The sequence below is a fragment of the Suncus etruscus genome, chromosome 8, assembly GCF_024139225.1.
Source record: "Suncus etruscus isolate mSunEtr1 chromosome 8, mSunEtr1.pri.cur, whole genome shotgun sequence".
In the NCBI taxonomy this organism is placed as follows: Eukaryota; Metazoa; Chordata; class Mammalia; order Eulipotyphla; family Soricidae; genus Suncus; species Suncus etruscus.
Genome location: NC_064855.1, coordinates 99,867,270 through 99,939,358, shown reverse-complemented (window position 1 = coordinate 99,939,358; position 72,089 = coordinate 99,867,270). Strand labels below are relative to the sequence as shown.

Genomic DNA, 72,089 nt, shown 5'->3' with positions numbered 1-72,089 from the left:
GGCTTCGGGAAGCACAAAGAAAGACGCTATCCTAGGCGCCATCCCAGGTTCAACACAAAGACCAAGATCTCCAACCACAGAAGATGGATTAAAATGACACTGAAGGAACGGAACCTCAAGAACCACAAAGACTGACTTCATCATAAGTCCCACCTCAGGATCCGTGCAGATACAGAGACCTCTAGACACAGAGGTCTGATTGTATTACACAGGACAGGGCAGAAGTCTTCCACACACCACAAAAGCACCACCGGGAAAATAAATGATCCTGAGCAGAGTCTATAGTTGATCCCATGACAATATACTCCAAGGACAAAGAAACCCCATATTTCTTAGGCCAAGTGAATTCCTCTTTGAATGACCCCAATATTTACTGTGCCAGGGCAGGAGGGAAAAAACAAAAATAAAAAAAGTACAAAACCTCGGTTATTTTTTTATATATATATTATTTTTTATCTTCATTTTTTATTATTATTATTATTTTTATTTACCTACCTATCTTTGGTAGATTTCTCTGTTTGGGTGTGATTATTGAAATTGTTGTCCCCAGTTATACTTTTTTTTTTCTCTTCTTTTCTTTCCTTTCTTTATGTGCTATGCCATGTTTCTTATTTCAAGACCATAGCGGTTTTCGTTTTGATTTGTTTTTGTTTGTTTCTTTTTTGTTTTTGTTTTTGTTTGTCTGTTTTTCTTTGTTTTTTGTTTTTTTTTTTTTTTTCGTTTGCTTGTTTTTTTGTGGTGCTAATCGATATTGCCGGAATCCTCACTGGATATTTGACACTTCTTTTGGTACGGGGGGAGTGTTTCACCTTCTTTATCTCCTTGATCTCTCAAAGCGTTGATGAGAGCCCCTAGAAGGATTCCGCACATTTTCGGCATATTAGTCTCTTACCCCAGCTTATTTCTTTTCTCTTTTTCAAACAAAACCATGCATCTTGAACTAACTAGTCCTACCTCCAGTTAGAGGGGGAAATAAGGGAGACATCAAGACCAAACAGGTGCAAGACTACTAGGTAGTGGGTCAGATACAGAGGGGACCACATATTCTAGCCGCCCTGAGGGTGAGGGAAGAGGAAATGGGAGGGAGGACAAAAATGGAGGTATAGGTAAAGACAATCTGATGATGGGAATCCCCCTTGCTTTTATGTAAATATGTACCTAAAATAATATTGTCAACAATATGTAAGCCACGATGATCAAAATAAAAATCATATTAAAAAAATACATACAGTTTAAATTTATAAGTTGCATAGAATATATATTTAAAATAAATAAATAAATAAAATAATTTTGTAGGAATAGTTCAAGATTTAGGACACATGCCTTGCATGCTTACAAACCAGATTAGATATTTGGCACTCACATGATCCTGTGTGTTCTACCAGGTGTCCCTGAGAACAGAGCTAATAGTAAGCCACGTGTGGTTCAAACAATTAAAATTACACACATAAATAAAAAGGTAAATACATTCAAGTATTTTATTCTCTTTATTACAATAGTGACATAAAATTTTCAAAGTTTTGGGTGAGACTTATTCTAGTAACATATGAAAATTCTATTTTTTATTATTATTGATTTTATTTTGCTCTGTGGCATTGTGCCCTGAGTCCTTTATTTCTAGCATTTATAAAAAATCAGCACTTTTCTTTGGACTTCTGTAGTTTTTTGTTTGCTTCTCTTCTCTTACTGATAAAACACAATTCAATATAATTTTATTTCATCATATTGCTTTCTTTAAAATGGTACAGGTTTAACTGTTTACTGGAAAAATAATGTCATATAGCTTCAAATTGTTTTTAGATTGTATTGCATTTGGGAGGTCTCCCAAGTGGTAAGCTGGGTACATATGGATCATGCCAGAGATACTCCATCAACAGATATGTTTGTTATGAAGGTACAAAAAGTCAGGGATAGTGCCTGTAGATCAGCTTACATTTAGCAATGCTTGGGAAGTAATTTGGCACCAAAAATGACATCTCTTGAATGTATCACAGGCACTGCACTATCTACCAGAACCTAGATTGTATTACTTTTAAAGGAAAATGATACATATTTTTTCAACTTTTTTTTCAAGGACATGAAATGAAAGAATACTTGATCTTTGTTTTTGTAGTTTAATTTTAAAAATTTAATTTAGTTTATTGAAAGTGCATGCATCACATACTTGACATAGTTAGTCATAATATATTTGTTTCCAGGTAAGTGGGAGTGAATTATTAAAAAAAAAATACAATGACAAGCAAATTTGTGAAAATTATTGTATCTCCAATGAGATCATTAAGTTCATTGTCAGAGGGGTGAGTAAACTCTTGTTGATTGTTGATCATTCTGATACTTCATTAGTTTCTGAACATTAGTTGGTTTCAAATACACTTTAGCATATAAATTGGCGTGTTCTTATGGGGTTGACTGTATTGACTAAAAAAATGGAGTTGAAGTGCTGCTACAAATGTGGCTATGCTGTCCAGTTTTCAAGCACTATTGCTAATACTGTGGCTTTTGGGGGACATGCTTTTGGCTAGGCCTGGGAACCGGAGTGACAGCACAGTGGTGGGGCATTTGCCTTGCACGCTGGACAGACCCAGGACAGGACAGACCCAGGTTCGATATGCAGCTGCTGACCCAGGACAGACCCAGATTCTATACCCAGCATCCCATATGGTACCTAGCCTGCCAGGAGTGATTTCTGAGGACAGAGCCAGGAGTAACCCTTGAGTGCCGCTGGGTGTGGCCCCAAAACAAAACAACCACACACAAAAATGTCCTGATTATGTCAGACCAAATACCAGCATACTTGGAGTTTTGGTCATATTGGTCTCTACAGAGAGTCTCAGAGAGTTGTGATGCTGAGCCATTGGTGAAGTGGTGGTGGTGTGTGATGGATGCAGTAGGCATGGATATGGCAGTATAGGGACTTTACTCACCCTCAGCAATGTGGCCAGTTATAGTTTTTTTTTTCTTGATTTTATATTGGGTTGACATTTATCTAATGGTTCTCTATAACTATTCTTGACTCTGTGTTCTGTGTTCATGTACCACTCTCAGTAAAGTCTATGGAATAATGTGGTTTAGAGAATAAAACCTGAATTAGACACATTCAAAGTAAACAAGCTTACTCTTTTTTTTTTTTTTTGGGGTCACACCCGGCAGTGCTCAGGGGTTATTCCTGGCTCCAGGCTCAGAAATTGCTCCTGGCAGGCACGGGGGACCATATGGGGCGCCGGGATTCCAACCGATGACCTCCTGCATGAAAGGCAAATGCCTTACCTCCATGCTATCTCTCCGGCCCACAAGCTTACTCTTATGCTTATACTATTATCTCCACCCTCACTGTATTTAATGTGCCATTTTACAGCATCTCAGGATTAATTATAGTCAAATAAGGTAACATATAGGCCTGAAGTGCTAAAAAATTAGTTGATTTCTATTTATTCTATCCGTTATTAAAATCACTTATTGGAGGGGCTGGAGAAATAGCACAGCCGACCCAGGACCAAAGATGGTTGGTTCGAATCCCGGTGTCCCAGATGGTTCCCAGTGCCTGCCAGGAGAGATTTCCTAGAAGATAGCCTAGAAGATAGCCAGGAGTAACCCCTGAACGCCACCGGGTGTGACCCAAAACCAAATGAAAAAAATCATTTATTGGAATATTAGACACATATCCTTTTGATTCAAACCTGGTGATATTCAGATTTTATTCCTGTTTCCATTGTTCAGTGATCATTCCCTGCAATGCTCAGGGAAACAGAGACAGCATATGCAATTCCAGAGACAGGGCTAGAATCTACTTTATGCAATTTAAGCACTTAGACCCTTGAATCATCTCTCCAGCTGTTTTCTATGTAAATACTTTTTAAATAAAACAGCAAGATTAATACAGCTTCCAAAATTGTCTCAAATTTAATAATTTGGAATTCCCTGGTGAATGTTATGGGTGCTAAGTCAAATGGAATATTACAAAGATTGAAAGATGTCTTTCAGTTCTTATACTGCCTCACTGCTATGATCCTCATGAAATATAAAAATAGATAAAGGGTAATTTTTCTTACAAAAGGAATCAATAAAACCTTAATAAATCTAGGGTAAGACATTTGTTTTGCACCCAGCTGATCCAGGACGGACCTTGGTTTGATCCCCAGCATCCCATATGGTTCCCCAAGCCAGGAGCCATTTCTGAACACATAGCCAGGAGTAATCCCTGAGCGTTACTGGGTGTGGCCCAAAAACAAACAAACAAACAAACAAAAAACCAAAAATACAATAAACTGAATAAATCTCTAATTGTATCTAAAGAGTAAAAGTAGTCACTTTTTTGTTTGTTTGTTTTGTTTTGTTTTGTTTTGTTTTGTTTTGTTTTGGGCCACATCCGGCGGTGCTCAGGGGTTACTCCTGGCTGTCTGCTCAGAAATAGCTCCTGGCAGGCACGGGGGACCATATGGGACACCACCGGGATTCAAACCAACCACCTTAGGTTCTGGATCGGCTGCTTGCAAGGCAAACGCCGCTGTGCTATCTCTCCGGGCCCAAAAGTAGTCACTTTTATATTAACTTTTGTCACGATTTCTCTAAATTAAATGATCAATTATGAGATTTATTTTTATGTGCTACTGTGACAGGTTGGCACAAAAATTTGAAAAATGGGTTAGCAAAATTTAATCTGTCATTTGAAAAATCATTATTAAAGTAACATGTAATAAATAATATTTAAATTGTCTTTAAGTTTCGTATACAATTAATTAAGTGTGATTACTGTAAATACTTATCAACCAATATAAACCATTTTCATTTATTATTCATTTACTTGGCTAATATATTTATACGCCTTTAACTATACAATAGATGATTTTTTAAGAATGACATTCTAATTAACCCTTTTAATTGCATTTAAATTTACAATAGTTCAGAGTAAAACAGTCATTAGGTAAATATATTAAAAAGCATGTGGAAATTTTACCACATTTATTTTTGTACATTACAGTCAAACATGCTACTTGCATATAAAATAAGCTTTTATAATTAAAAGGAAAATGTTCCTTATAAATTATTCAAGATAGAGATGCATTTTAATCATTTGAAGAATTTCTCTATTAGATATACTTTGTGAACCAAAAAGTAACATGACATATCTAAATAAGAGAATTGGTATATTTGAATGTGATGTGATTATACTTTAAATATTTTTGGCCAAATTCAAATCTGTCAACAGTAATTAATATGCACACCTATATCTTGTATATTTACTCAAGTTTTTAAATCATATTTTTAAACAATATTAATTTGCTATATTTTGAGTCCCACTAATTTTTCAGTAATTATACTTCACATCTGTTCAAAAGGAAATACTCTTTGGATTATATTTTAACATGGAGTTTTACAGCTTTATATTCAAAAAAGTAAAAATTCTCAATATTACAGTTGTCCACTATTCATCAAGTTAACTGATAACTTAAAATAAATTTCAAATATAGTATCTTGATATCATTTATTTTTTCCTGATAACACTAAAATATGAATTTTGACACATTTTAACCCAAAATATTACAAATATTTAACAAGTCTAAGTGAAATATATCAGAAGGAGAGAGACAGACACAGAATAGTCTCATCTGTGGGATTTAAGAAAAAATAAAAAAAACAGTATGATAATAATAACCAGAGACAATAGAGATGATGGGTGGAAAAGCAGCTCATGATATGAAGCTTACCACAAAGAGTGATGAATACAGTTAGATAAATACCTACATTAACAACTATTATGACAATGGTTGAGAGCGAGAGAAATAGAATGCCTGTCTCTAAAACATGCAGTGGAGTGAAGAAAGAGGGAGATTGGGGGCATTAGTGATGGGAAGTTTGCACTGGTGAGGGGGGGGCAATTTTCTGAATAAAATCTAACTACAGACATATTTGTAATCATGTTGCTTAAGGAAATATATTATTATAAAATAAAATGTTTTGTTGACAGATTTCATCAATAAAATATATATTAAAATTTATTTTTGGTGTTGTTTTTGGGCCACACTTTGAGGCACTCAAGGTTTATTCCTGTCTCTGAGCTCAAAATTCATGACTGGCAATATCTGGGCAGAGGGACCCTACAGGATGCTGGGATCAAACCTGGGTCAGACACATAAAAGTCAAATGCTCTACCCACTGTGCTATTGCTCCATCCCCTTAACATCAATCAATATATTTATCAGGGCTGTAATTTTTTCTGCAAGCATACAAAAGTTGTTTAAAATTATACTGTTTAAAAATTTTCAAATAATATTTATCTATCACTTAATGTCAAAATTACAATTTATAAGATTATTTGTATAGAAGCTAGAATAGTTTTCTTTAATTTTTTGAACTTAGAAAAAACTTTAGTAGTCATTTACTTTATCCAGAGCAATATCATGACATTAAACTATGTAACTGTTGTATGCGGTATGAAAGTAATAAAATTTTAAAGCAAAATAAAACAATGTAAAAATATAAAATCCATGATTTACTTTAAAATAATACAAAAGATTTCTCTGTTTTGTTTTTTTTTTGTTTGTTTTGTTTGAAGGATTTATCCAGTAGTACTCAAGTTAGTTCTGGTATTGAGACCAAGGATCATGTTTGGCAGGATTTCAATGACAAGAGAAGTACATGGGATGCTAAGACCCAGGTGGGTTGCACATTACACTGTGTACAATCTCTCCATATAAAATATAAACTATATAAATTAATATTATAATATAATTTAAAATAGGTATTACCTGAAAATAAAAATATAATAATTTGAGACCATAAGTTATAAAATGAATATTAATATTATTGGAAAAATGATTAATAACATAGCTATATGGAAAAATAAGTAGTGCGGGGTCGGGAAGGTGGTGCTAGAGGTAAGGTGTCTGCCTTGCAAGCTCTAGCGTAGGATGGACCGCTCAAGCCAGGGACGATTTCTGAGCGCACAGCCAGGAGTAACCCCTGAACGTCAAACGGGTGTGGCCCAAAAACCAAAACAAATAAATAAATAAATAGTGCAAAATTGCATGGTTAAATTAATTTTTGAAGCTTTGACTAAGAATATTTTGGAAAAATTGAGACAAATATAACAGGGTAATGTTTGAATAAAGTTTTATCTCCTGGTTAACTTATAAATTTCTTCACATTATAATCCAAAATTGAGACTTTGCATTTAAAGTAAGTTCTTTGATATACTAAACACAAGATTTTAGAAAATAATTTAAAATTAAATATGCACCTAACCAATTGAAGCATCACTTTTTATACTAATCTTAAATCCAGTGACGTTTTATATAGTTCAAGTTTTACTTACAAGGATAAAATGATGAAAGTACTAAGAAATTAGTTTCTATAAAATGATTACAGTAATTTTGGTGATTTTATTTCACCTTTTAAAATAAATCCTTTTTTCCCCTCTTGATTCCAGCATCCTTCAAAAGAAGTTATTTAATGCTAGAATAAGAAGTAACAATTCTATTTCATGACTGAGTAATTCTGTGCAGTAGTCACTGTATACCTCAATCTCTCTCAACAATGACAATGCATTTTTTCTCATTAGTCTTTTTGTTGTATGCGGAGCACTTTATGGAATTGCATATTTATTTCTAACTAGTGAAAAAAAGTGACAAAATGGATTTATATTTTCTTTGCTAACAACTTCTGAAATAGAGGCAAGGTGTATTTCAAATATTGGGTTTCTGAAAGAACATGCATTTTTATTGATATATGATGTGGTCAGTTTGATTAAAAAATTACATTTTCTTCTTAATCATACTGACTCCTTTCATATAGTAGGTATTAAACACATGTTAACTATTTTTTATTGATTTAATAAAAACTTTATTGTACTGTATCATACTCATCAAAGCTAGAACTATCTTGAAAAATTAAATAAGAGGGTGGTTGCACAGTGGATAAAGCATTGCATGCTGTTAATCTGAACACTACTGGGTGTGTTTAAAAAATAAAATGATAACATTAAGCAAGTTACTTATGTATAAATATTGGCCTAAAGGAATATAAATAAGCACCTTATTAAATACAAATAAAATACTGCCAAAACTTGTAAAATGTTGTAAGAAACTTTTTTAAATATAAATGATATATAAGCACATGTACATGTAACATAAACATTTCTTATTGATACATATATAGAGATACTTAATGCTTTATAAAGCAGAAGGCTTAAATTGTATAAACTCGATTTGGTAACTATAACTCACATGCATTAAATCAATTTAGATCATATTAAATAGGACAAGATAAACCACGACAAACCAAGAAGGTTAAGGCATGTTATAACATCTTAATAGAATTATAAACAAATTATAATTGAAAATTGGATTTTTTTTTGGCCATACCTAGAGATGCTCAGGGGTTACTCCTCACTATGTGCTCAGAAATCATTCCTGGCTTGAAGGACCATATGAGATAAAAGGGATTGAACCCAGGTCCATCCTGGGTCAGCCACGTGCAAGGCAAATGCCCTACTGCTGTGCTATTGCTGTGCTATGGCCCTGAAAATTGGGTATTTTTAATTATATATTTACTATTGCATTCAGATGTATAGTGCTCAAAATTCAGTTCTGGAATGGTAAGATAATACAGGTATTAAGTAATGACCTTGCCTTGTTTGTGACTGACCACAGTTAATCCAGGTATCTCATATATTCTACCCGATGGCTGCCTCATTGGGAGTGAAGCCTTAACAGAAAACTAATGAGTAACAAAAGTAAATAAGTAAGCAAACAAGTAGATAGTTAACATTTGTTGGATTACTATCATTATAAGAAAACTAAAGCACCATGAGATTAAATTGCAGACACAAAACTAGCAGCTGCTAAAAATATTTTTATACTAACATTCATTTTTTGTTTGTTTGAGGTCACATTCAATGGTGATCATCACTAATTTGTTGTGACTGTCTTCAGCTATCACTCCTTGAGTTACTCGAGATAATATGCTTCTGAGATTAGATCTTTGGTAGGTCACATGCAAGGTAAGTGTCTATCTCCTATACTATATCTCCAGTCCCACATATCTAGTTATTTAACAAAAAACTGCTATGAAGATATTTTAAATTAGAAATTTCTTAACCTTGGGCCAGAGCTGTGGAGCAAGTGGTAGGGTGTTTGCCTTGCAAGCTGCTAACCTAGGATGGATCACGGTTCAATCTCCAGGCGTCCCATATGGTCCCCAAACCAGGAGTGATTTATGAGTGCATAGCCAGGAATAACCCTTAATCTGGGTGTGCCCCCCACAAAAAAAAAAAACAAAAATAAATAGTATAAAACTAATACAAAGTATAAAACAAAAATAAATAGTATAAAAGTATACAAGTTATAAAACATACATAAAAGTTTCTCAAATCACTAGGGATGTAATTCAACCTTAATGGGTAGACTAGTATAGTAAGGTTCTGGTTCAATCCTGGCACTGACATTAAGTAAAATAACTAAAAGACACTCAAATCATATTTAACAGCATAGATACTTTCATTTTGCAAATGTTTCCCACTCAAATACAGATAATAGATTAGAGTAGTAAATGAATTATTTTAAGAAATATCCATTAGATAAATCATTAAAATTTGTGAATATATTAAGATTAATATGAAGCATGGTTAATATAGATAGGTAACAGAATTATTTATTACTAAAACTTGGGACAGAAATGAAGAAAGATAAAGATATAAGATGATCTACTACGAACTAGAAAATATTCCATGCATTTTGTATGTTGGGCTGAATTATCTCCACCATTTTTGCTACAATGCCTTGCAATTGTTTAACATTTACTCATGTATCATTTTAGAAAGCAATTTATTTTTATATATATATATATAATATATATATTATATATATTTTGTTTGTTTGTTTGGCCACACTCAGTGATGCTCAGGGGTTACTACTAGCTATGCAATCAGAAATTGCTCCTGGCTTGGTGGACCATATGAGATGCCGGGGATCGAACCATGGTTTGTCCTAGGCTAGCATGAGCAAGGCAGACGTCTTATGACCTGGGCCACCTCTTCTGCCTTTAGAAAGCAAGTTATTTTTAAATAAATCAAATAAAATATTAATTTTAAGCACTTTTCCTTAAGCTTTAAGTTTGTTCTCACTGTCTTTGTCCTCCACCCCTTCAGTTATACTCAGTATGATACCTGGTTTACTCCCAGCTCTTTGCTCAAGAATTACTCCTGGAAAAGCTTATGTTCAATTTTAGTTTTATTATCAATTTAGTTAATATGTTTTCTATACTTTAAAATACTTATTTTATATAATTGCACCATTAAAATAGTTTATAAAATTGTTAGCAAGTATATAGTTAGCTATTTTAGAAGGATTATTTATTACTTGGGAGACTTTTCATTTGGTTTAGCGGATTTAAGTTACCATCTGATATTATTCACTTATTTAAATATAGCTTCAATTCTGCTTATCTCATCTGCTCTATTTTTGAATATATAACCTTTCACCATTTTCTAGGTTCAAAAATGTTGTTATATACAAATTGTTTCATACAATTGCTTTTTAAATGACCTGAAAAAAAAAAGGGAGCATTATCCATTTTCATTGTATTTTGAATTGCATAATTACTTTGCTGGTGTTCATTATTTGATGTGGATTTTAATTTCACTGTTTACTGCTTTCAGTTTTTAAAAGTTTCATTGGTATTTCTTTTAAAGTGCTTCTGATTTATCAGACAAAAAAATCAATAAGAAAACAATAGTTTTAAATGAGGGAGTAGACAAAATGAATTTCATAGACATTTATAGGACTCTATAGTCACCAAATTGCTGAGTACACATTTTTATCAAATACACATTGGACATTCTTAATGATGTTTAGCCCCAAAGAAATATCGATAATTTCATAAATATTGAAATTGTATGATATTTTCCCTGATCAAAATGTTATAAAATAAGAGTTAATCACAAATTGAGGAACAAACTACTAAATTATTATTAAACCAAAAAAGTAAATGAATGTAAATTTAAAAATATCTAGAAAATAAAGTGTTTAAGAAAGCTTATAAAAACAAAATCTTATATAAATTAAACAAAAAATATCAAAAAGAAATCTTCTGTTGGAGATTAAGTAAATATAAAGCAACAAGTTAAATAGTAAAATCTGGAAATACTTTTAAGATCTGAAATAAATAAAATATAAACTAAAAAGATAATGTAAAATATTATCAGAAACAAAAGCCGAATTTATAGCTTAAGTAATGGGGGATATTTCTACATGTGTGAGGGGCTTAAATCTATCATTGGCATCATATTCATGTCACCAGGTGTGACAAAATATAAACAGGGTACCTTTTCATCCTTGTCTAAAGCAAAAGGTAGTTTAAATAAAGAGTTGTTCAACTGAAAATAGAAATCAAATTGAATACATTATTGCTAGTATTCGCCAGAGAAACAGGGCAATAGTAAAATATATGCCTTGCATTTGGCAGATACCCAGTACCAATTGCCTCCTTGACCAATATTAGGTGCAGCTTGGACATTCCAAACAGTCATAGGGAGTGGTCCTGTAGGCTACAAGCACAGATTTCTGTGTTAAAGAAAGCTTAACATGCTGGGGTGTTCTGGATAATTTTTCAGCTCTTTCATTGAACCAACATCCTAGTTGTCAAGAGTCATAGCAGTTCTCCTCCATATCCTGAACACTGGCTAGGGAGCTCACAACTCATAGAAGTCTAAGATCGTCGAAGATTTCTTTTGTGCCAGAGTTCACTGGGTTAGCTCACGCTCTGCATACAAGTGCTTCAAGTTTAATCACTGCACTGCATGATGGTCTAAGGCTAAGCACTTCAAGGAATCCTCTCTAAGCACAAGTCAGGAATAGTTCCTGTGGCTCATTGCATATGACCTCAAAAGAACAAAAGTTGCTAATGTGGACTTGAAAGAAACAATTTTGAACAGATTGATAATCTAGGAGGAATGCAAACAATCTTTGATTCACACAGCCTTCTAACTTTAAAAATTAACACAATTATGTCTCAAAATTTTCCTAAAAATTAAAGAATGTTTCTAAGCAGTTTGATTTTTTGGGGGGGGGCACACCCTATGACACTCAAGGATGACTCCTGGCTCTGCACTCAGAAGTCACTCCTGGTATGCTCCAGGGGCCCATTTGGGATGTCAGGAATTGAACCCAGGTTCAACCTTGATTGGCTGTGTGCAAGGCAAACACCCTACCACTGTGTTATCTCTCTGGCCTCTGTAAGCAGATTTTTATGAGATCATATTTGCTCTAATATCACAAAAATTTAATGCAATATTAAAATGATACTGTTAAATAAAAAATTATATACTGAAAACTAAAGACACCTTTCAAATAAGTACTAATGTGAGCAAACATTACTGCATCTTTTTATGGAGAGATATAGAACACCATAGACCAAAATAAGATGATAAAAACAAATAGAGAGATGATAGAGTACATATATAGTTAGATGGTTAAATAGATTGATTGATGATTGATTGGTTGATAGATAAAAAGGAAGAAAGGTGTTATGACTGCTCCATCTTCAAACTTCATCTGGAACAAAATCACAGACAAGTTTTGCACTGACTTAAGGGTGAAGAAGAAAATACTTTTGCCTTTGTATGAAATGTGATTTAAGTAGCAGGATTCCTGATAGTGGTGACTTTGGGGTTAATTCTATCACCACTAACTTGGCTGCATGTTGGCTAGAGTTCTCCCTCTTTGAGACTGCTGTTGCTTAGAGTAGATCTTCCTGTATCACAATAAAGAAGGCTTCAGCATGGAGGCAAGTAGCACACAGCAGCTCAAATAATCTAGTCTGTTTATTTATTTATTTTAGTCTGTATTTTATATAGTTATTACTTTTGTTAATTTTTCTTTATAATCTTGGGAAATTTTCAAATTATTGATAATTGAGGTGGTAAAATCAAGTGTACCAAGAACTGTTAAGTTTGAACTAAAATCTCAGATTTTGCAAATCATGAGCCCAAAGTTATTTCTAGGACCTTTATTTTTTAAGCAATTATTTTAAATATAAATATAAGTTAATCTAAGTAAATTATATATAGATATATATCTAAGTAAATTATACTGAGGATTGATTCCAGAGATCTCTTATACCACTATTTAGAAATTAATATTTCTGTAAATTATTGATGCCATTCATTAAACAAAATAAATAAAAAACAGAAAAGAAATTAAATAATTATAAACAAACTCGTTAAAACATTCCAAACTAAATTAAAACACAATGGGACATATAGGATAAATTGTCTGCACAAGTGAAAATACAAAAGACTATTTTTGTCACTTACTCATATCAATAAGACTGCTATCTTTTGATTATTTTCAGTGTGTGTGTAAAGCAAGATAGATTTTTAACTGAATGAAATTTACTTAGAATGATGCAAGGAGATGTGGGAGAAGGTAAGGGATATGTGTTCACTAGTGAGCATGAGCCTGAAAGAGCAAACAAGCAAAGAGAGACAGAAACTAGCCAGCTCGATGCATGATCAAGGGAGAACATGATCTTTAAGAGCAAGCCTGTCCTTTGATGTTTTATATTCCCTATTTTCCCATTACTTACATTAAATACAGTATTTAAAATCTTGTTGCCATAGTTACTGATACTAAAGTACACATACACACACACACACACACACACACAAGAGAATCTTTTCTCTGTCTAAGAAAGGAAAATGCACTAAACTCAAAAAGAAAAGAAAAAGAAAAAATACATTGAAGGATAAATATGTATAACATTTCCTTCTACACTCTATTTTTTCCCCTTAGAGACTACAGGGTAGTTAAACTACCTAGTGTTCATGAAAGGTTGCAGAACATAAAAAATTAATTAATTTTTAAAGAATTATGTATAACATTTTTAAAAAATGATTACTATATATACTCATATAAAGTCAGTATTGTGAGCATGAGAAATATATTGAATGGCAATGAAAATCCTAGTTTTCAAAAAAAGGAAATTATATTCTTTTTAATATGAAAATATAGATGGAAATGCATATTTTGATAGAATCCCATGTATTTACCAGGTGAATGGTATACAATTGACATTTCATCAAAGTAAAATAAAATGCAATATATCAACAGCATTTTAAAAGCTAGATTACTGTATTTGACTCTGCACAGTATGGTGGCCCATTCTGCAAGGTCATTTTGAACTAAATGAAAAGGTAATAGCTGACCTGATACGAGATTTGATGCTACGCCTCACAGTAGGAAGCCTCCTATTATATTGCAATAGATGCATCATTTAAAAAGGCTGTAAATTGCTTTCTTTCCCCTTTTTTGTCAGAAAGAGTGAACAGAGTAAAAGCAGTTTTTTTAAAACAACTTGAGCTTTTTTTTTTATTACCAATTCTATAGCAATAAGCCATGTCCCATATCTCACTAAGGTTTTACAAAAACTATCAATCACTTTCTTCATTAAATATAAATAATTATATTAAATACTTTATGTTAAATTGAAATGACCAGATTCTCAACTTCAATATTGGTGTAAATATTATATATATAATATGGAAGTATATATGTGATATCCAATTGAGCTTTATATAGGTACAGACAAACATTATATATATATCTAGTTATATTTACATATGGATATGTATAGATGTGAACATCAAGCTCACCCCTAATAACATGCATGTACATATATGTGTACATACACAAAGCACAGGATAGTGCAAGGTTCTTTAGTTTTCAATTTCACTCCTCTCTGGTTTCTGTTATTCATATCTAATTATATTATTTGAGTAAGTATAACGGATAGGTTGATTTAATTTTGTTCTTATTGGGCCACATAAGGTGACCCTCAGGGGTTACATTGGTTCTGCGCTCAGAAATCGCTCCTAGCAGGTTTGAAGGACAATATGAGATGCCAAAAACTGAACCCAGTTCCGTCCTGCTTCTGCTGCATGCAAAGCAAATGCCCTACTGCTGTGGTATCTCTCCAGCCCCATTACTTATAGGTTAATTTTAAAATATGTTTAGAAATCTGAGTAACTTATGTCTATTACTAGATTAGAGTAAATAAAATAAGCTGTCTAAATTGTATGCTCTGTACATGGGTTCAATCCCAGGAACCCAATATTATCCCTGCAAAGAACATGACAGATCCCTGAGTGCTGAGCCTGGGGTATCATATCTGGTCATGATCTAAAAATAAGCAAACAAAAAAGCCTATTAGGAAAAATTAATAGTTGAAGAAAAATAAATTTCCTTTAAAATTTAAAATATCATCTGGAACTTTCAACAAAATTTCAACAAAATTTTTTTTCAACAAAATTCAATTGTATATCTTGTTTCCAGTTTTCTTTTAAATTGTTTTTTTCCTTATGAAATTATTTACTATCAGCTCTTTGCCTCGTTTTGGTTTGTCTTTTTTTTTTGTTTTTTGGTGCCAACATAGGAACTGATCCTATGTTTTCACAAATGTAACTCTTCTTAAAAAATATAAAGACAAAAGCTTAAATTAATTTCAATCATGCCCTTTTTCTCTTCTCCTCCCTTTTTACCCATGAAATATATATATATATATATATATGAAAAATAGTCCAAACCATAGTAAAGTGTACTGTTCTCCACTGAGTGTTCTCAAAATTATGTGCAGGCTAACTCTCTCTCTTCCTTTTTTCTCAGTTCTCTGTCTCACTTGAGAGCTTTCCTTTATTTCTGTTATTTTTCTCTAACTTCAAAATTAGTTTCAAACATGAATTTCACTCTTCAAATGTTTGTTCAAATCTACCTGCTTATTTAAAATCCAGTAAGTCACTATTATCTCCCACAAAGACTTTAACCACTATGGAAAACAGAAAGATTTCTCAAAGAGAATAATATAAAGAAAGAGAATCCCAACTTCTTAAACACCCCAAAAATTATCATCAAAAATCATTTAATTCCAGAAAAGGAAAAAAATCATTTAATCCCAACATGCAAATCTGATTGTAAATCAACCAGTAGAAAATTATTGTCAACTGCTTATTTATAGCTAATCCTTATTTAAAACTTAAATTTTCACTGAATTCCACTGTGCTGAGAGCACTTTTATTAAACTCTAGTTACAGAAAACAATCAAATATTTTGTTTAATTTTATGAGCACAGATGACCTGATATTAGGGCAATTTTAATTCAAAGCAAATAACCTTCTTTACCACCAATATCAAACTCATTGTTTCCTCATTCAAAGGAATCCCTGGAGGCTCTGGAATTAAAAAGACTAAGTAGTGTTGACAACTTAATCGGAATTTAAAACAGAGCAAATCAATTCAGGAAGCATATTACTGAACACCAAGGTAGGTAAACCACCATTACTTGCTGAGGCACAGAGGTAAATAAAGTGTCAATATAGGTATCTGTACAGAGACCTCTCTTTTCATAAGTAAGTTGTACTTCTAATTCTGTCACTGTATAATTTTTCTTTCTTTTCCTTGTCTTTATCTTTATCTTTCTTTCTCATTCTCTCTCTCTCTTTCTTTCTTTCTTTTTTCCTTTCTCTTTCTTTCTTTCTATCTATCTTTCTTCTTTTTCTTTCATTGTTTCTTTTTTTCTTTCTTTTTTTCCTCCTCTCTTCTTCCTTCCTTCCTTCCTTCCTTCCTTCCTTCCTTCCTCCCTTCCTTCCTTCCTTCCTTCCTTCCTTTCTTTCTTTTCTTTCTTTCTTTCTTTCTTTCTTTCTTTCTTTCTTTCTTTCTTTCTTTCTTTCTTTCTTTCTTTCTTTCTTTCTTTCTTTCTTTCTTTCTTTCTTTCTTTCTTTATTTCTTCTTCCTTCCTTCCTTCCTTCCTTTCTTTCTTTCTTTCTTTCTTTCTTCTTTCTTTCTTTCTCTCTTTCTTTCTTCTTTCTTTCTTTCTTTCTTTCTTTCTTTCTTCTTTCTCTCTTTCTCTTTCTTCCTCCTTCTTTCTTCTTTCGTTCTTTCTTTCTTTCTTTCTTTCTTTCTTTCTTTCTTTCTATCTTTCTTTCTTTCTTTCTTTCTTTCTTCTTTCTTTCTTTCTTTCTTTCTTTCTTTCTTTCTTCTTCTTCCTTCCTTCCTTCCTTCCTTCCTTCCTTCCTTCCTTCCTTCCTTCCTTTCTTTCTTTCTTTCTTTCTTTCTTTCTTTCTTTCTTTCTTTCTTTCTTTCTTCCTTCCTTCCTTCCTTCCTTCCTTCCTTTCTTTCTTTCTTTCTTTCTTTCTTTCTTTCTTTCTTTCTTTCTTTCTTTCTTTCTTTCTTTCTTTTTCTTTCTTCTTTCTCCCTTTCTCTTTCTTCCTCCTTCTTTCTTCTTTCTTTCTTTCTTTCTTTCTTTCTTTCTTTCTTTCTTTCTTTCTTTCTTTCTTTCTTTCTTTCTTTCTTTCTTTCTTTCTTTCTTTCTTTCTTTCTTTCTTTCTTTCTTTTTCTTTCTTCTTTCTCTCTTTCTCTTTCTTCCTCCTTCTTTCTTCTTTCGTTCTTTCTTTCTTTCTTTCTTTCTTTCTTTCTTTCTTTCTTTCTATCTTTCTTTCTTTCTTTCTCTCTCTTTCTTTCTTTTGTTCTTTCTTTCCTTCTTTCTTTTTATCTTCTTTGTTTCGTTCTTTCATTCATTCTTTCTTCTTTCTTTTTCTCTTTATTTCCTTCTTTCCTTCTTTCTCTTTCTCCTTCCTTCCTCCCTCCCTCCCTCCCTCCCTCCCTCCCTCCCTCCCTCCTTCCTTCCTTCCTTCCTTCCTTCCTTCCTTCCTTCCTTCCTTCCTTCTTTCCATCTTTCTCTTCATTTGGGGGGGTTGGGATGGGGAGAAGATTCCATTTGGATCACAATTGCTAATGCTCAGGTTTTATACCTTGTTGTGTCCAAGGGGAGGTCAGGAACCATAGGTGTTGCTGGTGTTTAAATGAATTCTGCTTCTTGCAAGGGAAGTGCTTGCTTCCCATGCTCGCTCGCGCTTTCTCTCTCTCTTTGTCTCTCTCTCTCTATGTCTCTGCCTCTGTCTCTCTCTGTCTTTCACTCTACCTTTTTAAAGCATTCTTCTAAGAGGTGTTTATGGAACTATGGGGAATTACAGTATAAAATATAGATCTTTAAGACCTAGAGATCACATATGAAAGATTTGTTATTTCTGAATAAAATTTTCTCTATATTAAAAATAAAATGTTATTATTTATTGTAGGGCAAGTCTCCGTCAGTTAAAAAGGTTTTCCTCAAATTCCCAGAGCAGGCCTCTTCTAATAAGCATTATCCTGGAATGGAGAACAAAGGTCAATTAAGTCCTTGTGGGCTTCTAGAAAAACTGTTGTCATCATTTAGGAATGCAAATTGTTTTAAGACTAAGGAAGGCCTTAGAGGCTGAAAAGAAATTCTTCATCCTTTTGGTCTTTTGCCCTTTTAATAATGGAAGAAATAATAACTATTAATCCACCCACACTATCACACTGGCATCCATGCACAAGCATGAGTACACACACACACACACACACACACACACACACACACACACACACACTCTTAGGATCTAGAAGGATGAAGTCTGGAAGGGGGTACACTTAACTTAAAAATGAATATTTTCTCTAACTTAGCTGTAGAGAAATTTGTTTATATCTTATCAGTGTAAACCTGAGGCATTTTCCCAATTATTCATGAAATCATCCCTCTCCATGATGCCAGTTTTTTCAAACATAAGATAATTATGCCAGTCTGACTTGTTTTTCTCTAATTTTTTTCTCTGTACCACTATTATTAAACTCATTTTTTCTTTGTTGATATGTTAATGCTGTTTTGGTTATTCTTCTTCAAATCAAAAAATAGGAGGGGGGAGCCTTTCCCACTTTACCTCAGATTATTTTAAGAATCCTAATTTTCTATATAAATTATTTTATTTTGTGATGTTAGCTTGGCATCTAAAGTTGAAAAAGAATCTCTATTCATTCTTAGTGACATCATTCCAAATATCTGTATAAAATATAGAGTTGAAGAATAAACTATATAATATTTTGTAGTAGCTATTTCTACTCAGTCTTTTCTAGATTTTAGTCTGTAATAGTATGGGTACTTGAACTATGTAAAGGTCAGATAAGACTTCATAAATAACAGTAAACTATGTTTTCATTTTGGAAAATATTACATAAATTCTTTCTTGTATGACCTCTATATTTTTAACCCAGAGTCATAATTCAGAAATTTCATTGGCCTGAATAACTTACATCCACTTGCTTGACTTATTGCCTAGCAACTGCTTTTTGATTCATTTGATCTCAATTAAGTATTTGAAATAAGATTTTATCTTACTTGTTCTCAAAATATATTACTATCTTTTCCCTGAAATTTATAGAATTACCTACACAGTTGTTCACTCCGGTTTCTCCTTTTCTTTTCTGATTTGTTTGCTGCTGGTTTTAGTCTCTATCTAATCATTTTGCTTGTATTACCCTGCAATTTGTTTCATTCTGATGTGGGTCCTTGAAATTTTTTATGCAAAGTTAGCATATAAAAATGTAGGGTTTTTTTTTTAGTTTTATTGATGCACGACATGAGTAGGTAGATCTAGCTTCCTCTCAGAACTCTAGACATGTCTCTCTTTACTCTGTATAAAGCCAATGGTTAATCCCTTTGCTGACCTTTTAAATGAAAGGTCACTTCTGTCTTTGTATTGTTCTTTCCCTTTCAGTGTTGGATGTTCATGTCTTGTCCTACAGTGTAATGGTTAAAAGAAACAACTGTTAAGCTCCCTGGAACTCTTGAATCTAAATCTTTTGTAGGGGTTCACTGTTTCTATGGCTCTACAGGATGCCTCCAAAGCCCTTAGCCCCACCATTCTTGATCTTTCTCTGGATTTTCTTCTTTTTTACTATTTGGATGAGAATGGCTGCTTTCTGTATTTCTTGGGCACAGAGAAGTCAAAGTTCCTTGACCACTTTTTTTAATTAAACTATTTTTATCTCTTTTCCTTTCCTTATTCCTTTTCCTGAGTTCCTTACATTATCTATCTGTCTAGCTATCCTTCAAGTTGGGCAAGATATGCAATAACCAAATGTCTTTGTAATATGGCATTCCTATCTTTCCCTTCCAGTTTCACTGTTGGAGTAATCATAGTAATTTTTATTATGATTACAAAATTACCTTCAACAATAAGTACTGGGATATTTTAGTTGGGGGTCACACCAGAAGGCGCTCTGCATTCAGAAATCGCTCTTGACAGGCACTGAGGGACCATATGGGATGCCGAGATTAGAACCACCTTCCATCCTGGATTGGCTGCATGCAAAGCAAATGCCCTACTGTTGTGCTATCACTACATCCCGAGTACTGGGATATTTTAAACAATAAATTTTATTACTTACAAGATCTAGCAATTACACAACATATTCGGAGTTATCTATGAAAATTACTAAGGCTATAAAGGACAATTGAAGACTTTGGATCCTGCTTTTATTAGTTTTTTGGAGGAAAATCTAGTGTATCATGAAGTTCCTCTTGACTGGTAAACTTAGAACATAAGAAAAAGTCAAAAATCTGGAAGTGATAAGTCATGCAACTCAATGAATGAGCTTATACAATTAATCAAAATTTCTAAAAACAAAGTTTATTGATGGCAAATAAACTGGTCCCTATCTAGTCCTGTGCTTGGCTTATGACTTTATGATATAATCTTTTTTATTAGTAAAATTTAAATATAAATGATGCTTAGACCACAAAATAAGTATCAAAATCAAAGCAATGAGTGTCAAGGCTTATACTTTATTAATATTATTTATATTTTATAATATTTGCTTTATTTCTCTAATTTCTTTTTTGGTTTTGGACCACACCCAGTGATGCTCAGGGATTACTCCTGGCTATGAGCTCAGAAATAGCTCCTGGCTTGGGAACCATATGGGACACTGGGGATCAAACGCAAGTTCATCCTGGGTCAGTAGTGTGCAAGGCAAACTCCCTACCACCGTACTATCACTCCAGTCCCTATTTTTTCTAATTTTTAACTCAAAGACACTTATTAATTTGTTGTTTAAAATATTAATAGTAACTTACTCAGTGGAAATTCTTGACATTATGAAGTGGGTGCAGTCTTTCCAGTATAACACTTGTTCCTTACTCTCCTAATTTTGTTCATTACACATAAAATGTCTATTACACACAAGTGTGATTTCTATTTGCAAAGGAACAAAATGAGACTTAAAAACTTAAGCAACTTGTCTATATTCATAGTTCTAGTAAGTGGCAGAAGGTTGAATCGAAAAGTACATAATTCTAATGCCTGCGGTCTGAATTATGAGCACATTATCACTGTTGCTTAGAGAAATTGTTTTTATGAGTTTTATACTCTTCTTTGATGGTGTACTCAATTATATCTGTTAAGTTACAATAATGTACATTCGACTAAAATGCAATTGAAGTGGCCTAATAGCCTTATGATATAATTTTCTTGGGAATGCTACCATTTAAGTTATGAGGGCAAATCAAAGAGAAAATAAAGAGACTTAATTAGAACATTTCCTTAACCTCAATTCTAGTGTTCTTTTCCTAACTTCATATAACACAGTCTTTCAGCTATAATAATTGTTTTTGATTATTCACCACCCCTGGACATATTGAAATATTGTGAGAAAGTTCTCTGTAAAACTCTCCTTTCATATCATCCCATTTATTTCAAAACAGGATAAGAAAATAATGATTACTCCATATGATACTATGCTATGCCAAGCACTAAATTGCTAAATTACTACTGAACTTAAGCAAAGTATCAAGCACTTTAAATAGAGATTAAATAAATTGTTCATGTTAGAAACATGATTAGCTTATGAGAGATAGGACATTAAAAATTCTTATAAACTTGGGGTAAAAGTATCTACCTCTATGCTCATCATTTATTCACATAATATAGTCAACTGTCTCTCTGTTGTATATTAAATCTCTCACATTTAGCAATATCTTAAAATAACATCACTAAAGGTCTTTTCTAATTTTTCCTGTATGTTTTTTTAAGGAATATAAAATAGAGAGAATAGTTCCATATCAGACAAAGAATTTTGTTTTGTTTGGGGGCCAACATGACTGTGCTCACTGTGTATTCTCATCTGTGCACTCATAGATCAATCCTTGCAAGACAAGCATCTACTTTACTGTCTATCTCAAGCTCCAAAACCCCAGTTTCTCTTTAGAATTAAGGGTAGAATTATTTGCTTTCTACTTATAAAAATATTATTTCTCCCTTCCTGGGCTAAAGTTGCTTACCCCTCATTATTGGCATTTCATAATCTCAACAATCAACATTGTGATTTCATAATCTTGAGGTTTTGTTCTGTAATTAAAAGTCCATTTGCTTCATAGATTTATTTAAAAGTCTGTTGTGCATTTAGCATCATCTTGAATCAGTTGTATCACATGGTGAAATATAGGTTGAATGTAAGACAACTGATATTAATATGAAGTCTATGCTTCTTACTCTGCCTGAAAATAAAGTCCTTAATTATATTGAGCCTCCCCTCCCCTTTTTTTTTTTGGTTTTAGAGCCACACCCAGCAGTGGTGCTCAGGGATTACTCCTGACTCTGTGCTCAGAAATTGCTCCTGGCAGGCTCGGGAGACCATATGGGATGCTGGGATTTGAACCACTGTTAGTCCTGAGTTGGCTGCTTGCAAGGCAAACATCCTACTGCTGTGCTATCTCTCCGGCCCTCCCCATTTATTTTAGAGACTAATTTTCTTATCTTTACAAAGTAACCTCAATAGGTAGCTTGCACTTGCATCTTCCTCTATAATAATGTGTAGTATAAGTGACATCAATAAAAAGAAACGGGTGTTCTCTCAAATTACTGTTGCATCTTAAAAGTAATTTATTTAGCAGTAATGGACAAATAAATAAGTCAATATTTCATATAGAAATAAACATTGCAAATTTTAAACAGAGAGGTTTCCAACTTTACACATTTCTTTTATATTTTTGAATGTAAAAGCATTTCAAATACATTATTATCACTTCAATCATTTGCAAATAAAATATTCTTATCAATGTGCATTGATAATATTGAAGACATACTAGACAAATAAAAATTTAATTACATCCAAGTGAACATCAATTCCCACCTTTATAACATTTACCTATTATTTACATTGAAACCAAAGACAGTCTAGATATATGTGTATATATTTAATATTAATATTCAGAAAACCTTGACTGCCTTCATTTTTTATATTTGGATCTGTATTAAAATACATAAAAGAGGAAATAAAATTCTGATGATTCCCATAGTTTCTTTGGCTGTGCAATGTCATAAAAATAGAAAAATTTCTATTATTTTATCTATATATTTTTATATCATTATTTTTATTTTATATCATTATTTTTATCTATATATTTTTGTCCTATTTTCAGTGCTTTTTTTTTAATGTATCCAGAATACTTTTTTATTCTTGCTTTCCAAGTTCAGTTGTACTGAAATGACAGTGTATTGAACTTGTTGGTTTTAATGAACCAGATCAAGTGATTTTCTGTGAATATCTTGTTTAAGGTCAAAAACAAAACAAAAAAAGCCATTAATAGAAAATTGTTATTAAAATTCAGATATTTCTGTCTAATATGTCTCTATATTTTACACATTAGTGTCTCATCATGATCATATTTTGTAAGAGGATTATACTTTAAAACACTGTATGTCATTATCTACTTATTCATTCTGTTTTAGGTATAAAACCAAAGAAGGCCTGACTAATTTTTCTTTTTGTGTTGCTCTTTTTTGGTCAGATCTGCTTGATTTTGAACTCAGGAATTAAGCCTGGTGGGGCTCGGAGACTATATGAGTTGCCCAAGATTGAACCATGTTTGGCCTCATACCCTCTGTACTATAGCATGAAATATATGTTTGTCTAGATTAGAACATTTTTATATGACACTTCAAACTCATATTTATTTTCTAATTTCATAAGAGGGCAATTAGAAGATGCTGAACATCATTTTTTGTTGTTTATTTTTGTTTTTGTTTTTGTTCCACACCTGGTGTTGTTCAGGACTTTCTCCCAAATCTCTCTCAGGGATTACTCCCATAATGTTGAAAACTCCTAATTTTAAAAATGGGAAGCACACATTTATCATTTAAATATAATTATTAATACCAAATCCAAAAAGCATGTTCCTCGTGCAGCTGTTAAATCTCACTTATTTTGAAAATTGTCAACATTTTTAACTCAGATATAAACTGCATCTTATAAATAGAAGTCTGGAAGCATTTAAAAGAAGAGTACGTGAGTAATGTTTGAAAAATAATATTTTTAATTCATGAAAGTTTTAGAGATGATATCTTAAGAAAACTTATTAATTATTAAAAGGAAACACAAACTTTGGGAAGTAAAATAAAATCTTAGCAAATCAATGGTGTTAGACAGAAGAATTATACACATAAAATACTTCTTTCCTGAATCATATATTCTTAAAATTATTTAGTAGAAATGATTTAAATATAATAATTATTGCCTGTGGTCCCTAAATAAATTATGTGTAATGACCTCCACAACTCCTGAACTGATACAGGGTGTCTAACTACAAAGATTTACCCACAGCACAGCAGGGACATAGCAAACGTAATGTGGAGCATGGAGAGAATCCGACCAAGATCAATGCTGACTGGATTAAATAGTGCACACATGATTAATTTCATCTCTTTTGTTCACAGGTTTCTTTCATACCACACTGATATTCACTATACCTTCAAAATAAACAACCTTAATCTCTTTGCTTTTTTGATAACAGAAAATGCTTATTTGACTGAAATTATGCATATCACAGAGTTCTGGTACAATGGTGCCAATTAAAATTAAGTTAATAAAATAAATAAGCAGCCATAATGTAGAAGCTATTTTTGTTGCCAGGGACACCATATTTTCTTTAATTTATCTCACCCACTTCCAAGATTTTCAAATTTCTAAGAAGAGTTTTAAGTCTCTGCTTATGTTCACTCTTGCATAGAAAATTTGTTACTGGATAATTTTGACATGCACTTAAATACAGAATGTCCAAGACTACATAATTAGTCATAAGTAAGAATATTTTTTTGGGGGGGTTTTTGGGCCACACCCAGTGACGCTCAGGGGTTACTCCTGGCTATGCGTTCAGAAGTCACTCCTGGCTTGGGGGACCATATGGAATGCCGGGGGATAGAACCGCGGTCCATCCTAGGCTAGCGCTGGCAAGGCAGACACCTTACCTCTAGCGCCACCACCCAGGCCCCAAGTAAGGATTTTCTATACTGTAACATTTGTTTTAACATAACTTTAAAAAAACAGGCAGCCAAATGAACTCAAAGTATATTTATTATATATTTATTATCTAGGTCTCTTCCTTGATTTCAAATTAACTTAAAATGTGCAGTAATAATTTTAAGAATTTCTATGTGTACAATTCCCATATTGTTAGATTTCCCCGAGAAGTATCTTTCATTAGGATTGTTTCCAGAAATGATCAATTTTACCTAGTAAATTTTCTTTGAATTCATTCTGGCAAGACTCACAATTAAGTAGTGTCTACCTTATAATACAATTATTTTTTAGGCCTGTCCTCTTACATTTCAGTTCATAGTTTTAGTTTCATGTTATTCTCCAAAAAAATCAATACTTCTTTATTCTTTGAATGTGAAACAGTTTCAAAAATATCTGGATATAAGCTGAAGGTGTCTGCATAAACATTCAGTACAATTCAAGTTTTTCTTATATAAATCATGGTAACAAATAATCAGTTCTTATTTTATGACTATATATGATATCTTCATATACTTTCATTAATTCATGTGTTCAATGATGAACTTGCCAACTATATCAAATTTATCATAGATATGTAGAATAAATATATCAGTGCGTAACACAAAGTTCATGCTCTACTGAAGCCCTGAAGTGATACATGATTGAGGACAAAGAAGTAATATTAGATATTGATTAGGGTAAGGAGAATGAAATGTCAGTGGCTAGGAAAGCAGTCAATGAGACCTAAACAAGATTTGCAGTGACTATACATTTACAAAATCTCTTACCAAGATGAGAAAACTGTCAGAATAAGAATCTTATAGGGGAATGGTACAATCAGTTGACCCACTCTAGGGAAAGCTGATAGCAACATATTATTATATCATTATACTAAGATTTTGTTTTATTTTTATCTGACTCCTATAAGTTGTCACAAAACACTGTTCATTAGAGGTATATGTCTATAGTTTTAGTCATCTGGTGACTATTTCAACAATAATAGTAATAATAATTTTTAAAAGGCAAGTTCTTGCATTACATTTTTAGTGTTTCAGTATCACTATCTACTGTATTATGAACACATTAGACATTGTTTCACACTTAGAAGTATAAACACTCCTATCTAAAAACACGTATATTTTCTTCTTTTGTTTTTTCTGTTACCACTCAAATAATTTTTTTTACATATCCTTGATTTATATTTGAGCCTCTGAGAATGAAAAAACACAACAACAACATATCTTTTTTGGAGGGTGGCGAGTTGGGGGCAAGACCTGGTGGTGCTCAGGAATAAAGCCTGAGCACCACAAGGTGAGGACCAAAGATAGAAAATAATAGTTCCTTAATTGACTAAACAATTTAGATTTTTCAAAACTACCAGATAGTTTTTTAACTTTTTCCCCTTGTCTATAATCCAATGTTACTTTCTACTATATTTTTCCTTTGACATGATTATAATTTGTGGAAAAAAGTTTAAACACTTGTTATCTGTATATTCTCATCAAGCCAAATAACCAAATATAAATAAAAGAGAACAAGCTTTCTTCTGTCTTCCTGAATCTCCTAAGTACAATATTGAAATTAGTTATTTAGTCATATATGACTCCTAGAAATATGTATTTTTAATCTTATGATTAAATCTTATTATATTTAGTTTTGTTATTTTTACTCATTTAGATTTTGTTCACTGGGAAAATTACTTTAAATTGTCTTATTTTATTATTTTTCTTCATGATAAAATAAAAAATGATTATTTCATAGTGGCCAGAAGATTGTACAATAGGTAAGATGCAAGTCTTGCACAGAACCCATGTCTGTTTGATCCCCAACACCTATCTGAGCACCATCAGTACTTATCTATTAGCGTAAAACCAGTAAAAAAATCTCTAACATAACCTGTGGTAACCCCTAAACCACAAATAAAAAAAAAATCCTAATAGGAATTAAAGTAAATAACACATAATATTTTTAAAAAATTAATAAGATGGTGCATATAAGATATAATAATGTACTAGATAATAGTTCTATTTATAATATTGAAATTTCAAAAAATGTGCATTTTAAATATTAAATATGCCATTTACAGTGATATTTATTAGATATATTAAATAACTTATTGTATACTAATTTTCGTACTCTGCATAGATTCTTTGAAAAAAAGTTTTAAAAAGATAAATATTTGCAACATACATTCATATTTTTTATTTACAAGTGAGATTACATTATATAATGAATTTGTCTAAATTTTTTCAACTTAAAGTATGATGTCTTGTAGAAAGGGAATGGAATACATATCTTCAGATCACAATGTTAGTAATCGATTCTGAATAAAGGCAACTATCATATGTATTGATATACATGATGTTCAACTTTAAAAACACTCTTCCTGGAGAAAAATGTTATTTCTCTAGACACATAAGTAGATTAAATTTCTCAGAATACATGAGTGGATTAAAAATTTATCTCTTATTCTTTCATGTATATTTAATCATATTGTATCCAAAGTTCAGGTGCTTATCTCTACAGGGCACCATCAGCATCTTAAATTTTGGTAAGTGCATATTAAGGCAACAAAGCGTAATATAAAATAGGGTTAAAAGTGCATTGAAAATCATTTTTAAAAATATCCCATGTGAAGGGCAAATAAGACAAAGTGTTTATTGATAGCGAAAACAAAGCATTGTGGAGCTGGAGAGGTAGTATTACAGTAGGGCACTTGCCTTGAATGAAACTGAATAGTGTCGATTATAGATACATAGTACGGTCTCCCAGTTCAACTAGGAGTGATCACAACATACAAAGCCAGATTCTTGATTTCCACAGTATTTCTCCCAAACACAAAACTACAATATTTTAATTATATGCGAGATACACATATATTTATAATATAATGTGCTATATATTATATGTAACGTGTTATGCATAATATATTTCAGACTATAACAGAATTAACTTATTTATATTTTGATAATTGATTGACTGAGATAAATGTATAATTTTGCTTGTCTTAAGTTCTTGCCTAGCTGTACACTGTGGTTACACATGTCTCAGAATATAAGAACTGTCCTGCTGATATTTAGGTGCCCATGTGTACTATGGAGGATGTAAATGGCCTCCTGTATAAAGAATTCTTTCCTTTTAACTTAACTTCCTGGCCCCAAAGGTCATTACTTTTAATTAAAAAACAAAACAAAACATATGGACATAGACATAGTAGAGGTGAAAAAGACTATCCTTACATGCAGCTGACCCCTTTTTGATCACAGGGACCAAATACTATTTTTCTGAGCACCACCATAAGTTATCCCTTAGTACACAATCAGGAGTAAGCAAAACTGGGTATTTCCCTTACTCCTTCTAAAAATAGTTTAATAAATACAAATATATTGACTTCATAATTAATATTTTATTTATCATCATAAAACCTGGGAATATTTTTTCTGCCCATTAAAATGTTGCTGATCTTATAATCCTAAATTTCTAAAGCACGCCAAATTGTGGTATTAATAAATTATGCTACCATGAACCATAGATAATTTACTTTAACTACCAATGAGATGATAAATATATTGTCAGATCATTTTCTATCCAAAATAAGAAGCCAAAATGCGGTATTAATAAATTATGGCATTATGAACCATAGATAATTGACTTCAACTACCAATGAGATGATAAATATATCTTCAGATTATTTTCTATCCAAAGTAAGAAATTGTACCACATACATCATATAAGCTTTTTGATGAAGCTATTAATTTAGTAGTAAATTAGATTTCTTTTTCATATTATTATACAGAAATACTCTGTTACTAAAATTCACTTCTAGTTCTCATCTTGACCATATCTGGAAAAAAATATAGAATGAATTAGTGAATATATATCTCATGAGTTTGTATGTTAATAGAAGATGAATGTTTTTTAATGTATTGCTTCTTCATTGGAGTTAAAATTAAGTGTGATGAGAAAAAATAATTAACTTAAAAGTTGTTTTAGCTACTTCATATACACTATAGCACTTACATCAAAAACAAAAATAAATTATTAATTTTATTTTATGGGTTCACCTCACCCCATGGAGTTCATGGATTACTACTAATTACTCATTGTTCAAAGAATGGTGGAATTTAGGAAATAAATTGAATATCTTGGGGCAGACCTAGATAAGCATGTAAACCAAGCACCTCTCATTCACTGTACTTTCTCTCCAGACTGCAAAATATCTTCTTGTGTTACTTTTCTGTGTAAATGAAAGTTAATAATATAATAATAAATAAAATAAAGCAAAACTCTGTGAATGCATCATTTTACAAATGGATTTATTTGTGTTTGGGTTGGTCATATCCCTTGCTTTTTTTTGGGGGGGGGGGCATACCCATTTGATGCTCAGAGATTACACCCGGCTAAGCACTCAGAAATCGCCCCTGGCTTGGGGGGACACTATGGGATGTCGGGGAATCAAACTGTGGTCCTTCCTTGGCTAGCACTTGCAAGGCAGACACCTTACCTCTAGCGCCACCTCACTGGCCCCATGCTTTTTAAGGCTTATTCTTGGTTCTGTGCTCAGTTTTACTTATGAATGTGTTCTGGGGTAATCTTTTTTTTTTTTTTTTTGGTTTTTTTTTGGGGGGGGCCACACCCGGTAATGCTCAGGGGTTACTCCTGGCTATGTGCTCAGAAGTTGCTCCTGGCTTGGGGGACCATATGGGACACCGGGGGATCGAACCGCAGTCCATCCAAGGCTAGCGCAGGCAAGGCAGGCACCTTACCTTTAGCGCCACCGCCCGGCCCATTCTGGGGTAATCTTACATGTTGGGAATCAAATCTGGTTTTGTGCATTATAAGGGAACTACATTATTTGAAGAGCTTCTATGACTGACAGGAGTAAGGATTAGTAATAACAATAAATCTTTGACTCATTACAATAATTAATTTTATGGAAGAAAGAAGCTAAGGCTCAGGTTTCTAATGAGGCTATTAGAAAGGACTTTTTAAAAATAAATTAATATTTAAAGATTTATTTTACTCTGATTCTAGAGTTCTTCCATCACCTTTTGAGGTATTATGTAAAAGGCTATTTTTAGTTACTCTAAGATTAAAATTTTGTTTTGTTTTGTTTTGTTTTTGGGCCACACCCGTTTGATGCTCAGGGGTTACTCTTGGCTATGTGCTCAGAAATCACCCCTGGCTTGGGGGGACCATATGGGACACCAGGGGATCGAACCGCTGCCTGTTCCTTGGCTAGCGCTTGTAAGGCAGACACCTTACCTCTAGCGCCACCTTCCCGGCCCCAAGATTAAATTTTTTAATTTATGTTTCAAATGTCAATACTTGTCTTTAGATATTCCTGTTTTTTGTTTAAGTACTTTGCTTTGATTTTTAGAGTCCCACACCCAGAAGCACTTTGTGCTCAGGAACCGGTGGGACTTGAGGATTAACTGCTCCTGTGTTTGGGGGACCACCAGCTTGTTCTTTGTTAAATTATTTTTATTTAAAAAACCGTGATTACAAATATGATTGTAGTTGTATGATTACAGTCATGTAAAGAACAATCCCCTTCACCAGTGCAAGATTCCCACCACCAATTTGCCTGATCTCCCTCCTTCCCACCCCACCCACACCTGTACTTGCGACAGGCTTTCTACTTCCCACATTCATTCACATTGGTTTTTTGTTTTGCTTTGTTTTTGGGGGGTCACACCCAGCAGTGTTCAGGGGTTACTCCTGGCTCCATGCTCAGAAATCACTCCTGGCAGGCACGGGGGACCATATGGGATGCCGGAATTTGAACCAATGACCTTCCGCATGAAAGGCAAATGCCTTACCTCTATGCTATCTCATCGGCCCCATATTCACATTGTTATGATAGTTCTCAGTGTAGTTATTTCTCTATCTGCACTCATCATTCTATGTGTTGAGCTTCATGTCATGAGCTGCACCTACCACAAAATCCTGGCAAACAGAATCCAATGCCTCATCAAGAAGATCATTCATTATGATCAAGTAGGTTTCATCCCAGGAATGGAAGGATGGTTTAACATCCATAAATCTATCAACGTAATACACAACAGTAACAACATGAAAAATAAAAATCACATGGTCATATCACTAGATGCAGAAAAAGCATTTGATAAGATCCAACACCCATTCTTGATGAAAACTCTCAGCAAGATGGCAAGGAAAGGAACCTTTCATTTCATAAGGCCAGCTACCACAAGTCAATGGCAAATATTATCCTCAATGGAGAAAAACTAAAAGCCTTCCCTCTAAATTCTGGTACAGCTTGTTCTTGACTTTGTGCTCAGGGATCACTCCTGACTGCTCAGTGGACCATATGTGATGAAGGGAAGCGAACATAGGTCAAGTATGTACAAGATAAGTAAGATACCCATTGTATTATATCTCTGCTATCTGATATGACAGTGTGTATATGTGAGTGTTTCTATGTGTTTTAAATAATAACTACTGAAAATTGAGCAAAGGGTGTATTTTTAAAGCAAAAAACATCTATTATAATATCAGTTGACAGTCCAAAAATAGGTATATTTAACTTTCCAATTTGATTTAATTCAGCAATCATTAAGCACTTATTTTGTAAAAGCTAGCCCTTTGAGTTAAGAGAGCTGGAAAACTGAACAACTTTTAGTGTCTAATTTCAATTAGTCAGCTTTAAATTTATTTAAAGTGAAGCTGTCTCTCAAACTGTAGCAGGCATCAAAATATCTGTGAGGATTATTTAAGCAGATAGCTTGACTCTATCCTTAGAGTTTATGATTTAGTAGGTGTAGCGTGGGAGTATTGACAATTTGAATTTTTACAAGGTCTCAAGTTACACGGATGTTGCTGATCTTAGAATAAAACTTTTTAAAATTACAACTTTAAGACTATGATAGTTACTTATTTATATCTGATTCTCAGGGGGAAATTGTAGAGGCAGAAACTTAATGTTTTTCCAGAAAAGAAAAAAATTTCAATCATTCAGAAAGAAAAAAGAAAAACACCTGAAGATATAAATAAAAAAGCATATCAGATTCATGTGTAGAATGTGTGGTTGTGTAATAAATGAATAATTTAATTTGTGAAAATATACTTACAAAGACCTTCAGTATTGAATTGCTAAAAGTGAATTATGCCAAAACTATACTTTCAGGGATTATTTTGATAGTTACTTACTAGAAAGTTTCTCTGAACTTGTAGGGTACCAGAAACCATGAGTATGAGACACAATATCCTCCAGAGCATAAGTTAATTTTAAGCACACTGCTTTGGCAATTGCTTTTTGCTATTGATAATTGCTCAGACCTTCTTCATGAGGGTGAGAGGGGAAAAAATAAAAATAAAATTTATTTATGTATAGATAAAAATGATATAACCAGATAGTGTTTTTATCAGAATACATAAAAGTAAAAAAATTATCAGATTCTGACATGATTTTATAATGATTCTTTTATTAATTTTCTTATTGTTGGGCATCACCTCAGGGCTTTACTTAGAATAAGCCTTTTACTCTAGCACTAAACTGTATTATTAGTCCTTGTTAATGAAATTATATTCATTTCTACCTGTGAAAAATTTTGTAATTGGTAAGAAAACACTTCTAATTTCTTATTAACTAATTAATTAATTTAGCTATCTTTTTTATTAACTTCCCAAGCAGTTCTAAGGGGATATTCAATATCATACCTTTCTGGTTTGTCATACTAGGTAGCATCAAGGAGAATGCTGGTGGCATTTGAGAACCAATAAAGGACAATGTGTATGGGGCAAATTTGCATGTGCATGCGATGCCGAGATTCAAATTAGGATCACTGTTTATTCAAGGCATGTACTCCTGACTGCCAAACTATCTTCTAACATCTTCTAAACATATGATGTTAGACATGAATGTAGTCTATGTTTCATCCATTTTACTGCTAGATATAATGTGAAATGCAAAACACAAACACATGTCAAGTAAAAGACAAGACTATTCGAAGAAAATTTTTCTTTTATTTTAAAACATAAATATAATTCATCAATAAATGAATAAGAAAATGACCTGTTATGAATGATTCAAACCATTTTGTTAAGTAACATAAATCTGATAAAGTTGACTATATAATGTGCAGTTTTATTTTTTATGTACTAGAAGTAAAGCTAGCCTCAAGTGTTTAAAATTCTATCATTTTCCCCCTAGGCTTAGGAGCCAGTATAAGTGAAGAGCCATCTATATAAAAAATTTCTATTTCAGATTAGATGTATAAACATTTAATAATACTGAAATGAAATATGTAAATGATATTGAATGACTACAGATGCTATTTATATAAGAATGTTAAAGTGATATGTTTGCTATGCTTGCATAAATCAATGTAAGATAATCTTATTGAAGTACAAAAGAATAAGAAAAAGTACTATCTATAGATGTATTGGTTTTTAGTGCTATTTAATAAATCTCCATGGCTGTCACTGTTAAAAACAACACAAATTTATTATTCCACATCCTTTTGTAGTTCAGAAGACTTAGGTGAGTTAGTCCCTTTAGGACTTGTGTCAAGGCTCAAGTCAAGTCATTAGCCCAGATAGCATTTTCATTTGAAGGCAGACAGTTGAAAAACCCACAACTGAGCTTTTTCATCACCTTCTTGACAGAATTTATTTTCTTGTGGCTGAAAGATCTGGGAAACTGCTTTGCTTCTAAAGCAGAAATTGAGAGAGAAAAAGAGAAAGATCAGACAGAAGCAAGGGAGAGTGAGAACAAGACTAAGTGAAGAAATTGAAAAAGATCCTAGTCCAGAGTATATTTGGGAGAAGAAAAGGGAGGCAGCAGATGACAAAGGCCTTAAATTAGCATTTTTCCATAAACTTGCATATGTGAGTACACACATGAATTCCTCTGTGAAATATTTCACAGGTTAGCAACAAGTTATCTATCTCTCAACACTCAGGAATATTTATTTAAGCATATAACCACCAGGCTACAGGTATAGTTGTTATCACTTGAATCCTGTTTCCCACATTAGAGAACAATGTTTCTAAAATCTTTTGAGTTCTTGCATTTTTCTTGTCATCTCCTAGAAATGTAATCCTATATCTAGTTTGATTTGTCATTAATTAAAACTACAAATATTAAATATTTAAACAACAAATATAAAGTAATAAAACTGGTCACAATTTTTAGTAAATTTTTATTTATATAAAATTTTGGTTTTATATAAATTTTAGTAAATTATAAACAAAAGTGAAACTTGATGTCATTCTTCCTTTGGGGAGTAACTTTTTTATATCTTTATTTAAGCACCATAATTACAAACATGTTTGTAGTTGGGCCTCAGTCATAGAAAGAATTCCCCCCCCCTTCACTAGTGCAAATTCCCACCACCAATGCCCTCCTTTTCCCAATCAACTTAAGTTGATTATTAGCCTAATAAAGGCAAGGAAAAGAATAAATTTACCAATTTTTATCAGTTTTGAAAATGGGATATTAAAATACTTTAAAAATATATAACAAATGCCCTGAACTAACATACTGTAAAACAAGAGCATTTATGGCTAACTTTTTTTGGAATAAAATTACACATGGGATATTAGAAAAAATTGTTAAAGAAAAAGTTTGCTTTTATTAAAAAGGATGGCTTTATTAAAGACCATCTCAATAGGGCAGATAAATTAAGTTTAGCACTTATTCAAAAAGTAAGAGTTGGACCTGGGAGATATTATAGGTTTTAGTTTTGTCAAAGAGGAATTTGAATACAGGCACTATTATGGTCTCTCCTATGCACTGCCTAGTAATGCCTGAGCACAATTAGGCATAGACTCCATATCACCCAACCCTTCTTCATAATTAAGAAAGGCAGAAAAAATTGAGAATATTGAGAATATTTACACCAGGCCTAGAGTAATGACTAATAATAATAATAACCTGGCAGACATTAGAGGAGAGTTTGATTGATGTGCTTAGGCCTTCTATTTGCTAACTGACACTTAGCTAAGGTTGGTCCCTATGTTCACATCAACACTAGTGATTAAAGACACTGTCTCTTTCAATCACTACATTGGATAGATTTGTCCACCAGATCCTTCAGAAAAATGTAAAGTTTATAAAAATAAAAAAAATAAGAAGCAAATGTTTATTCCACAGGTTAGAAAAAATAAAGTACAAATATTAATACTACTCTAAGATCTTTTTTTTATCATGAGTAAAATAAACAAGTGTGGGGTGTTAAAAATGCTGTCAACAGTAAAATGTTTCTCGACATTATAGGACTGGAAATCAATTTAAAATTAAACTCATGAGGCTCTTGGACACAGATATTTGTGTCAAGTACACAATATTACATAACATTACTAACACCAGTAGAAATGATCCCTGGTCAATGACAGGAGTCAGCCTTGAGCATATATGGGAAGGGAAGGAAGGGGAAGGGAGGGGAGGGATGGAAAGGAAGGGAAGGAGAGGGAAGGGGAGGGTAAGAGAAGAGAAACTTGAAGGGAAGGCAAGGAAGGGGAAGTGAAATGGGGAAGGAAAGTAAGGTAAGGGAAGACAAAGCAAGAGAAGGGAGGGAAGAAAGGGAAAGGAAGGGCAAAAGGGAAAGGGTAGGGAAGGGAAAGGAATGGCAAAAGGGAAGGGAAGGAAAGAGAAGGGCAAAAGGGAAAATGAAGGGAAGGGCAGTAGGAAAGGAAATGTATGAAGGTCAGGTAAGTCATATCAAAGTAGGTCAAGTCAAGGGGGTGTCTTTATAAATGTAATTAAATTGAGAGAATTTTAAGAATCTTTTTCTTAAACTTATTTGTTTTTCAATACAAGTCTTATATGACTTGTACTGGATTGCAATACTTCAGTCCTTCAATGTAAATTTGAAATTAGTAGTATTTTTCTTTAAGAAAATTCTGTGAAAGAATTTGGAGCTGCTATACTAAACAACCATCTATTGCCACAATAAGAACCCTGTGTTTTTACTTGCCACTTTCAATGGTCTAAGCCATTCATTTATTTTCTAAAAGGAAAACAAATTATATATGCTCTCCTATTTGAAAGACTTATTCTAACATATATGCATCCTGTGAAAATGTTTCCACTAGATTGTCAAGGCTTTTGCTGAATTGGCTGAATTTTGTATATTGCAGTAAAGCTAACTATTCTTTTGCTTACACTGTTGTAAATTTTGCTTATTGTTATGTATAATACATGAAAATGCACAATGCATCTTTTGAGGAAGATTATGAACTAAATCAAAACTATTTCCTACATAAATAATAAAATAGAAAAGACAATCTACAATAAAGGTAGAAAAGTGTATATATATGAATAAAATTTTGAGTGCTACTTCTGAAAACTTATCATTGGAGGCAAGTAGGCATACAGTTTGGTTATTGTTATAATTCATTGGAGATATTTCTCAGTTGCTATATTCAACTTAGTATTGAATGAGTTTAATTTCTGATCATGTGGTAATCATGTTTCACACTTTTATTATATGACTGGAAAAGGTAATTTTTTCAACAATGCAAAAGAAAAGATATTTGTGAGAAAGTTTCACATTAATATATATATTAATATAATAAGTCAATATCAACAAACAAAATCAGGTTGGAGGAAGTTATTTAAAGATTTCTCTCACTGTATACCTAGTGATATTATTGATATAAAATTGGTCATTTTTTAAATCTAACAAAATTTAATTGCCACAAATCCAATATTATTAAATTTAATGAGTTGAACAATAATATGCATGAATTTACACATAAATATGCACCAATAGAAGCATTATTTCTCAGCATAATAACATCATTCACTGTGAAAACTAGATCATAGACATTTAAGAAACAATTCATAAATTTTTGTTGTATTTGATAAATAATGTATTTGTAAATATTTAGGAGACATAATTAAAATATTGGAAATACACCTAATGTAAATTTTGGTCATGATTTTAAATTGTGCATTTTAAATGCACATAGACCATTTGTTTTTGAGAAAATAATAAATATAATAGCCAAATTAAAATCATATAAAAGAAAGGAAGTCATCAAGTTAATATCAAGTTAATATTTTGTCATATTGTACAGTACTCAGATTAAAGAGGCTATATATGTTGGTGTATATATAAATATAGGTGTTTTATATGTGAATACATTTGTATATCTTATGCTTTTATACAAATGTATAAATTTTTTTTTGTTTGTGCATTTTGGACCACACCTGGTGACTCTTAGGGGTTAGTCCTGGCTATGCTATCAGAAATAACTACTGGTTTGAGGGAACATATGGGATGCCAGGGGATCAAACCACGGTCCGTCCTAGGTTAGGGCTTGCAAGGCAAATAAATGCCCTACTGCTTACACCACCACTCGGACTCTACAACCTATAAATTTTCAATAAATATATGTGGTTTTATTATAGTATCATTTGTTATTTAATTGCCTCTATGCCTTACTACTTATTTTATTGTCCTTAAATAATAACTACATTCACAATAAAAATAGATTTAATAGTCTTACTACATACTGTTAATTTCTAATATATTAAGACTCATACTTTCCTTGGCTATGAGGCAAAGTCTAGTGACATCATGGCAGACATTATCTCCTTTCAATGCATCCTGGAGAAAATATTCCCATATCATGGCTACTGAACTCATACTATATAGATAATTTTGATTCTTTTGTGCTTCCTGAATTGAAAGTGGTTCCAAGTTATATTTATATTTTTCTTTCTTACCATTTCAATCTTTAAGTAGTGAATAAGAAAACTAGTTTATGGCTAGTGTGTGGTTAAAAAGGTAGAGGATGGAAGAATAGATGGATAAATAACAAAAAAGAGTATAAATAGGAGAGAAATAAAAGATAGAGAGGGACAAGTACATGTCTGTACTTTTAAGTACAGTGTACTAGTTGGATCTTTAGTAGTTACTAAGTAGTAACTAACCCCAAAGTGGGCTTCAGCATTTGAGAGTTAGTTCATGATCCTGATATTTGTTTAAAAATATTTGCTAGAACTAGAAAACATAAAAAAAACAAAACAGCTAGGGCTTGAGCTTGAGTGGCATCTGCCTTGCCTGTGCTAGCCTAGGATGGACCTGGTTCGATCCCTCGGAGTCCCACATTCCCCAAGCCAGGAGCAATTTCTGAGCAAATAGCCAGAAGTAGCCCCTGAACATCACTGGGTGTGGCCCAAAAACCAAAAAAAAAAAAAATCAATAAAAAACCCACAGCAGCTATAAATAACTGCTTACATTTAAATGTAGATATATCAGAATATACTACAATGACTTTTTCCATTTACAAACAACTAAGTCAGCAATAAGTAGATTCAACATAATATTAAGTAGAATGAAGGGACAAGAAAGAAATGAAACAATGATATTTTCCATATTACAAGTTCTTTAAGACACAAGCTTAGGAGAACTTATTGGAATTGAAAATTACTCTGGTGAAGTCAGGCTGCAACAATAAAAGCCAAGGGTTAGATGGCTTAAGAAACATTCAGAACTTAAAATGTTTGAGGTTATTATACTATTTTCTTTTTTATTTTAGAGATTAATGTTTATCAGAAGGTAAGTCGATGAGAAACTGCACAAAAGGGGAGAAAATTGGTATCAGACTTAGTGTTTACTTTTTGTTTTTAAGTTATATACTGGCGTGTTATGTTTAGAAATGTTTACTATATAATAGTTTTATCTCCATATACAATTTATTATTTCTTTTTTATGATATGATGAAAGAACAGCTTGTAGATTATTTTTGCATATTTATTAAAATTAGTTGTAAGCTTTTAAAAATGTAAGCTTTTCATATAAGTTTAAAGTGACAATTATCCTGCAATTTTTGTGTATATAGAATTACACAAATATCAATTAGACAATAATGGTAATACTCCAATGCAAGAAACCCCAGTGCTTCTAGGTATGGCCAAAAACAAAATAACATACAAATAGTTAATGAATTATCTTCATATATCCTGAAAAGTATTGGATTTTCCTCCTTTTTTTTGGAGAAAATCATAGTTGTTCAAATCTAACTAAAAATTTCAAGAACTATGAAGTCAAGAAAGTTTCTATTTATGTTGAGAAATACTCATTTTTGCTATTAATTCATTAATTTATTAGATGGGCACACCTAGTGATGATCAGTTACTAATTCTGCACTAAGGAATTACTCCTGTCTCACTTGTGGAACCATATGGGATGCTGGAAGTACAGGTTGTTTGCATGCAAGCAAGCATCCTACCCAGTGTCCCTGTTTGTGAAAATTTATTATGATCTTCATAAATTACTCTGTAATTTTCTACTGAAGCATTATAGGATATTTTTCATTTTGATATAACACTACCGTTGCCACTCTTTAACAATAGACAGGAATTTTAACTGATTGATGGCATTATACTGACATCTCTTCTATTAAGGTCAAGGTCATATCAAAATAGTGTTTCACCATTATGACAAGATTTGACTTAATAAGCATCTAAATTATCTAAGTTCAAATACATTCTCATAGTTTTAGAAGTTCAAAATATAACATTTAGTACATTAAGTAAATATAATTAGTCAGGACCTAGTAGTAAATATATGACCAACTCTTCCAACATAACATAATTATTTTACTACTTCTTTTACTCTTAATTTTAAAAATTCAAAATATTGGTAAACTTGGGACCAAAGTGATAGATAGTACAATGGATTGGTCATTTTCTTTGCATGTGGCCAATATATATGTATTTGGTCCCTGGCAACCCTAATGGTATATCAAGTAAACCAGAGTTGATTCCTGAGCACAAAGCCAAAACTATATCCTGAGAACAAATAAGTAGCACTTGTAGAATAAAAGTAAAAATAGAATCCATGTGTTTTGTGAGGTTGCCCCAATCACTGTGTTTCTAACCCCTCAGGTGAATAAGTCTGACGAAGCAGGGTAGTGGTGAAGAAATAATACACAGTCTTCAGAAAAGATAATTATTGGAGTCAGTTCACTTTATTTTTTATGGCCTTTCTCTTCCATGTCCAGCCTCTGCCATGTGCTGCTTGTCATGCACTTATTCTCTCCTACCCACGTGCTGACTATGCTCCATGTGTTTTCTCTCTTTAGCACAAAGCCAAACTCTTTATTATCCAGAACCCTACCCACCAACGTGGGGGAAGGTCCTGTAATCATGGTGAGCTTTTCCATACCAAAAGAAAACCTCAGGGAAACAGGAAATTGGGGGAAGGGTTACAGTCCCTGTCAGAGACCAAATCCTAATATGGAATTCTGCAGGACATACCAGTCTTGTGTGGCCACAGTACATAACCTAAGCATTGGCTAGCCCCAGAGCCCAAAGAAATATCACAGTTTCCTATCAGGCATACATTTCAGAAAGCTTGTAACATCCTTGAATCTTCACTAACCCTGAGGTGTTCCTGTGCTCCTTATGTAAAGACGGCATGTAAAGATTACCTCTGTAATGCTGGCTGTTTCATTCTGCTCTCTCTCCACCCTCTGTAAAATCGTGCTTAAAAAGAATCTGTACCAATCAATAAACCGGAGCCTTGACAAGCCTCCTTTTGCTTGGCCCCCTTCTTTCTCACCATTCTCTTTTCAGGGTGAGATCCCTCTATACCCACGAAATAACCTGTGCTGCAGGCCAGGAAAAGTCCCCAAATCAAAATTCAATTGAAATGAATTGCAGTAAATATAATCTGTGTAGCCTTTCTCTCTGCAAATAGCTAATCATTTCCTTGGAATTAATTTTGTAAAAATCTACAAGACTGTTTTTAACATCTAAGTAACATGTTACAAACATAGTTGAATTTATAATATAGTTTTCTTGATTTTAACAGATTTTTATTTTTCAGAATTTAAACATTGTGTGTGTGTTTTGTGTGTGTGTGTGTGTGTGTGTGTGTGTGTGTGTGTTTTGGGGGACTTTCCTGGAAGAACTCTTGTTTCAACTATTGTTTCAACCCATGAATCTTTTATTATTTATTTATTTATTTATTTTGGTTTTTTTTTGGGGGGTGTTACATCCAATGGAATTCAGGAGTTACTCCTGGGTCTCCACTCAAAAGTCACTCCTGGAAGGCTCTGGGTGGGGGGACCATATGAGATGCCGGATTCGAATGTGGGTCCATTTCGATTTGGCTGCATGCAAGGCAAACACCTTAACTCTGCTATAGCTCCGGCCCCGAATCTCTAATTTTAAAGTTCTTTGATATATATTTATTTCAAATAAATCATGGGGTATTTTTATTTATACATAAAATGATATCAAATATTTTAATTACAATGTATGGCACATTTTTGTTTTTTGTTATTGTTTGTTTTTGTTTGTTTGTTTTTGTTTTTTGGTGCTTGGTTTTTGGGTCACACCCTGTGATGCTCAGGGGTTACTCCTGGCTATGTGCTCAGAAATTGCCCCTGATTTGGGGGACCATATGGGACACGGGAAGATGGAACAGCAGTGTGCCCAAGGCAGATGCCTCAAGCCTGCACCAATGGTCCGGTCCCTTGGATGGTACATTTATTTAATTTCTTTACTGTTTGTTTGTTTGTTTGTTTGTTTTGTCTGTTAGATATTTTTTTTCTACACCTAGTGGTGCTTAGAGGTTATTCCTGGATCAGAGCTCAGGAATCACTACTGGTGAAGCACAGGGGACCATATGAGTGCCATATGCATGACAGAAACTGAGTCTGCCATATGCCAGGACCTGACCTACTGTTCTATCTCTCTAGCTCTTCTGAAGCATTTTAAGTAAATTACCCAGACTGTGAAAAGATTGAATAAAGGTAAGAATAATGTTAGGCATGCCTAAAGGTAGCTTAGTCAACAACCAACAGATGCTAAATAAAAAAAAAATGCATATCAAGTGCACAGACCACCTATTTCACATATGTCCTGTATAAGATCCACAGTAGCCAACTTTGTCAACCATCTGTCTACAAACCCTGGCTAATTGTTAAAAATGTAATATTTAATTGTGATTATAGGGACAAAAATTAATGCAGAGCTTTGAGGTTCCTCTAAGCTTAATATTATTTTATTTGAATAAGTGAAATGCACTACTGTGAAGAGAATATATAAACATTCATGGTAAAAATGATCTTGAAAACTAACAAAATCATATTGCAGATGGTTTTCTTTATAGAATATAAATATTTAAATATCATAGAATCACCAAGAGAAATATATGCCTTTGCTATTTTTCTATTAAATTGAGCCAGAAGCATTTCTAAACTTTTTTAGGTTTCATTTTTTTAATGCTTTAAAAGTGTCCAAATTAGATGAGAATATTTTCTTTTTTTGTAAAAACCTATACTCCTGTGAACATTACTATTATTTCTCTCATTAATTTTAAGCAAATATAAGTATATGCTCACTAACTACTCCAAAATGGGAATGTATTTTGCAGTTATTCTTTTCATTTATCGTATTTTAATATTCCTATAGTTAGAGAGGGTTGGTTAGTCTCCCATATTGTGCTCCACAGGACTAATGGTCAACCCATACACTAGTAGAACACATTTAGTGTGCTTGACAATTCAGCAGTTCTGGCTCATGAATGAGGAGTTCTTTAAGGCCAGATATGTTGAGGACTACCAAGGATATACTTGGCGGGGCTTAAGATCCAAATGGTACAAGGGATTAAACTCAGGGTCCAGTGTATAATAGAAATGTATTCCAGCCCCAGTGGAACCCCAGGAGCCTAAAATGTTCTTCTAAAATTGAAATAATTAGTAGATATTATGGTTTTTATTTTTTAATTATAAAACATTAAATATTTTGAATTATTTTCAGCCAATAGCGTTGTTGGATTTCATCTAAGTACTCAAGAGACAGGCTACCTTTAGCAGGTTAAAAAAATGGAAAATTCAAAACTTAAGGATTCTTATTCAAATTGGGGAGAAATGATGCATGTTATTTCATAATATGTATACAAAAATAAAACTTTCTATGACATATATTCTAGTTTAGATTGTTATTATTGCATTAATTTAATAATAGAGTGGGCAGGTTATTTAACACACAGCTAGCTCATATTTGAATCCTGGCATCCAAAAGGTTCTGAACCCTGAGGACAGATCCAGTAGTAAGATTCTGTGAACAGATGAATCTAGCCCCAAAAACGAGACCAAAATAAATAGCATTATTTAAATATCTTTTTGGAGATAATAAGTTATTCAATTTATATTGCCAAATAAACAGGTAAAATTTTGGTTAAATCAGGCAATATATGGTATTCATAAAAATTAATAGGTAAATGCTCTTTGATTTTGCTGAATAATCTAGAAGGTTGTGTTGCAATTTAAACTTCTATATCAAAGGATTCATTTCATGCTGAACAGCAATAATTAGTGATCTAAAGACAAAAATACTTCTTTCATGACTCTCGGTTTCATTAGCACTTTGTGAAATCTGAGCTATCATCAAAATCCTACTTCTGATAAATTAACATCATAGTGTTATATTTCATATCATTATAATATAAATGGTAAACCTAAAAATACAAAGTTTTGTATTGTAAAAATATTATAGTTTCTTAAACAGAAAATAAAGTTTACAGTACGCTTGCTATTCTGCTGTTTGCAACATTTCGTATAAAATAAAAACTTAAGTAAATATCAATGCATACTTATACACATATACATATGCTCATTTAGCGTCTGTCAGAGATATAAGAAATCTATAAAACTATTGAAAAATAAGAGCTTTACAACTTCAAAACACTCTTAAACTATATCAAAAAGAACAAAGTTAAAATTTGAAAAATCTATGAAGAAGCTGATTTACCTATTTCATCATCAAATATTATAAAAGACAAAACTAAAAAATAAGATCAAAACAATTTTGTATAGAAATATGTTTCTTAGCAATACAGAAACAGTGGAGTCAGATATTATCCAATATTTGAATTAGTAGGTCTAAGACATTTATTGAGAATAGATATCTGAATAACATATTTATTTTTTTAATCATAATAAATATGGTGTTTAATGTTAATTTATCAGGGATAAAATATCTTCACTTTATTGTATTTGTTTTATGATGAACTAAATTCTAACTTTAGAATTTTTTATTCACTAAATCACAGAGACCAAAGACTCTTTATGAAACTTACTATTCACTATAACTGATAGTGTGCTGAGCACTATTTATGTATTCTAAACAATTACTTTCCCAGTAATGTGCCATAAGAGTGTCCAGATAGTCTGTGCTAGTGTTACAATCTGAGGCAGTAATAGGTAATATAGAGACAAATATGTTAACTTGATCTCTGTGTGCAGTCAAGTTGATCAAGTTACATTTTTCAAATTCTTTTTTTTTTTTTTTTTTTTTTGGTTTTTGGGCCACACCCGGTAACGCTCAGGGGTTACTCCTGGCTATGCGCTCAGAAGTTGCTCCTGGCTTGGGGGACCATATGGGACACCGGGGGATCGAACCGCGGTCCGTCCAAGGCTAGCGCAGGCAAGGCAGGCACCTTACCTTTAGCGCCACCGCCCGGCCCCCACATTTTTCAAATTCTGTATTTAGTAATTGCTAGTATTATTCATATTTTAAAAAATTTAAATTGATTAATTTTAGTAATTCTGTTTAAAAAAATTAAATAAACTTTTATTGATCATAGGTCTTGAAAATCTTCTGGGTTTTGATTTTTTTAACTTTAAATTTTCAGAGATGCCGATACTTTTTTATCTCCATTTTCCTTCTTAGAAAGTTAATTATGTTCCTCCTTAGAAAAAAAGTCTATTCTTTATTTAAAAAGCTCAATCATTATAAATCTGCCAAGTTTTTTTTTGTTTGTTTGTTTTTTTGGTCACACCCAACAGCTCTCAGGGGTTACTCCTAGCTCTGCGCTTAGAAATTGCTCCTGGCAGGATCAGGGGATCATATGGAATGTCAGGATTCGAAACACCATTCATCTGCATGCAAGGCAAGCTCCCTACCAATGTGCTATCTCTCTGGCCAAATCTGCCATTTTGTAAATTAGAAATTGTATTACATAAATAAGATAGTATAGGGAACAGGGACTTGTCTTGCATGCGGTCAGTACATATTTGATCTGGACACTATATATGGTTCCTTAAGCACTGATTCAAGAATAAGTCCTCAAAAGTACTGAGTGTGACCCAAACACAAAACAAAAATATATGGTGGTTCCCTTAGACATAAACAACATTGTATTTAGGCTTAAATAATTTTCATTAGAAACTCAAAGTCTAGAATATGTGGATCAATTATTATCATAATCTCATTAATTGATAGACTGAATTTTCTGTTTACCACAAATTTGTATGTTAAATACTAACCTATGTGATTTTGATTGTATTAAGAGGTGGGTTTTTTGGATAATTAAGTCACTGTCTCAGTGACTTATCAGTACCCTATCAAGTGATTTTAGAGAGACCAGGGATATGGTTCAAATGATAAAACACAGCTTAACCCATAAAAAATCATCAGTGTCTCTCTTCATACCACCTTCTTTCCTCTGTACTTTATGACCCCTGAATAATGGCACTGTCAGAGTGATACAGAGAATCCTGAGTACTTCTTTCCACAATGCATAACTGGACCCTAGAACCAATCATTCAGATCTGACCTTCTGCTGAGTATTTGGAAGAATATCCTTTTCCTTGATTATGACCCCTATAAAAATAAAATAAAAGAATATTAATGATCTATCTTGATCTTTCCTGTTACAATAAAAGTTGACTTTCTAAGAATCAGAAACTGAACTTCAACAAAACAATACATCTTATTTGATTTCATACTACCTTACCCTTATGTGAGATATTTAGTTTTTCTGTTACTTATAAGTCACTTAGAATATGGTGTTTTGATAAATATGGTGACCCACATGGAGATATTGTCTGACCTCAGGAAATCAAGATTTTTTTAATGAGTCTTTTACTTATATCAAATCAAGCTAAGAAACATTGCTTAAAATTTTATCATTTCATATTCTATCATTTCTGCATTTGATTTTTACCAAAGCAGTATCTTCATTAAGATGGGAAATATTTATTTTATTTAATTATTTCTTATTGTTTACTGTTAAGCCACAATTTCAATTGCTCAGAAACTAATATTAGTTTTGTGTTGAAGGGTAATACCTAGTGTCATCTTGGAGTAAAACTTTTGTGCCAGACAACTGTCTTGTACCCTCTAAAGTCTTACACAAGTCTTAAGTTTTGCACTATCTCTCCACACACCAAGATTTCATTTTCTTAAGAGCATTTAAATAAGTGTTAAAATTATTCTAAGACAGAAATAAAACTTAATCACTTACAGACGTTTTAAAAAATACCTTTGTCTAAATGTGTTCATTATTTAGAACCCATTTATTTAGATTTTTCATTTATATATTCATACTATAACTGATATATTCCAACTCAGTTCATATCTGATATTGTCCTTGCAAGTATAATGTGAGAAGTACTATAAAAAAAGTAAAATCAAGATTTGGAACTATGAGTTTGGTTAAAGTTCACCAAGCATGTGATTGGTACTTAGACTGCCTACTTCTACACCAACTATGCTGAAGCTTTGAAATGCAATCTTAGCATAGCACTCAAAACTTATTCAAATAGACACTAAACATGCCTTAGGCTGAGCCAGTTCTTATTCAGAATACAGCAAGCACTGTGACCACTATTGTAGTATTTTCCTCTAAATTTTCACAGGAAACATGATTCCAAATGGAGACAGCATACATTGAAATAGAATAACTAACCTAGAAATGTGTGTGTTATCTTTATTAAACACAACATGAACATGGGTCGCATGTCTCATTCCGCTGGAGGTTTTCAAAGCCTAAGAATATTTTTTTCACATATTCAATTTGCTGCCAAGATAACCTTGAAGTAAATGCTAAGGTGAAGCTACTATCAGCTGGTATTCCAGAATAAGTATAATAAGCTAAACATACTGCCAAAATGTTAGACTCACAGTGCGAGGAGAAAAAAAAATATAGTGCTAAAGCATGAGATTTTGAGACTGTTAGTACAGAATACATTGAGTCATACAGTGGCCAATTACTCATTTTATTAACCCTGTGGTGCCACTATCAGAATTGAAATATGTTATCAACTGCCAAACAACTCGTCTTTTCTTCTACCCTATGCTCATTTATTTCCAGGGGAGAGTTGGACTTTTTACATACTATGCTTTGAGCATTTTCCTCTGTGCTGGTTTCTATTTGCTTCTTTTGTTATTTTTTATTTTCATGTTACCTTGTCTGTTTTATATGTGAAAAATTGTACCTAAATTGCCTAGCATGGGAATTGCAAATATCCCTGAAATGTTCATGTAGTTTGGAATTTTTGTTATTTTACTTTGTTATTATTTTGGATACTCAGAATTGGGTTTTGAAATGTTATCTGAGTTCAGTTTCCCTCTTTGAATCACAAGTAGGCAGTAGCATTTTTGAAGCAATTTGTCCTCAAGACTTTTGTGTTCAGTTGTCACCCTTTGAAGATGAACACATTTTCATAGCTTATTATTTTTAATTAAATGTTGATTTGTCATTGGATGATTGTATCTTGTAAACAGCTACAGACTTTTCTGACCCTCACAATAAAAAAACTTTTCTAATATTTATTCCTCCTTAAAACCTAAGCGGTAGAAGGAAAAAAAAAATCAATGTACAAGACTTTACTTTGATTTGAATATTTACTAATACACCCTTTATGTTACTGTACAGATCTCTACATGTAAGCATTATTTTTAATATATATTCTAAACGTATTTACAGTGTTTTTCTTCAGAATAAGCAAAATTCATTGGTTTTTACAGTACAATGAGTTTAGTAACTTCTTGCAATACACAAATTACTGTTATAAAAATGGAAAAACCCTTCCTTTTCTATCTTCTACATAGACTGTGATAGAGTTATTGTTTATAATGAAAGCACAGTGGGAAACAGACATGTCTGAAAGATTTGGGTAAAATTATCCTAGCTACTTTAGATTGTAGATAAAAATAGGAATACAAAGTAATAATTAAATAGAAACCTCATTTTACCTTTTGTAGTAGATGCAAAATTCATGATTGTATCTTATTATAATCACCCTGGCCTTAAAGTGGAAGGGAATTAGGGGCTGGAGAGATTGTAGAGTGGGTAGAGCATTTGCTTTGTGGCTAGAGGACTGGGGTTTAATCCCTGGAACCTACTTTGTCTCTTAAGCATGTCTAGGAGTGATTCCTGAGCACGGAAAAAGGAGAATACCCAGAATACAGCATCATGAATCCCCAAAACGAAAACAAGAAATAAAGAAAATAGATCTTAAGCATATGAAATATTAGCTACAATAATTATATATCACTATATATAATTGATGATAAAATATTGTCAGAGCAGAACTGAAACTGTTGAAAAATATTAAATATTTTTTTGTTTAATAGATAAGTGAGCACAGAAGGTTTGGAAAGTTAGTAGGAAAGGTTTAGGTCGTTGCCATGTGTACTGCTGACCCTGGTTTGATTGACAGCAAAATGTATCCATCAAGTGACTTAAAGAACCACCAAGAAAAAAAAGCCCGGAGCATAACCTGGTATGGTATTATAAAATTAAATGAAAATAAAATATTCTATAAATAATATTTATAGATAGAGTGCTAAGTTAATTTATATATTTATATTAGATTTTATGAAAATTATAAGTCATTGTTAAAAGGTGATAATGTTGGAAAATTTTATGTTATCTGCCATCATGATCTTTTCTGCCTAATTGTATTATAACTTCATACCTAACATAAAATTGGTGAAAACAGATGAAGTAATTATTATGCATAGTGGTCTCTGCCTCTTTCACTAAACAAGCCCTTGCAAATGGAAATCTGGGTGTTTTGTAGAGAATGAGAAGCCAATTTGTCTTTTAACATCTGTTTGTGGCACCACATAAACAATCTCCATTAAAATGAAAGAAAATGTTTTTAAATTGCATAAATGCTCAATTATAACAATAGGTTTAATATATCAATAATATTAATATTATATATATTATATCATAGCAGAGTAAGGACATTTATTGAGAAACAATTAAATCATTTATATAAATTTAAGAAAATCTAAAGCATAAAAACCCCAAAGGGTGAATATAAAATATTATTGAGTCTTCCCCAGCATGGTCTCAATATTTTAGCAGCTAAAAATATAGTAATTAGAAAGGTCAAAGAGTCCAGAGGGATAATTCATTGGGTAAAATCTTTACATTGTATTGGCTCATCCTTCTTCAATATCTGACATCCCATCTGGTCCTCTGAGCTTCACCACTAGTGACTGCTGAGCACAGAGCCAAGTGTAAGCTTTGATTATTGTCTGGTGTGCTCCCATTCCCAAGCAAAACAAAACATAACAAAACAAAACAAAACAAAAGCAGAACAAAACAATAAAAATATAAAAGTTATTATATATATATCTTATGGTCAAATTATCTGTAATTTATAGTTTAATCAAGTGTTTATCAAAAACACATCGAAATTTAGGTAAGGTTAGCCAGTTAATACTATCTTTCTGTGACTATATCTAGTCAACATGCTTTTTTGTATTTATTTTATTTTGTATTTTTAAAAAGATGAATTGTTGAGGTATTATTAGCAACTATCTATATTAAGTAAAATAAAAAAAATACTAGCATAAGATGTCACTTATTCAGAAAAAAGAAATTCTGTGTAAGAAGTACATATAAGAGTTCCAGAAAGAGGGGCCGGAGAGATAGCATGGAGGTAGGGTGTTTGCCTTACATGCAGAAGATGGTGGTTCGTATTCTAGCATCCCATATGGTTCGCTGAGCCTGCCAGGAGTGATTTCTGAGCATAGAGCCAGGAGTAACCCCTCAGTACTGCTGGTTGTGACCCAAAACAAACAAAGGAGTCCCAGAAAAAAATGAAACTAAGAGTCTAAGTCCAGAGGCCAGAGCGGTGGCACAGTGGTAGGGCGTTTGCCTTCATGCACTAACCTAGGACGGACTGCTGTTAGATCCTCCAACGTCCCATATAGTCCCCCAAGCTAGGATTGATTTCTGAGCACATAGCCAGGAGTAATTCCTGAGCATCACTGGGTGTAGCCCAAACCGCCGCCCCCCTAAAAAAGAGTTTAAGTCCATAAACAACAGAATTATTTCTTGGTAGGAAATAAAAATATACAACCTAGTAGATATGAATGTTCATAGCTTCAAATGGCTTAATGAGTCTTATTTTACTAGGTGGTATTTTTTTTATGCAGAAATATACCCAATTTAACATTTAATAACAAAGATAAAATAACAAAAACACCAAGAATAAAGTTTGACCAAAAATTGAAGCCCTTTTTCAAGTTAGAAAAAGAGTTGGCTGTCACTGTGTAATCGTTTTATCACTTCCAAATTTATATTGGAAAAACATATGTTTTTCAATTTTCTCCTGTAAATTTAAGTCAGATTTATATGAAAACTATTTGTTTTACATGTCCTATAAGTGATAATCGTAGATAATTGGCTAACTTCATAATGTATATAAGGTCTACTTATATGTATGCAATGTTAAAGGTCAAGGTCTTGCTTATATCCAATTTCTAGTTCAATTCCCAGCACCACATATGGATCCCTGAGTATTTTTAGGAATAATCCCTGAATGAAGATTATAAGGAGTATTTCTTGAATATCAAAAAGTATCGAGCAAATTTCTTCCTGCTCAAAATGAGAGAATAAAGTTAACTCATCATTTATGAAATAGACAAATTTATATAACATTTTAATGAAGATGCATACTTATTTAAATGTGATAATCCTACATGTTTTCTTTTTATATCATAACGCAATGTTTTCTTATTTGTTACTTATTTTCATTTTATTTTTGTTTTGGGTTTTATTTTGGGCCACACCTGGTGGTGCTCAGGAGTTACTCCTGGCTCTGCACTCAGAAATTACTCCTGGTTCAGGAGACCATATGGGTTGCCATGGATTAAACCTGGGTTCATCCTGGGTCAGCCACATGCAAGACCAACGCTCTACCTCTGTGCTACCACTACAGCCCCTGATTTTCATTTTGTAGTTTATTATTAAAGAAATAAACTTTAAGTTACAGGCATTCAATATTTTTACATTCAAATTTTGGGTTGTCTTTCAAATATCTATCTAGGTAATTAAAATTGTAACTTATATTCTAAAAAGGATTGATTAAATAAAATGTTTGTTTGTTTGTTTCAGGATCACACCTGATTGTGCACAGGCTCTAATTCTGACTCAGGGATCATTCCTGGTCTGCATCAAGGCAGACCAATATGTGGTGTTGAATCAGCTCTGTCAAGTGCAAGGCAAGTATCTTACCCTCTGGACTGTTTCTCCATGACCATTTTATTTTTTTTTTCCCTAGGTACATTGAAAAATAACTAGCTCATTGAGTTGTATGAATGATACATTGGAAGACACATCAATTTCTAAACTGTTTCCAAGTAGTATGAAATGATTCTTCTTAAAAGAAATGTTATCAGAAGTAAGATTTTTCTTTAGTGTTTTGCAAACTGATCCCAAATGACTCAATTAGTGTGAAGAGAAAGGAAGCAAGTAGTTTCCATTGTCTCATAATGTGAGTTTTTTGATACTGCTCTTTCAAAATAAGTTCCTATTAGCTTTTGTGTTAGTGATGTTAGAGATATATGAATAAAGGAACATATTGGAGACTTCACACAAATGAACTACTTAGCATGCTTTAGAAGTTCAAAGAATGATATTCAAAAATAAAAATCATAATTCCGTGGCTGGAGGAATATAACAACTAGAGCATTTGCTTTGCATATAGTCAACCTTGGTTTGATGTACAACATTCCACAGTGTACTCCAAGCCCAACAAAAGTGATGACTGAGAGCAGACAGGAGTAAGTCTTAGTGCCCTGGGTGGGAAATGGTCCTAGCCTTCACCACATACACACACACACACACACACACACACACACACACACACACACAAGTCCATTCATTGTTATTTCTACCTAAAACAAGTAAGTTTGATAATCTTCAATACCAGCAGTGAAAGTATATTACCATATATAAATGTGTATATAAAAGACTATAGAAGATTTTATAAAAATATAATTATAATGAGTAATATAATATGTACCATATTAGTATAATACAGACATATATGTAAATACATATATAGGATGATACTCTTGCTTACTTATAATATTTCTATTAAAATATATATATGCATTTGTTTACATAAATAGTACTATCTTGATTTTATTCCTATTACTGAGAGAAGAATGTATTATTTTAATAGTCATAAGCTGATGGAAAATATTCAATAGTTAATTTTTAATTGTCATTTGTATCAAAGGTCAGTAATATAGATCAATTAAAGTATATTGATAGTAATCAACTAATTTGTGATCATTATATCTTTTAAGTTCATATTAATTTTGATAGCAGAAATTAAGTCTTTTAAAAGTGGGCAATATTTGCTAACTAATGCCACCACAGAAGTTATCTAATTCTAAATCTAAATTTTAATAAATGATAATACATTTTGAATAAGTATTCACGAATACTTCAATAAAATGCAATTCAAGTTAATTTTATGCTAAATATAGTGACTGACCCAAAATATATATTATAATGTTTATATCCAAACAAAGAAATTTTTACTTAAAAAATATAGACCTTGATTCTCATCAGGCATTCCAAATTAGTCACTTAAGAGCTAATTATAAACACAACATTTCATTATCCATTCAGACTTACTTAGTCTAAATGTACATTTTATCCGAACCACAAGTGACTTGAATGCATGTTATATTGTGAGAAACTTTCCTCTGGAATAATTATCATAAAAATCAACAAAGGTAAAATTGCCTTAAAGCTATATTCCTAAAGTAGTATTGTAAACTCTCTAAGTTTAAAATTTACTTTTGTGGATAGCATGTATTCTATATTCCAAATATTGGATTACTATATATTCTATTTCAAATATTTATAGTAATACTTTTATAGTAATAAAATTTGATAATTGTTTTTTAAAAGTGTGTGCCCCTTTAATTTTATTAAGTTAATATTTATTTACAAGAATGAACAATTGTATTTATTTTAGGGACACAATATCAGCTCACCACACATACCACCTAAGAGTATTTTTTTGTCGTAGATCACTACATCCTCCCCCCTCTATAAGCACATACACACACACACACACACACACACGAATACACACAAATACACACACATTGCAAGCCTTCATTCTGCTATCAGAATCTAAATGTACACGTAGAATATAAAAGTGAGGTTACTAGTATTTCTCTTTTTTCTAATAACTTACTTTATTTAGTATAATGTCTTTAGGTCTTTTTATGTTATAGCAAATGATAAAAATAATTTTTCCATACACCTTAGTGGATTTATCAAATAGGCAATTGTATAAATTATAAATATATAGTATTTCTTCATCTCAAATGTTATATCAATATAGTAATATTTCATTATCTGTTTTTAAACACTATTATTTACAAAGTTATTCATAATTGAGTTTTTGACATAAAATGCATCAGTACCAATCCCATCACCAGTGTCAACCACTCTCCACCAAAGTTCTCAGAACCATTCTCCCCATCCCAGTCTACCATCAGAACAGGCACTTTTATAATTTTGATTATTAAAGTCTGGGTCTTATTATTTCAGTGTTAATATATGCATAATTTGGATAATTATTTTATCTTCCCTTAAACCCACAAGTATATCTGATACTCATTGTTTCTTGTCCCTCTTATTTCACTTCTGTCTCTATGTCCACTGTATTTTCTTCTCACTATACTCTGGTACCAAGAGTGTTCTAGGCAACCCCTATTTAAACATTTGTTTTTTCCTCATGCAGTTGTTCTAAATACTAGATAGAAGTGATATTATCCCGTATGAATATTTCTTCTTGTTTACTGAATTTAACATATTATGCAGTTCCAACCATGTTGCAATGTTGGTCTCTTGATTCCATTTTTATTGACTTTGGCTTAGGTATTTAGTCTCTTTTTTCTTTTTCTCTACCAATACATCAAATACTGCTTGACCCTTAGCCCCTCTCTTTTCAAATTTGTATTTCTCCTCTTTTACTCAATTTCTTTACTTTCCTCACTATACTTTGGGGCCATGTGTGTTCACAACAACTCTCGTTTAAATCATTGCATTTCTCCGTCGGGTTATTCTAAATACCAACTATAAGTGTTATCATTCTATATATATCCTTCTCTTTTTAGCTTACTTTCTTTAACATAATATATTCCAATTACATTCATAATGCATTATTGCATCATTTTTACAGGTATGTAGTATTCTATTGTTTATTTGTGCCATATCTTCATGATCCACTTGTCTTTTGTTAGATATCTAAGTTGATTCCAAGTCTTAGCTATTGTATTAAGTGCTGCAATGAATAGCAAGCAGTATGCATACATTCAGATTTTAGATTTTAATTACATATGCTATCTATAGGTATTTCTTCCACTTAATAGAATATAATTTTGCTTTAAAATTTTGCAGTGCAAATATTTTAATGTAGTATTTTAATTTTGCTATAATTTCTTTGTGACTCTACTCCAAATTTACCTGAGAGGGGTCTTGGGAAGGTTAGATAAGGCCTTTGACCCAAGGGATGAGGGTCTTTGCCAGCATGGAAAGGTAGCAGAAGCAGAGATGGCTGAGAGACAAGTACAATGAAGGGCTGAATATATATATATATATATATATATATATATACACACAGCATAATTGGTTATGATATACACCACACAAGTGGGCCATGGCCAATAAAGATGTTATCTCTCATGAAGCCTGTCTGAGTGGGTCTGATTCCTGCCGCGACCACCTGAAGATGAGGACCTGCCGGTTAATGGGGGATGGAGCCACATGGATGGGGCCTAAGGACAAAGGCCTCCATCTTCACCATCCAAGCCCATCCTAAGGGCTTAATGCAACATTCCTTTTCTCTCTCTTTTTTTTTTTTTTTGCATTTTGTTTCCCTTGTCATTTGAGTAGTATCATTGACACTTTGTTTTTATTATACACTTTTTACATGCTACTTTTTACATTATTTTAAGTTATACAAATATAAGTCTGTAGTATAGTGTGGTTAGTTTAACTTATCCCTACCACAACTGCTGTCATTGTAAATTTTGTTAATTAATCTTTCTCTAATTACAGCTTTTTCTTTGCAGTAAAATTGGTTTCTTGTCAAAGATGATTTTCCCTCTGTGTTTCATTTTTCTGTTCCTTGCTATGGAATTTGTCTAATTTATGTTGTAAATTGGTTTCTGTAAAAATTAATCAAACATGTGGCAGATATTTACTTTGATAACAGAAGGATATAAACATAGATTTTCCTACTAAACAATCTTGACTTTTTCCTCCAAAACCATGTATTTTTATTCAGAATCACAAGAAACTATAAATCTTAGTTATTAATAGAATTATAGTTGTTGCTATCAAATGAGGTCATATTATAACTATAAAGTAAGAAATATTGCTGGTAAATTTTTATTTAATGTTATTAAACACAATTTCTTACAGTTTTTTATTATTTCCTATTTTTAATATTACATTTGTCATGAAGACAAATGATTAAGAGCAGAGATTAACTTACTACAATAAAATGTGAACTAAATTGTCTATGCACTGAATGTTGCTGCAGAGCAGTAATTCATCTGATGCTTCTTAATGATTATACAAAATTGTGCTAACATTTCTGCAAGTATTTAAATCAAATATTCTTAAACAATTTAATTGCTTAACACTTTTAGAAAACATAAATCATATACAGCAAAACAGGATGTTGAGACTCAAACCAGTCGTTGTATATTTTGCCAAGATGATGGCCATGATCATAATTATGCATGTAAGACACAACTGAACAAGATAAAATATAGTAGTTATAAAAATAGAAAATTACAGGGACTATAGAGAGTGCATCAGTGGTGCACTTTTCTTACATATAGCTGGTCTGTTATATTCCTGGGCCCCACATAAACCTCAATTACATCCTGATCTCTGAGTGTAGAGCCAGGAGTAAACCCTGAGTACAAATTGGGTGAATTCTCAAAAAAGAATTTCAAATGTATTAAAAATAAATTCTTATCTTTAGGCAATATCTTTAAAAAATCTATTAAAACTAAGTGACATATATTATACTAAAATTGTCAGACTAGTAAAGTTTTATAAATTCAGATGTAAGCACTTGATATCATCAAGTATAACTCTAATCCAAATATTAAAAAAAGTTAGAAATCAAATGAAGTGAATTTAAGGGAAAAATAGTAGTCACATAATGTCTTAACTCAGACATAATTGCTAAAAAAATAAAGAAAATATTTCTTCTTATATTTTCAAAGTTATATGTATTCTTATGCAATTGAGCTTAGACAATTTTTTCTATAAAAGTATTCTTGTATCATTTTGACTTACACTTATGGTGTGAGTTCATATTTTGTTTACAGATCAATTTGTAATCACAGTTTTATTTAAAAATAGATTCTTTTTATCTGACAGTGTAATAAGTGTGACACTGCTTGTATTTGATAAATATACTCTCTACACCCCTGTAGGTACAAGAGAAATGAAAGGAACCAATAATACATCCCTTGCATATTCATCATACTTAAAAACATATACTTAGTATATATTATGTCCCAGTTCTACAAGACATTTAACAAGTTCTTGAAATTTCAATGTAGAAACTGCCATAGTCTTCCATAAGACTATTAAACCATGATTTTCTAATAAAAATGTTAACAAAAATTATAGGAGAGGTTCTAGCTCCTATACCTCTCATAAATTATATATGTCAATTTCTCCAGACTCTTTCTTATAACCACTTTAAAAGTTATAATTCAGTAATTCTCAGAGATGAATAATTGTGTCATAGCTATATAAATGGACTGGGAATTTGTATTTATTCAGATGAAAATTAATACTACTTTTATTTAACACTTTTTTGTTTTGGCTTTTTGGGCCACATCCGCTGATACTCAAAGTTTACTCCTTTCTATGCACCTAGAAACCACTGCTGGCTTGAGACATCCATATGGTACACCTGGGGATTAAATTGTGGTCCTTCCTACGTTAGCGTGTGTAAGGCAAACACCCTACCACTTGCTTCACCGCTCTGCTCCCTAATACTATTTTTTTAATATTATGACAGACTGATGCTATCTATTGTTAACATGTATGTCAATATTTAGTCCCCTAATTAATGCTTGAGCCTACTATCTAGTGCACTAGCATTATCCCCTATATATTATCATTAATTGAACTAAAACAAGAAAACAATTATGCTGTAGCTGATAGTATTAAGACCAGTTTTTGGATTTTCAGAAAATGAGAAACTTGAAAATATCATGAATTCTCATAAACCTTCTCTATATTAATGTACACGAAGACCTATGATTTGATTTTTCAGAATTTTGTTAGCATTTTATTCTCATTTCTAAAATTATCAGAAAATTATGAAACTCTCATAATTTAATTCTGTTTAACAACTAAATTTTTAAAAAAATTATGTCTGTTAATGCTGAGAAGAAACAAAAGGATCAGGTTGATAGAAAGAACATTATCATCAGAATATCTCCTCCTTTTCTCTGCCACTAAGTCTTATGGGAGTAACCCAATTAGTTCAAAGCATTGGCAACAAATGCAGTACTTTGCATAACCTGAAAAGTATCTTTAACCAATAAAACACAAATGCTTTATAAAAGGCATTATGTATACATTATTGAGAGAGAGTTGATGGTTAAAAAATGAGGAATCATGGGTCACAGTGGTGGCACAGCGGTAGTGTGTTTGACTTGCATGCAGCTGACCCAGGACTGACCATGGTTTGATCCCCCAGCATCCCATATAGTCCCCCTAGGCATGGGCGATTTCTGAGTGTAGAGCCAGGAACAACAAAAAAAAAATGAGGAATCATTAATCACATAATGTAAAGCAGAGATAATGTAAGTGTATTGGAAAATGTTAGAAAACTAAAGAATTCAAGGAGGGAGATATGTGGTACATGCTGGGAACAGGGGTGGATGAAGTACAACACTGGTGGTGGGAATGCCTCTCATTCATTGTCACTATGTACCATAAATAATTCTGTGAAAGATTTGTAATGAATTTTGGTCACAATAAATTTATTAAAAAAACAGAAAAAGAAAACTAGAGAATTATATTTTAATGATAACTTATTAATATTACATTTTTCTCTGTTTCTCTGCCCCTGTCTCTGTCATTGTCTCTTTTTGTTTCTGTATCTTTCACTGTCTCTGTCTGTCTCTCTCTCTGGCTCTCTCTTTCAATGGGAGGCCTTAGTGGTTTTTGACACACCTAGTGGTGCTCAGGGTTTAATCCTGACTCTGCAGTCAGAGATAACTACTAGTTGGTCTCTGGAGACTATATATAAAGCCTGGGATCAAACATGGGTCAACTGTGTTCAAGGCTCATACTTGACCCTCTGTGTTATTTCTGAGGCCCCTCATCTTTTGCCTTCTGTAACATTAATGTTGTTATTTTTTACTGAATTAAATAAAATATGCTGAAATGGTTCTCCAAATTTTATGCTTGTGGTATTGAAATAGTCCCTTAAGACTTTATAAGGAGCAATTTAAAGAAACAATGACTTTTTATAGAAAGAAAGGAAAGGATATGTCCTTAATAAATAATGTTTGTTTATTATAGGTGTAAGAATTTGTTATTTTATTAACTAATGGTTTCTATAAAACTAACACCAAAGACTAATTTAATTAAAATTTTATTGTAGCATATGGTTGTGACTTAAGATAGTTACTATAAGCAAATTAACTGGATTCTGCACAAAAACACATCTGGAACCCTCTGCAAATGACAGTACAAGTAAAAGAAAACAAATATGCTATTGTAAAATCAGAGTTATCTGAAAATATTGTATCTTAAAGAAAAGAAAAGCTAAAATCTAGGGAAAAAGAAAAAACTAATATGGAGAGCCACTTTCTCCTACTCTCATAGAAAGTTCTACAGTGAAGCTTGAATAATCTAAATAAGAAAGTGGGGGGAGTGAGTGCTTAGATCTATTTGGATTATTCTATATCCTCACCAGTGGAGAGGTCCTACCAAGGAACAGAGAGCTCCACCCAAAAGGAGACTTGTAATGGCTTCTGTGCTTTCTGAGAATAAATTAGGGCATGCTGTCAAATAGAGATACATGCAACCAACTCAATGTTGAGAGTCACACAGAGAAAATTACCAGGGAAAGGGTGCCTAAAATTTAGAAATGCAAAGAGAAAAAGAATTAACAAAATAATTGAAAAGAGAAGATACACTATACAAAGAAAAAATTTCTACAGAAAAGCAACAAGGTATAATTTGAAAGGATTCTTAACATTCTCAACATCTTGAAAGGAAGTACTTAAATGTATGGCTGAATAAAGACAGAAAACTGGAAAGAAATCCAAATTCATCAGAACTTTCTCAATAACCTCACAGACATTTCAAAGAAACCATCCTAATGATTCCCGCTAGAAGGAGAAACCATTGGAGGGAAACTTTAATAAGAATAGAGAATATATGAGAAAAATCTAAATAGATTCTTAAACTAAATAATATGGCAGTATCACTAAAAAGAATTTTACCATATAACTAAAAATAAGTTAAGTATTGAAACAGTATACTTAAAGACAGAGAAAATGATAAAAATAATCCTAATCAAAATATAAAAAGAAAAATAATTTGGGAAAAGTTATAGTATCATAGATATGGTGTTTAACTTTAACATGCAACAATGCTTGATTTAGTTCCCTGATTTCTGCTTAGACCCTAGAGTCATCCAGCAGTGTTGTGATTTTCTAAGCAAAGCCAGGAGTAAGAGCTGAATATTGGAGGGTGTGATATTAAAACAAGGTAGGTAGGTAGGTAGGTAGGTAGGTAGGTAGGTAGGTAGGTAGGTAGGTAGGTAGGTAGGTAGATAGGTAAGTAGTAGGAAGGAAGGAAGGAAGGAAGGAAGGAAGGAAGGAAGGAAGGAAGGAAGGAAGGAAGGAAGGAAGGAAGGAAGGAAGGAAAGAAGAAAGGAAGGAAGGAAGGGAGGGAGGGAGGGAGGGAGGGAGGGAGGGAGGGAGGGAGGAAAAGAGGGAGAAAGAGAGGGAGGGAGGGAGGGAGGGAGGGAGGAAGGAAGGAAGGAAGGAAGGAAGGAAGGAAGGAAGGAAGGAAGGAAGGAAGGAAGGAAGGAAGGAAGGAAGGAAGGAAGGAAGGAAGGAAGGAAGGAAGGAAAGAAGGAAGGAAGACAGAGGAAGGAGAAAGAAATGGGAGGAAGAAAGAAATGAGAGGAAGGAAGAAATGAATGAGAGGAGGGAAGAAAAAAACATTAATGTTGCAAGAGTTCTAAGAGGAGAGGAAAAAGAAACAAAGAAGTATTGGTTAAAAAAATAATTGAGAATTTCCTCAATAAAAAATAGGAAAAAAAGTAAAACCAAGGGAGCTGGAAGCATTCTGGTATTCTGTCAAAATAAATCAACAATAGCAATCACCAAGACATATTTTGATTTTGCTTAAGATACATACTCATACAGATATATATATATATATATATATATATATATATATATATATATATATATATATATATATATATATATATAACTAAAAATGCTCAGCAGTAATGTACAATAACACAAAAGGCTGTGTTTAGCAGAGACTTATCCTAAAGCATATACAAGTAGAGAACAACTAAAAATATGATCAGTATCCAATAATTATGAGAGAAATTCAAATAGTATATAAAACACCCACAGGTTAGAATGCACTATGCCTGAAAGGCCAGAAAACAATGTGCTGTGGAGAGAAGATGTGCACAAAGGAACTCTCATTTCCAACTGGTGAAAATATAAACTATTTCAACATTTTTGGAAACCAATATGGAGATTTCAGAGAAAATACAGAGGCAGATGTACCGGGGTTAGTAGAGAGGTTAGACGCTTGTGATCGTTACTACTGACAGCTGACACTGGTTCAATCTCAAGCATGCTACACATTTCCCCAAGCACTCTAGCTGTGAAGCTATGACCCCTGAACACAAATTCTAATTACTGCCAGGTCTGACCTGAACGCTATCATAGATAATATTAATATAAAATAGTTACCAATTTTCCAGGATCTCTATTTCTAGGCATCTATCTTAAGAACTCAAAAATGTATTCAATAGATATAACATTTAAAAAAGATATATTGCAGGGGCCGAAGAGGTGTGGTGGCACAAGTGGTAGGTCATTTGCTTTGCATGTGCTGACCTAGGACAGACCACAGTTCAACCCCCTGGCATCCCATATGGTCCCAAGCCAGGAGCAATTTCTGAGAACATAACCAGGAGTAACCTCAGAGTGTCATTGAGTGTGGCTCAATGCCCCCACCAAAGAAAAAGATGTAATGCAGGGTTCGTCACAATTGTCAAGATACAAAAACAATCCAAATGCTGCCAGGAAATTAGTGGATAAAGAAAATATATAAAATAATTTGTTCTCAGTAATGAAAATATGAAATCTTGTCTTTTAAAACATGCATAGAACAGAATAATACAACACTAAGCAAAATAAACATGAAGGTAAAACACAAAAGCTTAATTATTTTACTTATATATGAGTATATATATAAATTAATCATCAAACCCTCATAGTATTCAAATAAGACTGAGGTTCCCAAGCTGGGATGCATGTAGGGTAGAAAGACTAACTGTGTCATATGTATATAGTGAAGGTAGTGTAAATGATGTATTTGGTGAACAAATTGGTTTTGGATATACAATGGTAACCTTGAATAACTAAAACGTACAGACATTTTATACTTATCTTATTCATCATGTTTGAAAGTCTTATTTCATGACAACTTGTTTTTAACTGTAAATTAGAACAACAGATTTTAAAATGGGAAAGGAATTTGGATTTTGAGCTTAATAAAGTAGTATTCTGTTGGACTGTGCATGAGAAATATCCACTAAGGGAGAAAACTGCAGGCCTGTCAATTGTCACTCGAGTGTTCTAAAGAATCCTGACTCAAAGAGCTTAGTTGCTCCAAGAAATATTTGTCCAGCAGGCCCATTAGGGATGTTTTTGTCCCTATGTGGATTACTAGCAATATTTCTGAGATTTATGCCATGGTATTGACATTACATTTCCTTCATATTATTTAGCTACTTTTCCCTTGAATGTGGCACTGGTGTAGGGGGGTATTCTTTACATGACTGTAATCATACAACTATAATCATATTTGTAATGACGGTGTTTAAATAAAGATAATTATAAAAAAAAGAAAATTACAGCTAAAATATGGCCTCAGTCAAATTCTCTTGCCCAGAGAATTCCCAGCACCAAAAGCTTCAATGACAAGCTTCCTTTCTCTTTGACAGCCATATTTACATCTAAAAACAAGTCAGCAAAATTATCTCTGAGTCTCTGTAAATACTAGCCAGCCACAAAATTTACATTTCTTTAACTTAGCTCTCTACTAACACAATATTAGCATAGCAACCTCTGCCTGCTAGCCTTTAGTCCTGTAAAATTGATCCAGCTACAATATCAGGCAACCCTCCTTTTTATCATGCTACTTTCTCCCTTCTTTTTTTTTTTTTTTTTTTTTTTTGGTTTTGATTTTTGTTTTTCTGCTCAGGGGTTACTCCTGGCTATGAGCTCAGAAATCACTCCTGGCTTGGAGGACCATATGGAACACTGGGGGATCAAACTGCATCAGTCCTTGGCTAGCATGTGCAAGGCAGATGCCTTATTGCTTGTGCCACCACTCCAGCCCCTACTTTCTCCCTTTTAACTTCTTAGATAGATCTTTTCCTACTGAGCCTAGCCAGTCATTTATTATGTAAATATCAACAGACCTCCTGTTAATATTTCTGTTTTTCTCTACAATCCTGCCTCTTGTCAACACAGAAATTCCTTTCATGCCTAAGACTGGTTTGCCCTATATATATGCCCAACATAGAGATTAAATTTGTCACACCCTTGCCAGATGTCTTGTCATACAATTCATTTGTGTAGTCTTTTATTTATCATTATTTTTATATTTCACCATCCGTGTTCATCTGTTCCCTGAAATGGGCTCATTGAAGTCCATTGGAGCGGTGGGACAGAAGCCGCTCACAGCAGTATTCAAATAAGATAGTTTAACTCAAATTGGAGGAAAGTTCACCTTGAGAAAATTTAGGTTGTGATAAATTTCCAAATTAAGTTATGGGTGGATATTTTATGTGCATTCAACGAATATGTATAAAACAAAAGAGAAGTTTTCACCTCTATGATTTCAAAACAGTGCATTATGTCTATGTGGATATGTATTTGAAACAATTTGTTAAAAATCCTATTAGTTTATTGATAATGAAGCAATGAAGTTTATTGAAAATGAAGCTTTTTTCTGAAGCTTTCAAAACTTATATTATACTTATTAAAATGTTATATTACTTTAGGGAATAAAACAAGTTGTCTTCCCTACTGACAAAATAATTAAATTTTCTTACTTGAGATAAAATTCTGCATGCTTTACTTTTTTTTTCTCTTTTTCTCTTTCTAAGTCATTTGAAGTCCCTCTTTTTTTTTCCAGTTAATCCTAAATTGTAGTGCATCTTTTATACTTTTTCTTTTTTTTTTTAACACCACCCATCACCAGTGCAACATTCCCATCACCAATATCCCAAGTCTCCCTCCTCCCCACCCGACCCCCGCCTGTACTCTAAACAGGTTCTCAATTTCCCTCATACATTCTCATTATTAGGACAGTTCAAAATGTAGTTATTTATCCAATTAAACTCATCACTCTTTGTGATGAGCTTCCTGAGGTGAGCTGGAACTTCCAGCTCTTTTCTCTTTTGTGTCTGAAAGTTATTATTGCAAGAATGTCTTTCATTTTTCTTAAAACCCATAAATGTGTGAGACCATTCTGCGTTTTTCTCTCTCTCTCTGACTTATTTCACTCAGCATAATAGATTCCGTGTACATCCATGTATAGGAAAATTTCATGACTTCATCTCTCCTGACAGCTGCATAATATTCCATTGTGTATATGTACCACAGTTTCTTTAGCCATTCGTCTGTTGAAGGTCATCTTGGTTGTTTCCAGAGTCTTGCTATGGTAAATAGTGCTGCAATGAATATAGGTGTAAGGAAGGGGTTTTTGTATTGTATTTTTGTGTTCCTAGGGTATATTCCTAGGAGTGGTATAGCTGGATCGTATGGGAGCTCGATTTCCAGTTTTTGGAGGAATCTCCATATTGCTTTCCATAAAGGTTGAACTAGACGGCATTCCCACCAGCAGTGGATAAGAGTTCCTTTCTCCCCACATCCCCGCCAACACTGTTTATTCTCATTCTTTGTGATGTGTGCCATTCTCTGTGGTGTGAGGTGGTATCTCATCGTTGTTTTGATTTGCATCTCCCTGATGATTAGTGATGTGGAGCACTTTTTCATGTGTCTTTTGGCCATCTGTATTTCTTCTTTGTCAAAGTGTCTGTTCATTTCTTCTCCCCATTTTTTGATGGGATTAGATGTTTTTTTCTTGTAAACTTCTGTCAGTGCCTTGTATATTTTGGAGATTAGCCCCTTATCTGATGGGTATTGGGTGAATAGTTTCTCCCACTCAGTGGGTGGCTCTTGTATCTTGGGCACTATTTCCTTTGAGGTGCAGAAGCTTCTCAGCTTAATATATTCCCATCTGTTAATTTCTGCTTTCACTTGCTTGGAGAGTGCAGTTTCTTCCTTGAAGATGCCTTTAGCCTCAATGTCCTGGAGTGTTTTACCTACGTATTGTTCTATATATCTTATGGTTTTGGGGCTGATATCGAGGTCTTTAATCCATTTGGATTTTACCTTCGTACATGATGTTAGCTGGGGGTCTAAGTTCAATTTTTTGCAAGTGGCTACCCAGTTTTGCCAACACCACTTGTTGAAGAGGCTTTCTTTGTTCCATTTAGGATTTTTTGCTCCTTTATCAAAAATTAGATGATTGTATGTCTGGGGAACATTCTCTGAGTATTCAAGCTTATTCCACTGATCTGAGGGCCTGTCTTTATTCCAATACCATGCTGTTTTGATAACTATTGCTTTGTAGTAAAGTTTAAAGTTGGGGAAAGTAATTCCTCCCATATTCTTTTTCCCAATGATTGCTTTAGCTATTCGAGGGTGTTTATTGTTCCAAATAAATTTCAAAAGTGCCTGGTCCACTTCTTTGAAGAATGTCATGGGTATCTTTAGGGGGATCGCATTAAATCTGTACAGTGCTTTGGGGAGTATTGCCATTTTAATGATGTTAATCCTGCCAATCCATGAGCAGGGTATATGCTTCCATTTCCGCGTGTCCTCTCTTATTTCTTGGAGCAGAGTTTTATAGTTTTCCTTGTATAGGTCCTTCACATTTTTAGTCAAGTTGATTCCAAGATATTTGAGTTTGTGTGACACTATAGTGAATGGAGTTGTTTTCTTAATGTCCATTTCTTCCTTATTAGTATTGGTGTATAGGAAGGCCATTGATTTTTGTGTGTTAATTTTGTAGCCTGCCACCTTGCTATATGAGTCTATTGTTTCTAGAAGCTTTTTGATAGAGTCTTTGGGGTTTTCTAAGTAGAGTATCATGTCATCTGCAAACAGTGAGAGCTTGACTTCTTCCTTTCCTATCTGGATTCCCTTGATATCCTTTTCTTGCCTAATCGCTATAGCGAGTACTTCCAGTGCTATGTTGAATAGGAGTGGTGAGAGAGGACAGCCTTGTCTTGTGCCAGAATTTAGAGGAAAGGCTTTACTTTTATTGAAATAAATTTCTTCTAAGTTAGGACTTCAAAATTTTGTAGGATATGGCTGTAAAATATTAGTATAAAGGCAGTATATTAGTACAGCTGAGAGGGTGTTTGCTTTGCTTGTGGCTGACCTGGTTTCAATTCCCTGAATTCCTATGGTCTCCAAAGCCTGCCATAGTGATTTCTGAGTGCAGAGACAAGAATAACCCCTGAACAACCCCTGAATAACCCTTGTGGCTTCAAAACAAACAACACAAATAATAAAACAAACAAAATTAGTATTGGATAAAAATATAGATATGTGTAAGGGGATAATAAACTAACAACACTTGTTTAATCATTGGTGCTTTATAATGTCTCCTCTACACAACCAAGAGTGAACATTGAGCAATGAGTTAACAGTAAACTGAGCACTGCTAGATGTGACCAAAAAAGCAAAGCAAAAAAACAAAAACAAACAAAAATAAAACAAAAATAAAACCATGATCACGAAGGTGGTTTCCCCAGAGTGAGGCTTATTCATTGCACTCCGGATGTGCTGACTCCTGCGATTTCCCCAAATATGGGAAACTCGACTGCATAATTTGTGGTAGTGGGGGACTGTGTTCACGCTCTCAAAAAAAAGAAAGTAATAAAACAATCAGTCTTTATTGCAGCATTTTATTGTCTCATATATTTACAAGTAAATGCAGGGAGAAAAACAACCCTGAGTAAAATTGAGTGTACCATATTATTTCTTTCACAAGTCTTTTACATCTTTGACTACTAGGTCACTAATCATTTTTTTTAACCACAGATTTTATAGTGTGACAATCTGAATAACTGGTCCTATTTGCTGAAATTAATCAAATATTTTTTATGATGGTTTGTAAAACAAGCCAAAATATTTAATTATAGCACTCTATAAAATGAGTCACAAAAAGATTACCAATTGAAAAGGTATACACCTTTTTATTTATATTTAAAATTGATGAATACATATTTCACCACTATATTGAAGAATTAGTATAGTATGCTGAAGAACTGGTTTGCATGAAGTGGGCCAATTTAGGCCACTCATGTAGATAAATCAGACTTAGAATAGATTTTTATCCTGGCAAAGTATATTGTCCCTTAAACCACACAAGAAGTAATTCCTGAGCATATAGCCAGAATGAGGCATTGAACACACCCTCTGATAGGACTCAAAACTCAAGTATAATATTTTTTAATGTAAAAGATTGTTTGTATATATAAATGAAACAAAAACTTGCTAATTGGTAGAACAATTTTACTTAATTAAATTGAAAATAATCGGACACTTTAACAATACATTTGTTTCAATTATAAGTTGTAGCTAGCATCAGATATTTGCATTTTGTTTTCTTTTGTTTTTGTGTTTTTTCCTTTGTTTGTTTTGGGACCACACCTGGTAGTGCTCAGAAATCACTGCTAGTGAGTATATGGAATGCTGGGGGTTGAATCTGTGTCATGCAAGGCAAACGTCCTATCCATTGGCCCCAGATAATTGCCTTTGAAAATTATTTATTTATTTTTAATTTTTAATTTTTGGTGTTTGTGCTACACTTGGTTATACTCAGGCGTTATTTCTGAATTTGCACTCAGAAATCACTCCTGATATGGTAAGGGAACCCTAAGAGAAGCAGGGGTTTGAATAAGGTTGGCCACATGCCAGGCAAAAACCTTACCTGCTATGCTGTCACTCCAGCCCTTGCCTTTTACATTTAAAATGCTACAACATGTAATTAAATTAAACAGAATCATATTATCCATTAATATTCATTTATTAAGTTTAACGTATCAAGCTAAACAAAAATTTTATATTGGGGAAAAGTTAGAGTACAAACAAATAATTTTAGCCAGTATTTAGATTTTATAAAAATAAAAGTTTTCATGACTTTTACATATATTTTTACAGTAAGTCTATGTAAAGCAAAATTTTAAATTATGGTAGTCTATAAAATATTTTATTAAGCTCTAGTTTGTTTATGTATAAACATTTTATTTAAAACTAACAAATGAAACTATACATTTGTTTCTCTGTTGTTTTAAGAAAATGGAATATCCATACATTTTTTTTACAATAATTAAATTATCTCCATTTCTTCTTGTTGTTATGGGACAACAAATAGCTGTCAGTGTACCTGATGATGAGAAATCATGACTAATTTTTTAAAGGCTTCAAAAACAAATACTTCTTGATTAGATTTAGATACTTATTTAGATGCTTAAAATGTAATACAACTTTATCTTTTAATAGGAATACCGAATTATTTTCACCCTAGAGGCTTAGAAAAATATGCTTTCCCAGACCTGAACATAGATGATCATTTTAATTATTTTTTCATATGCCCTATTGTTATCTTTTGCAGAAATGTATACTATAAGCCCCCAAATTCATGGAATTATCCAAGTTGTAACTATGCTCTTGTAAATCTTATACAGCAATATTGTTAACACATATGATTGAGAGGTCTCCTGGGAGAAGGCAATGTATCCTCTGATACAATGGCTTAAGGCTTGAATTAGCAATTACATTGACTAATAGAACATCAGAGAACACATTTTTTATAAAATCTGTTCTTATAGACTTGTAGAACAGCTTAACAAATCTAGTGTATTTTATTACCCATAGAGAAGTCTATTGTTATGTATGTTCCATTTGAACATGAAAGTGATGGATTTATGATCTGCTATTTTTTGATGGAGAAGTCTATAATGTGAGTTATATGAGGCTGATTGGGTTTTTAAACTCACAGTCTTGCAATTTTTCATTTACTTTATTGGGGAAAGTGGTACAGAGTTAAATCCAAATAGGTGAGTCTTTTTTTTTTAATATATTGGCCTTTGTTCATTTATATTCCTGTTAAATTTTTAGGGGATAGGATTGAATATGTCTTTATAATAATTTTTGCAAATATTCAACAGCCATCATAAAACCCTCTTAAAAAACTAAAAATGAGAAACAAATCACCGTCATATCTGTCTTTCTCCTTCTAAATTATTTTTGCTTTACATTGTCCATTTGGTTTCATTCTACTATGACATACTTGACATAATGCCAAAATTCTTATTTTTATGGATTAATAGCATCAGCCTTATATATGCCATTTATTCTTTTTCAATCAAAAGTGAGCACTGAGGATTTTGATAGCTTTATTATCTCCCACAAATAACACTACAACAAAGCATTGAGATACATCTAATTTTGAGCAAATGATTTAAGAAACATAAATTTTGAGCTAATAAATTAGTAACTGCTGGACCATATGATCATTTTGCTTTTAACTTTTGGAGCAAGCTTCATATGACCTTCCAAGAATTACACTAATTCATTTTTTTTCTCTAGTAGTTTATGAATTTCTTTTTCCCCTCATTCCCACATGAACATTTTGTTGACTATTTTGTGATTTCCTTTTGCTTCCTGACCTATTGTAGTAAGGTATCATAATTAAAAATGTTTTTATGACTAAGGTTTTAAGCTTATGACGCTGCTCCATACGTTCATTAGCAAAGTACTATTATCTCTCTTTCTACTTCACCTGCAGGTTTGTTTTTGGTCTGTTTGTTTGTTTTCTGGGCCACACACTGTGACGCTCAGGGATTACTCCTGGGTATGCTCTCACTCAGAAATCGAAAGGTTGGTCCTGGATTGGCTGCTTGCAACGCAAAAACCCTACGGCTATGCTATCACTTTGGCCCCTGAAGTTTCATACTGCCTGTCTGGTAGCTGTAGTTCTTCGACATATCTAATTCAAGCCATTTTCATTACTATGAAACAATATCCCCCTATGATTTTGATTTCCTTTTTTTTTGGGGGGGGGGTGTCACACCCTGCAGCGCTAGGGGTTACTTCTGGCTCTATGCTCAGAAATTGCTCCTGGCAGGCTCAGAGGTCCATATGGGATGCCGGTATTTGAACCACAGTCCTTATGCATGCAAGGCAAAAGCCTTACCTCCATGCTCTCTCTTCGGCCCCTGATTTACTTTTTTTATTTGTTTGTGTTCGGGCCACATCCTACTATACTCAGAGCTTATTCCTGGTTCTGTGTTCAAGAATTTCTTCTGACATATATGAAATCATTTGTGATTCCAGAATCCAACATGGGTCGGGTCGGCCAAACAAGGCAGTCACTAACTGCTGTACTATTTCTAAGTCCTGATTTATATTTTAAAATAATAAGTGATGAGAAATGTTTATTGTTTAGCAAATTGAAAAAGTATATATTCAGTTCTTCAGCCCATTTAAAAATTAGTGTTGATGCTGATCTCAAGAGTAATAAATCTAGTGTGTATATTAACTACTTACCAGGCAGAGTTGCAAATACGTTCTTCCATTCATAGCTGTTTATTAAATTTGCAAATTTTCCCCTTCTGTTCATAAGCTTTCTAATTTGATATAATGCTGTTTGTTTATATGTTGTTTTTCATTTACTTGCTGCTGATTTCGTGTCTTCAAAGACAACTCCAATACTGATACCCTGGTTTGTATCATGTATTTTGATATATGACATTTTATGGCTTTTACTCTTACTCTGAGTATTGTAACTTACTTTGAACTAAATTTATTTTTTATATTTGGGAGTGGTTCACAATTTTTTATTGGATATGAGCAGTCTACATTTCTAAAAGCATCATTTGTTGAAAATATGTTGGCTTTCACTGTATGGTTCTATATAGATTTGGCATATATTCATGTCAGTGTGTTTTTTATTTCTGGAAAATCAGTTATAATTCTTAAATGCATATTTAATTTTATTTTTTATTATTAGTAGTATTATTTTGGTTTTTGGGTCACAACCAGCAGTGCACAGGGTTTACTCCTGGCTCTACCTCAGAAATCACTCCTGCAAGGCTCGTGGGACCATATGGAATGCCGGAATTTGAACTACCATCCTTCTGCATGCAACGAAAACATTCTACCTCCATGCTCTTTCTGATCCCTAGATGTATATTTTAATTTTATTTTAATTACTATTGCATGATACTTTAGTTTGAAGTCCTGCTCTATAATGCCTTAACATTTATTTTATTAATTTCACAATTAATTTTAGCAATATTTTTATGTATTGCTTAATTTTAGTATTTTGGTACATTTTTAAATTTGATTATTGTAAATAATATATTGCACTGAATGTAATCTGACATTTCTTTAAAGTTATCATTTAACATTCTTTCAGCTATGGCAAGAAATACATTTCTATATCATTTTATTTGGATTTAATTTTCATTAGCAAATTTTCATTAATTTTATTGTACAGGTCTTTACATACCCTGCATGTTCAATTTATTTCTAGCTGTTTAACTACCTTTTATTTAATTGTAAACAAAATTACTTTCTTGATTTCTTTTTATGTAACCTATTGTTTGAATAGTACAGGTAACATATTCTTGCAAATATTTTATTGAAGAACTTATATTTTCCCATTGTCAATCTATGATGGTATTAAATCATTCTCAATTGTACACCAAGAGTTTTAGAAGGCAAAACTTAAGAAAATTTGAATTTCTTCAGTTTGCTTTCCCACCCCAAACAAGATAGTCCTCCGATACATATATGCCATTTGAATTGACGCCACATTCAGCCTCTGGGAGCATATTACATTATCATTTAATTAATGGCAGCTTATGATCACAGGAGTTTATCCCACTACAAATCATAAGCGAGTATTAGCTGCAATTCTCTGTATCTTTCTTATACATTCCAAATTCCAATGTGATCTTAATGAAAGCAATAACTACTGAGCCCTCATAGATGGGAATTGGAGATGGATGCAATTATTTAATGCATAAATAGCTGAACCACCAAATAAAATATAGATGGAGGTGTTCTCTTAACTGTGTCAGCTCAATCTTTTTTTTTTTTTTTTTTTGGTTTCTGGGCCACACCCGGCGGTGCTCAGGGGTTACTTCTGGCTGTCTGCTCAGAAATAGCTCCTGGCAGGCACGGGAAACCATATGGGACACCGAGATTCGAACCAACCACTTTTGGTCCTGGATCGGCTGCTTGCAAGGCAAACACCGCTGTGCTATCTCTCCGGGCCCGTCAGCTCAATTCTTAATCTTCATATTTTACCATCATTTTTGCTTGCCAAGTTAATTTGATGTTTACTTTCATGATAAAAGCTGCTACATACACTAATATTCTTTAGGTGAACCTGTTACCATCAGGATCTTTGGTTCAAAAAGCCAAAATTCATTCACAAAGCTTTACAGGGA

The 72,089-nt window shown here is 32.8% G+C and overlaps 2 non-coding genes across 2 annotated transcripts; both read left to right on the top strand.

Annotated features, from left to right (window-relative positions):
* Window positions 1–32,309: 32,309 nt before the first annotated feature.
* LOC126016850 (small nucleolar RNA U3) lies at window positions 32,310–32,513 on the top strand. The gene has a single exon (XR_007498539.1). It is a non-coding gene; the product is annotated as a small nucleolar RNA U3 (small nucleolar RNA).
* Window positions 32,514–66,330: 33,817 nt separating this feature from the next.
* Window positions 66,331–66,489, top strand: LOC126016785 (U1 spliceosomal RNA). The gene has a single exon (XR_007498503.1). It is a non-coding gene; the product is annotated as a U1 spliceosomal RNA (small nuclear RNA).
* The last annotated feature ends 5,600 nt before the right edge of the window (window positions 66,490–72,089 follow it).